The sequence below is a fragment of the Nesoenas mayeri genome (genome assembly GCF_963082525.1).
Source record: "Nesoenas mayeri genome assembly, chromosome: 3".
Lineage (NCBI taxonomy): Eukaryota > Metazoa > Chordata > Aves > Columbiformes > Columbidae > Nesoenas > Nesoenas mayeri.
Window position 1 is genome coordinate 44677924 of NC_137544.1, and position 72089 is coordinate 44750012.

A 72089-nucleotide genomic window follows, 5' to 3' on the forward strand; every position below is an offset into this window, starting at 1 on the left:
TTGATCCGGGCACCAGGTAGACTACAAACTTCCCTAAGACGAGGGTCAACTCTGCATATTGGGCCTTCTGTTCCTTTCCAAAGGGAATTTCCTATTACAATCACCCTTCTTTCTTTCTTATCAGAGGCAGTCTTAAGTTGTGAAGTCAACCACCTCTTCCTATGTGATCTTGTAGGCAGGCTTGGCACCACCTCCTCAACTACCTCTTCTTCAAGATCCAGGGCTTCAAACCTATTACGGAGGGGCACCTGGGGAGGCAAAGCAGGCAGGGAGGGGGGGCTGCCCGTGACACCGAACTGGAATACGCTTCCAGCCCTCGTCTTCTTTCAGGTCCCCTACCTCTGCCCGACAGCAAGAAGGGTGGGGCCGTCTCAGGACTTCCGCCTCTGTCTGAGAGGGCAGGAGGTGCATCTCCTTTTGGGGGGTACCTCCCTGGGACCTTTCCGACTGGCATGTCAGGGTGTTACTCCACCAGTCGATCTCCCTTTTGCACTCCCTGATGGTCCTCAGCATCTCAACCTCCTCCTTAAGCTTCACAACCATGTCAGGCAGGTCTTGCAGCTGCTCACACCTCACACAGGTGGAGTGCTGGCCTCCCTCCCCCGGCAGCAGCAGGCTCTGGCACTCCCTGCAGCCGGAGACCTGAACAGCCACCGTTCGGGACAGAACCTCAGTCTGCGTTGCCACCGTCTGTTTGGGACAAGCTCTCCTCCTGGAGGCGACCATGGTCGTCAGCAGTCTGGGATGCTGGCAATAAGTTAGAGGGGCTGACAAGCAACAAGTGCTCTCTGCACCCTGTTGCACAAGCTACCACACCCACTGCTGCAGCACAGTGTGGGTGGGACTCACCCGCTACACAAGCTGGCTGCTCCTCCCTGCACCTCCCAAAGGATTTTTCAGGGCAAGGGGAGGGGGTGTGGTCACCGTCACCATGGGAACGCCCCGTGCCACGTCAGCCGCTCTCTCGCAATGGCTGCCGGGGCTGGGGCATTGGGACCCACCGGGAATCACGCTGTCCCTGTACGTTTCCCTCGGAGCTTCCTAATCTCGGCTGAACATCGTGGTCGGCTGAACCCCGCCGGCTCCGACTCTCGCTGGGCTGGCTCCGATCAGCTGACTTCAGCTGAATGAGTCAGGGCTACTGGGTGACAAGTTAAATCTGCAACGTTAGTCAAATACCTTTAAACAATAAATTATCATCTGATAGAAACACTACCACCCAATTTATGTCAATGTATTAATTGACATAATTATTCAGACATATTACAGATTTTTTACCTCTTTATTGCTCATCTGATGAATAATTTAAGATGTCACTTTCAGTCATGCTTATATAGTTTTTCAGAAATTATTTTTTTTTTACATTTATCATTCATCATTATTATTATCACTAGTGTAATAATTACATAATTTGAACTTTGTTAGAGAGGTGTAAGAAAAAATTTAAGTCTAATGTTTAGCGGAGAATATTTGAGAAGGGACTGAATTTTATGCATTAACTAAAATAGTGCTACTGATAACATTTAAAACTTAGCACTTTCAGATTTGCTGTTGAGAGAGATGTATAGCCATAAAGGTTCATAGCTGGAGACAAAGAAAATGCCATATAATATGGAGAACAAAGAAGTTAATAAAAACTGAACATCCTTGAAAAAAATTCTGAGGTTCTGAAGTTGCCATGATCTGAAAATTACAAATACTTATGAAGGGTCATTTTCAAAGAAAGATCAGGAACTTAATACAAAATTTAAGTATACGTTAAGAGTCCAACTTCAACACCATAATTCTCCTTTCTCTATATTTCTTCCCCTTTGGAGCAATCAAATCTCACTAAATATTATCAACAGAATTTCATTATAAATTTTAAGTCTTGCAACACTCACCATTCAGTCTGAACAGTTGTTAATTTAATTTCCTCTGTAGTTAGATAGTGACTGATCAAGGAAAGGAGGAGTGGAGGAGAACAGAGGTGGGGGATAAGCTCAAAAATGAAAGATTTTGAAATGAGTGTCTAAAGTCAGCCTGAATTTCATTCCAGTGTAAATTTTTGAGTGCTCATGAATGTTTTTATAAGTTATTATAAGCTTTTCCTTGGAATCCTTATCAGTTATTTTTAGAGTTATCCTTGGATTTAAGAATATATCTTTATGGACCAAGATAGAAGAGTTCAAGTTTTATTAAGAAAATAATGATAATGTAATAAATTCAGATGTGAAAGACAGGACATTAATTTTCCCCCACGTATATAACTGGTAAGAAAATAATTTTAGAAAGATAATATTACTTAAAGCAAATATTCATTTAGAGGGCTTAAGTCATCAGACATCTTTTTCGGAGTCACTTTTAAAATACAAAAGAAAGTCAGGAGAATACTGAAAAACATCAAAAGCATACACTAGTAATTCAAACGTTCTCATAATTAACCCTTATTTTGCTCTACCTTCTGCTTTTGTCTAGAAAGCTGCCTGAAATCTTTAAGACAGGGCTCTGCATCATTGCTGTCACTCTTCTGACAGTTTCTTTAGACTTATGGTATTACTGTAGCTGAAACTAAAAGTTCGTCCTAACCACCATACAATTCCCTCCTGTGCCAGAGGTTCAGTACTAAATGAGAAAGGTCACAGAATTCTCTGTACCAATCATTTTTAATTTTATTTTTTCTGTGACAGAAGTAAAAATAGGGTGTAGCTGATTCTAAATTCTTGGTATATAAAATAAAGGAAAGAAATCTCTCTGGACTTCAATGATTAGAAATTGTGTGAGCTGATATAAAAGGTTTTTGGAACAAATAGGATTATTGTCTCTTCCGGTCAATAGCTAATGAAAAGTTAATATATCTTTGATATTGAAAATGTATATTATACCTTGCTGGAGTTTGAATACTCTAATTCTTTTTTCCTTTTTTTTTTTTTTTTTTTTTTTTTTTTTAAATTTTGGTACTGCAAGAATTTCTGTAGATTTTGGGGTGACATAAAGATTCATGAAGTACTTAGGCTAGCTATTAATGAGGAAAATCTTCCCCTTTTATGACTTGATTTTCCTAATCTCATTTGTGAGATGACTGTTTAGAAAAGCTGTGCTGAAAAGAAGATGACTTGTTATACTGGACCAGAGGGCATCCTGATACAACTACCTGTCTACATTAATAAATTAAATGGACAGGAGGCTGAGGAGATCTCATAATTACCAAAATAAAATAATGCCTCAAACAAGAACAATTCATTTGAACTGGCTATCAGTCAGTGGAAGATGTGTGTGAACTATGTCCTTTTTTTAATAATTATCTCAATAGCATTGTGGGGTTAGCTGATTTTGGGTTGTTTTCTGTGCTTTACTGAGTGCCAACACTTTGTGAGAGTACATCAATACACATGAATTAAGTATGCAGCAAAGGAAATAAGATGCAAACAGAAGTCTCTCAAATAAGAGATACTTGCTGAAGGTAAGTATTAGGTGACCGAATGACAATGAGTGGTTGATCATTTCCACTGAGTGGAAAAGGTAGCTGGTGACAGAAGTGTACTAAAAGTAGAGTGTACATTTTGCTGTGGGCTGATCTTTGCAAAAGGGTAGGTGGAAATGACCTGTCTAATGCACATTACATCCTTCTTCTGGAACCTAAAGAAACATTAGTATCATGGGAAATACTGGTATGATAAAGTCCATATCTTTCTAAGTTTTCAAATACTGCATATCCTGGGTTTGTTAACATGATGTATTTTCTTTGTCTGGAAAAGAAAAAAGGAAAAGTACCTGTCCTGCATCATTCATTTCTGGTTGCTAGAGTGATATATTACCTGCATGTCATCCACATTTCATGCTGAAGATAGGAAAAATAGAACAGTGACTTAGGCATTAATGTTCAACCAGGGTACAACAAATTTAAATTCTATTTCTGAACTATTACAGATTTAATGTTCCACTCCAAACATCAAAACGGTTCACTTTCTTCTTAGCAATATCTTTTTCCTCAGTATTGTATTCACTACTGTTTTAGGTGGTGAAGTCCTTGACACAAAAACTTCTTTTTGTATAGAGGGCCATCAGAGGCCTGAAAGTGTCTTTATATGAGCAGTAAATAATATTAGCCATTCTTCCACTAAGTTCCAGTCCAGCATGACTCTATTTTCATGGCTTGCTCCAATTCATTCATGTACAACAGCACAATAATCACAATACACAACGTCATTCACAAGCACACGCACATCCATAACTCCATCATTTTCTTTCAGTCATAAATGAGTTACAGAACTGTTGAATAAGAATACAAATGAAACTACAGAATAAAATAGCAATTAAATAGGAGAAAAAGCCTTACGCATTTTGAATGATGATTTGAATGTTATAGCCATCTGATTAATAAGATAAATAACTAGAAGTGCAGAAGTATAGCAAAGCATATTTGATCCTTTTCTATCGGTTAAATTAGATGATAAGCCTGTGAAAATGAAGAGTTTTGCAATATGTACATGAAGTACTGAACCTGATCAGGCCTTAGGAGTATATTTTTTCTTCTGCATTTTTAGCAAGGTTGGAATTTTTAATGATTCTAAATTGCAGAGAGCAAACCATAACTTTCTTCATTTTAGAAATATTCACATCTCGATGAACTGTGGGAAACTGCAGCAGGTCTGTGGAATCCTTGACAGAAAATATGAGAGTAGAGATCAGCCTTGAGATATTAAGATTTACCCTTGAGAAGGATGGGAGTAAAGGAGTATCCGGAGAGAGGAGAGATGTACCCGTGAGAGAGAAGGGGATAGAAGAATAACATGGATGATAGAAAAATTAACCAATGAGATGTTAGTGCTGTAACCTGTAACCAATAGTGAAAAGACACATGAACTGGTAGAATTGTATAAAAATGCACTTGTAGCAATAAATGGCATCTATTACTTTCATCTTGAAAGAATTTGGTCCATGTCGTTTGTCTGTCTCAACCGCGACAATGAACTCTTTAGGTTTATCCTTCATTTAAGGTGAGATTTTCAAAGAACTAGCAAATAACAGTTTTCATTCATTAAATGAGAAAATAGTTCAACTTAGTTTTAAAAAGGGCTAAAGTGCAATAGGTTTTGAAAAGGAGCTTATCCTTCATCTTCTGTTGTGAGTCAGGGAGAAACACAATTATTTAAAGGCTTAAGTTGTGTCACTAGCAGGATTTCTTGGCTTAGAGGAATTTTTCAGTTAAGATTTTGCTCTGCAAGTTTTAGTCAGCCTCATGTAAAGCTGTTCTTGAATCTTCATGCAGCAAGTTTACACACTGAATTTTCTAATTTATTGACTCACAGTCTAATAAGATGAACTGAATATATATATATGTTTAAACAATGTTATTTTTTTCCTAATGAGATATAAGAAAAAATTAATGAAGGAATGCACATCCCATATTTTCTTTTGCTCCAAATTGAGACTGGAATAACCAAAAGCTTTATTCAATTAATAATATTCACTCTTGGTATTATTCAATTCAATCAATACTACTGCTGTTTCCTATGTTTTCCACACCTTTAAGCTCAAAGGATATGAATTTGGGAGATGCAATTACCATTTTATTTTAAAATTATGAAGACCAGATTTACTCTTTTGACAGACAAGATGCCTCGCAGAAGGATCTGGATGGTTTGGAGCATTGGGCTATTAGTAATGGAATGAAATTTAACAAATCCAAATACCAGACTGTGCGCATGGGATGGAGTAATGTCAGGTACAGGTCTAAATTGGGAGAGGGGTGGTTGGAGAGCAGCCCTGCAGAAAGGAACCTGGGAGTGCTTGTTGGCAGCAGGCTCAGTACAAGTCAGCACTTTTTCACTGTGAGGATGACTGAGCACTGGCACAGGATGCCCAGGAAGGTTGTGGAGTCTCCATCCTTGGAGATATTCAAAAGCCCTCTGGACATGGTACTGGTCAACCAGCTTCAGGTGGTCCTGTTTGATCAGGGCATTGGACCAGATGACCTCCAAAGGTCTGTTCCAATGTCAGCCATTCTGTGATTCTGTAATTTTGCGATTCTGTGATTCTGTGAAAGGAATTTACAAAAAGAAAGGCTGTGCTGATCAAGCACAAGGCACGGCCAGATAAGCATAATGACAAGCAAAGTCTTTACATGCGACCAGCTGTTTTTATCCCCTTATCCTTCTACTTTCCTGCTCTGTTCCTTCAGGAATCACCTAAATCACTTTCTTTCCCTGGTTTTGGTTCTTCTAAACATCCCATAATAAATCTCATGCAATCCTCAAATGCTCCTCCCATGTACCCCATAATGTGTCCCATATCCATAGGCAGCAATCTCCCTCAAGCCAAAAGGCGCTACAGTATTAATACATCTTGATCTGTTTTACATCTGACAATAGGGCTGAGGCTCTCGTTGGACATTCCTGGGAGGAGTCCAGATAGGGTGTCCCTTCCTCTGAATCACTGTTTTGGGTTTTCCTCCTTTCTGTTTGCTCCTGTGTTATTCTGGGTTTGTGCAGCTGAGCCTTAAAGGGGCTGATAGCTCCTGTGATAAGCCTGAAATTAACCATGGCTCCCTCATCTGTCATTATCTGTATTCTTTTGTGGATTGGCTTTTGTCACATAGCCTAACATAAAAATATCTTACTTTATTGTATTTTGAGGAATAGACATACACCATATTTTTGTAGAATTTCAAAGATGTGCAGTCAGATGCACAAATTCTTTGTAGACAGGACAACTGCACACATCCAATTTTCAGAAGAATAGATGGCAGCTTGAATCTGAATTTAGAACAAAACAGAGTATTGCTGGAGAAATTTATATCACTGCTTAAGTGCTACTGAATCTGAAAATGTAACAGGACTTCCATTTGCTGAGATAAATGAGCATTACCATATTTTTCTTTCTTCAAAGTACTGCTTCTAGAAATGATCATGACAGATACATAAACCAGCAATGAATAAAAAAGGAGAAAGAAAAATCATGGGTAAAAAGAGATTACAAGAAAATTGAACAGAATAATTAAAAGTAACTAAGACAATAAAATGGAAAATAGTAGTGAAAACAGAGATGGAACAGGTCTCATGGCTATCCAGACAGAGACAATATCGCTGGCTCTTGAGGCCTTACAGACGCACTTCCCAAAGGCAACAGGCTCCTGTTTGTGTTTCTTAGAGGAGGGCTTCAATCATAGCCCACTACGTATCATACTATCATTTCCTTACAAGAAACAAGACTGAAATAATTAAGGAGCAAATTCATTAAAACTAAGCAATGTTTATTGATTCTTTCACTTTTTTTCTGGACAAAATACAGTCTGAAATAGATTCTACTAGCACAGCACCTTACCTAGTCTTCATATTTCTGTTGATAACCAAGATCACTCAGTCATTTGCTCCCCTCTGTGAGTTGAGACAAATAGCCTATATTTTCTGTTGTCTACTGACTGGAGTCCATCTCAGTCTAACTTCAAATCCAAATTTATTTTCCCCACATACTAGTCTCTAGCACTTATATCTAGCAGTTACAGGAAACAGAAATACCAAAATGTTCTTCCAGTTTGAAACTTCATTTGGTTTTAACTATTTACTGGATGTATTAAACCAGAAAACAAAACCTTTAAATTTGTGCTTCATATTCAGGGGAAGGGAAGTTTGAATAGATACAGACATCATGTCTTTTAATTTTTCAATTTGTGGCCACTTCTTTTCATATCGGGGGACGGGGGGGGAATAAAAAAAAAATCAGCCGAACAGCAACAGATTTCCACTAAGAAACAAAATTAAAAGGGACAACAATGCAAATGGTTGATATATGAAAGTAGACCAGCTATTTCAGTTTATTAACAGATCAAATGTCACTTTCTGTTGCACCTGTGTAGTTCATGTCTAAAACATTGGTAATTAATACAGATTAATAGAGAGAATCAAATTCTAAAAAAAAAAGTAAGACTTGTAGAGCAAAAGAACCACAAACCGAACCAAACACAATCTTTATTTGCAAAATGATATTTTTATCAACACATAAAGCCTGTTCTGAATTTCACTGAAGCCAATAGAAAATTTTCTTCTTTTAGATTCTTAACAATATCATAAATTTGTGACAAGTAAAAATTAACTTATGGTTATAAAAATGAAAATATTGAATATATCACCTGACAATGATAGATGAGAATTTTTTTTATTCTTGCTTACTACTTTTGTTCTATTCAGATATCACTATAAGGACAGGAACAGATGTGAATTGTAATGTATCTTGAGCAAATAAGTAAATAAATGCTGATCTTTATCTTAAAGATGAGATGTGAGAGTAGTTTTAATTTTTTTCCCCATTCTGATTGAAAAGAGTCATTATTCTGCTCTCATTTTTATTGAAAACAATAAATCACACTGGACTATTTGACTTCACTGATGTTAAGAATATAATTATATCAGCCTAACTTCCTGTTAATGGCAGGAATCAAAACAGGGAAATTTAACCTAAACCACAAAACAAAGACAAAAATTAGATCAAGGAACTAACTTGTTACAGATACATAGCTACTGATAGACAACAATACTGTAAATTATTTGATAAAATTGTATATATTTATAACAGAGTTATAAACTGTGCTAGAGATCAAATTAAAAAAAAAAAAAAATTAGTCTTCAGTTAAGTCTACAAAAAGTCTGTATTTCCAGAAAAAGAAGAGTGGCCATAAATGAACTGCTAACCCCTAACTCCTGTCCACTCATCATCACTTGTTGTCTCCATGGTTATTCCCTCCTTTAATAGTGGCAGCACTCAATAGCTGTAGCCAAGTATGCATTATTATTTTAATATTACAAATTACTAGAAGACAACCATCAGTAAAGCAGCAAATATGATTAACTACTAATATGTATGCCTATATATATATTATTCAAAGTAGAACAGGTACAATGCTAATCAAACCACTACCAGGAGAGGGGCTTTGAAATCACTCCCAGAAGTGGGGCTTCACTGGAGTAGGTCCAGTCAACAGTGGATAAAGTCACGTTTTGAAGGTGATGCGTATCATGGAGTCTGGAGTCAATCACGTGGCCCTGGTGAGGGTCAAATCTATATAGGGGATCTCATAGAAAAGCTGGTGCAGAGGGAATTCCTCAAGAGAGAGAGGCCTCATTTTGTGTAAAAAACAAATAAGTTTTCTGTCACAGAGACATAAAGGGGCGTAGGACACTACCACCTGGAGTAGCCAATAGATGTTGCTAATTCATATTTTTCACTAGGGACAGCCAATACATGATGTTTTCTATTATCTCAGATGAATTTTTATTTTTCCAGACTATTTTTGTGTTCCTTCAGCTAGAACAGCCAATAGTAGTTGTCAATTCCCACTTTCTCAAGATGTTTTCCCCCTTTTTCAGACTGTTTTTCACCTTGCCAGATGATAACTCTTCAGCAGGGCCTGTTGTGATAGGACAAGGGGTAACGGTTTTATAATAAAAGAGAATAAATTTAGATCAGATATAAAGAGGAAATTTCTTACAATGAGGGTGACAAAACACTGGAACATATTTTCTGGAGAGGTGGTAGATGCCCCATCCCTGGGAACATTCAAGGCCAGCCTGGACGGGGCTCTGAGCAACCTGATCTAGTTGAATATGTCCATGCTCATTGCAGGGACAGATGGACTAGATGACCTTTAAAGACCCCTTTCAACCCAAATTATTCTACAATTCTATAAGGGGTTGTTTCAGTTTCTTGTGCTTCCTCTTAACTATGGTATGTCAGGATTTCTCTGTTTTTTAGGTACTCACAATCACTTCAAAAGTAGTGGCTGCACATCTTAAGGATCCTTGTAGTTCACTGGCCAGGTTCCTAGGCTAGCAGCTCTCCAGCAGTTCCCAGGCTGGCAGGCATCTTATTGTGCCAGTGTCTTAGCAGATATTTTCTGACAGTATTTTTCCCGTTATAACTGGCCCCGTTATAACAGCTGCTCCCATCATGAAGAGCCTTCAATTGCATTAAGGACAGAATTACACCTAAGGTGACAACCAATCAGAAAAGTTATCATAAATGGATACCTAGGCAAGACTCTGATCTTCGAGATCTTTGAGCATGTATTTAGCATCCATAAGGTCAGGAATTCCCAAGAACAGCTACCTGTAGTGTGAAGTATTTGTTTTTTTTGTTTCATAAACTAGGCTCCTACTACCTTCAACTTAACACTGCTTGTTCCTGTACTTGTAGAAACAGTGAAGATTTAATCCCTATCTATTCTTTTAATACCATGTCTGATTTTATAGACTTCTATCATAATCTTCCTCTGTTGTCTTTTTTTCAGACTGAAGACAACTTTATGGTAAGAATATTACACAATTGTTTCTTAAATGGAAGTAGTTTCAGACCTTTGAGCATCATAATTGCATTTATCTGAATTTCTTCCAGTTCTCCTGTAAATTTTTTGATACGCAGAGCCAGAACTACAGGCCATATTCAAGATGTAAATAATAAAAAAAAAAAAAGTATGCTAAACTGCATCATAATATTTTCTACTTTTTCCCAGTTTTCCTTTGCTAATAATTTTGAAAATTCACTTTCTTTTTGACCACTATTGTATTCTGAGTTGGCAGTTTTGTATCACTGAGTTTTCAGTTCTCAGCAATAGCAGTTACTTCAGAACTCATCATATTATTTTTTCAGTTGAGATTATTTTGTGAAAATGTCATTTTATATTTGTCTAGATATAATTCTCTCTGCCAGCCACTCAGTCCTTAGTCGTCCTGCAGTTGTTCAAAATCAGCTCTCATCCCTACTTGTCATCAGTAATCTTTTCACTTCATGTTTCATATCATTTACATGGTGAATGATACAGATTGCAGCTCACTTTGCTTCAGGACTTGACTGGTAATCTCCTTCCACTGCAAAAAATTGACCTTTTACTGAAATCCTGCTTTTTTAATCACTATTTAAGCAACCAATTACCATTATTCTTATGCCTTGGCTGCCTTTTTAAAAGCTTTTGGTGAGGAACATTGCCAAAATCTGCTTGCAAACCAAGGAAAGATATATTAACCATATTATCCTTATTCACATACTTAGTGTCCCATTCCAGAAAGCCTGAGACTTGCAAGGAAGGACTTCCCTTTATAAAAGCCATGTTCTTTTCCTCAACTATGCTTTATTTATACAGCCGTCTAACATTTTTTTCATTATATTGTATTGCAAATAAATGACACCGAACCACAAGGCAGTGATAACAGTTATTTCAGATTTGTAGAAATAAGCTATTTTCATTGGATGTCTCACTACATGGTCTCAAAAAAAAAACCCCTCAAAACAATATTATTAAGGCTGATCTAGAGATAAACTTGAAAATAAGTTCCTTTGTTAAGTCGAGACAGAGATAGGATGTAACTTACATATATACAGGGATACATATGTATTTTGGAGAGTGCTTGCTATTCCTTGTAAAGGTTAATTAACATCTCTGATGACTTTTAAGTGCTAGCATAATCATATCAGCTACCACTTATTTGAGGAGGGAATGTTTGCTTTCATGAAAACCTGCACCTCAGTATATTCTACTCTTAAAACCCTGTCTAGACTTTGCTACAATTAACTTTCCATCTCAAAAAGGCACAGGGTGTGGTAAAACAATGATTTGCACAGAAATGCACATCTGAAGACCACAATGATATGATGAATAGTTTTGATTTTAAGTGCTTAGGTGCTATATTGCTCCAACCTACTATCCTTACAGTGACAAGAAACAAGCAAACAAACATACTGGCTCATGACAACTTATACTTATTAGACAACACTACCGAAATAAAATAAAATTAGAAAATCAATCATTAATCTATGTGTTTTCACAACATTCTAATGTGATAAATATTTCTATTATAAATTGAGAGACAGAACAATGACAGCTACAGCACAGTGAGTAGAAACTTAAGTCAAACATGTCTCAGACCCTTTAACCAGGCAAAGAGTTTGTAAAGGTTGTTTCATGGCCAGTTGCCAGGTGCCTTAGTCAGCTTTACTGTTGGACTTGTATTTGTCATCAGAGATACTCTGTGTATGTACACTCTTTTTTTTTTTTTCTTTCTGCAGATGTGGCTGGAAAGCAATCTTCAAAGCATGACCTTATGGTCATCCTTGTAATATACAATCATATATGTATGTGCCATTTTAAGAAACATCTTACCATGAACCATCATCAGATAGAGTCTGTATGCAACTGTATTCATCCATCTTCATAAAACTTGCTGCCCAAGTCATAGATACTCTACAGATATTATCATGCATTTATGAAGTTTAGTCAGAGAACATACTTGACTTTCCTGTCTACTGTTCCAAGCTCTTAAACATAGTGTAGATACAGCTTCAATGCCTTTGCTTTGGCAATGACTTAGGCAGCAGCAAAGGCAAAATCATAAACCACATATGATTTTGTGTTTTGTAATAGTACTTCTACCAACCTAGTCTTCCAAATTATGTTATTCTTCCTGCAAGAATTTATTGTCCTCCGTAGTATTGGTTATGTCTAGCTCTTTTCTATCATCCTCCAACCTCAAATCTCACCTAGTTTATACTCTTAAGACACTGATAAATACAATTAATAGTTGAGCAGCGTTGCCTGAACAACAGTGAACCCCAGGGATCACAATCAAATGTTGGAGATGTCTACATTTGACAATATCCCCTTTTGTAATATAAAACAAAAAAGCCTTACTTGAATTGCCTGTCTTAAAAAATAACATTTCTGAACCATGACCACTCTCACCAACAGCAAGCATCAAGTTTTGTTGTATTTAATCCTGCCTTCTCAGTGTTTATCTGTAGTATAATACTTCTTTAACAAAAATAATGCATCTTCCTAGAAACTCCAGTTCTAGAGGAGGTAACGTTTTGCCACTCTGTTTTATAATTTACTTAATTAGTGCTCAATTTTTACTCCATTCTGACTAAATTTGTCCCCTAGTGTTCTTGTGTTCAGTGACCTTATCTTCACAGTGTGTTGATGGGCTGCCTGTATTCTTCATGGTACAAATATTTTGACAGCCTTGGTGATATTAATTGGTCTCTCAGGAGCTTCCCATAATAAATATGTCTCACTGGCAGTCAGAAGTACATGTGAACTCTCCACCTTCCTTATCTTCATTGTTCAGCAGAACCATACAAAAGAGAAGGATGTCAGGCAATATGGCAAATATGGTATCATTTTTTCTTCCTTTACACTTTACTATTCAGAATGTAGGAAAACAACATTCATGATCTGAGAGTGTTGTATGACCTCTGCACACCCCTTGCAACCTGTGGAAATGAACCATAGCCAAACACTACTAAATAATGTGGACCTAGTACCAAAGTATGTTAGGCAACTTATCATATTCTATACTTAAAGGTGGGAATTATCACTTTTGAGATCATGAGTTTCTCTGAAACCACTCAGAGATAGTGTTAGTTAAAGGCAGGGAGAAATATTGGGATCTTAGTATCACACTCACACAAGGAATTAAATCTCACTTAGAGGATAGCCAGTAGCCATTTGGTGGTGATGGTGGTGGTTTGCAAGGGTCCTTCCAATGACATCTTCAGTTGAATCAACAGAGATTATCTGAGTCGCTGTTTTGCTTGAATCACTATTTTTGTTTAGTTTTTGTAATCCAACAAGCCATGGTCCTACATGCCCATTAATCATTTAAAAATGTCTTATCTGTGCATAAACTGATCACCTCTGCAGCAAGGACACTTTAGGACATGCTACCCAAGATATCAAGCAACAAACTAAGAAATATCAGCTGGGCTACACATGTCAAGAGTTACCTTGTAGGAAATTTCTAGAACAATTCCAAATTCCCAGCTGTAATAATCAGTCAAATACTTAATTGTGAAGGTCTAGTCAGTCACCCAGTTTCATTCTGGTCCATTGTCTCAAGCCAGTCCATTAGCTCATATGTGCAAGTTACTGGCTGGAAATTTCTGGGCAATCCAAAGAATTGATGGTAAGCTCTGAGTCTATGCACAGGCTACAGCTCAATTGCAGTTAAAGAACAAAAATGATTTTCATATCAGTAACTCACTTATTATTTAAGTCTCATAGGTCTTGCCACAAATAAAAGAGAATTTTCATAAAATTAAACTTTAACAATTTTTAAATTATGAAAAGTGCTTGCATTTTACTTATCCATATTTAACTACATCCTACACAATATGTTTTTATGCTGATAAAAAATTCCTTGGCAGTTTTGGGTTCAAGGGTTATTTTCACAGCTTGGAGTGAAGTATGTTTTTCTTTATGGACAGTTTCTGAACGATTTGTTGTGAATATTATTATTGCTGGGCTGAAGGTGTCATACTTATTGAAGCTATGATCACAGGCTTGAGACACAGTCCTTTGTGAACCGCATGAAGTTCAACAAGGCCAAGTGCAAGGTCCTGCACATGGGTTGGGCAACCCCAAGCACAAATAGAGGCTGGGCAGAGAATGGATTGAGAGCAGCACTGAAGAGAAGGACTTGGGGGTGCTGGTTGATGAGAAGCTTAACATGAGCTGGCAATGTGTGCTTGCAGCCCAGAAAGTCAAACATATCCTGGGCTGCGTGAAAAGAAGCATGCCCAGCAGCTAAAGGGAGGTGATTCTCTCCCTCTACTCTGCCCTAGTGACACCCCACCTGGAGTACTGCGTCCAGCTATTGGACCCCAAAAGAAGAAGGAGAAAGTCCAGAGGAAGGCAATGAAGATGATCAGAGGGCTGGAGTACCTCTCCTATGAAGACAGGCCAAGAGAGTTGGGGTTGTTCAGTCTGGAGAAGACAGGGTCCTGGGAAGACCTTATAGCAGCCTTCCAGCACCTAAAGGGGACCTACAAGAAAGCTGGAGAGGACCTCTTTACAAGGGCATGTAGTAACAGGACAAAGAGTAATGGCTTTAAACTGAAAGAGGGTAGATTTAGATTAGATATGAGGAAGAAATTCTTCACCATGAGGGTGGTGAGGCATTGGACCAGGCTGCCCAGAGAGGCTGGGGATTCTCCATCCCTGGAAGTGTTTAAGGTCAGGTTGGATGGGGCTTTGGGCAACCTGGTCTAGTGGAAGGTGTCCCTGCCCATAGCATGGGGAGTGGAACTGGGTGATCTTTAAGGTCCCTTCCAACTCAAACCATTCTATGAGCCACGATTCTGTGATACGTTACTTCTCTTTCTATATTACATACAGTTGAGCAAACACTGTTAAAAATTTGGCTCTTTTATGACAGAGTGAAATTTCAAAGCATTCATTTTAAATTACAAATATTACAAGCATAAAATCTGACTCTTGGAAAATATCATGACTTCAAACTTCTACTTAACTTTTGTCTGGACTAACTTGCACTTTCTGAAGGATGACACAAGTTTGTGCAAGGAGATCACTCACACGGTGAAATCAACACCAGTTTATTATAAAAGCTGCAAAAGTAGAAAATTAAAAACTTGGTGTTTTTCCCTTCAGAATCTTAAAAAATACATATTTTGGATTAAGAAAAGCAAGAACTATGAATACTGGTAGTGAAGGAGTTGTCAGTGTTTAACCAAGTTCACAGAAAACTACTTAATGCTTACTAATATGGAAGGATATTATTCATTACTACTTTAGTGTATAATTGTTCACCTTATCAAAGCTTATTTTAAACATTTATGATTATATATCAGCGATCAAACTTGCAATAATTATGAAATTATAATGCTCTATATCCTATAATCTTCTGGCACAATATAAAGGCTATGTATGTGCAGTAAGCACATACTTTCAAACAATCCTAAGAGAATTTTCAAACTTCTCGGGAAATCCTGTAATGCTGCAGTGCTTCGCTTGTCTCTTAAAGAAAAACAAAGAATCAGATATTGTAGGTAACTAACTTGGTTTATTAAAATGCAAGCATTTAGACCTCTTTCTTTTTCAATTTTTATGTGATCAGTCCTACTGAAGGGAATAGGTTTAGTGGAAATAGGGAAGATAAACCCCCAATTTCTACCTGATAATTCTATGTTCAAGAACACATTTTGGGGTAAAAGCATAAATTAGTAATTTTCAGGGCAGTAAAAATAATAATGACTGTCACAAGACAGGGGGTAGCACCTTCTGATTCAAAAAAATAAAAGTTAATAGTCACAGCTGTGCAGATATAGATATAATAACTATTTGTAGATTTCTGTTTGCAGATTATAAAATAAGATTAGGAAGACAGGTTATCCTGAATAAAAATTAACTTTTGTGAACATTCCTCTAATTTCTTAATGGCACAGAATATCACAGGAAGCGATGCTAACATGTTAGGACTGATGTCTGAGACTGCCCATGTCTCTAGTGGGCAGAGTGACACTAGAGATACTTTCCAGAAGTGTTCATGTGTTTATGAAAGAATAGGCATAGGCTGAGAACACAATAAAGAAGTTAGTGTGATTGGCAACTATGCTTCTGTCTATTCAAAAAATACCCAAACAAACAAACATTCTGTTTAGCTACATAAATCTGTATTTTAATAGGGTGTCTTGTGTATTTACAGCCATGTCCACAATTGCAAACATGTTAATAACAGAAATATTTTCTCTTTAAATTGCATTTCCACATGTCTAAAGTGATATTGTCAATAAAGACTGCTATATGAAAAATCTAGGTTCTATCAAATTCAAGACTAGCTTTATCATTTACTTCATTGACACTCGAGTTATATCATATAGAAAGGTATTTTCAGAGGAATGGGATTGTTATCCTTTTTTTTTTTTTCTGTAACATCGTGTGATATTGTTATGCATGCTTAAATACTTGATGTATTCCACCAGATGGTTGTATGTGCTGCAGTCAGGAATACAGGGTTTTGTTTTGTACCTATCTGTATTTTAAACATTAAATATCTGCACTACTGCAAGAACGAGGTAGGGTCTATCTGAAAAACCACTGAAAACTGCATAGCTCAAATATTTTTGTTGCTGTTGCATTAAAAGCTGTTTTAATTTGGGCATAGCTTAAATAATTTTTTTAAAATGTAGAACAAGTATGCTTCTTTCAGGAATTTAAAATCAATGCAGTTGCTAGCTAGTAAGCTGTTTAAACAGAAACAAAATTAGAAATTACTAGTTTCAAATTATCCTCTGTACTCCTGTAGCTCAAAGATGGCATTTAAAGTATGAGTCTTTAGTAGGAAAAGTAGAAAAGCCATCTTGTTAAGAAGAGCAGCTACTGCATATGAATGGGGATATTATTCAACATAAAATCACAAGGCCTTTCAGCACATGAATTTAATGTGCACGTGCAGCAATCTTTCTGACACTATAAAGCTTCAAAGGATCCATTACTGTCTTCGAGTTTACAATCTGTGCACTAACAAGTTTCATGATAGACAGAGCTATTACACACTCTATTGTGCCAAAGTTATTACTTCAGAGAGAGAGAAATTAAACAAAAGATGTGAAATAAAAAAAAGGTATTAACATATAACAAAGTTGTTTAAAATATTACAATACATTTGGTATAATATTATATAACACAAGACAGTGACTGTGTCATTCGAATAATGAATCAAACCAAAATAATAGTTCGGAATCAGTTCTTTACAATTGTGATTGAAATCATTGCTGCTGTAAATTAGCTTGAGGGATAGCATTGCTGAAGTACAGTCTTGGAAAGCAAAAAAAGTGACTTCTCAAAAAACATGCTTTTGGAGATATATCTGAGGACTAAGGAAGATCTTTTGTTCCTTTTCCATATCAGTGGCTTCTGATACCTGGCTTACACCTGCCACAGCAGGATGGGCTTCTCTTGCATGTCCCACGTCATCTTTCAGGACCATGAAGCCCTGTCATGTTCCAGAGTCTATGAAGCAGCTGCAAACAACTATGCACGTATGCATACAAAAGAAAACACTCCTAACAACAACAGCTAGACAAATTTTTCATAAATGGGGCTAGAAGTTAAGAGCTACCATATAAATTGGTAATTTTCCAGTTTATAAAGGCCAAATGTGCAAGTCCAGGTAACTGACTCTGTGGACTAAATATATTGCAGCTTTTTCACTATTCCCAGACCGTGGTAAGAGAAAGGTTCTTTTTTTTTTTTTTTTTTCTTTTTCCTTCTTCCCATAGTCTCAAAAGTTAGTTCAGTATATATCTGAAGAAAGCAGGATTCATTCAAAGAGTGTAAATTAACATGTGTAGTCTACCATGTTTGTCTTCTATAGAGCAATAATCTCCTATAAGGAATTATTATGGTACTTGTAGCACAAAGTATACTTCAAGGGATCAATTTCAGTACTTGCAGATGTGGATCAGCTTACACATTTCCAAACTGAGTTACATTGTCCATCCCTTTAGTGTATTTTAAAAGACTTATATATTTACCAAAAGAAGAAAATCTTTTCATATTTTGATCCTTTAATCACTCTCAGAAGCGAGAAGCTGGCAAAATATCAGGACTGGCGTAATTTTATGAATTTTGCACAGATGTTCATAAAATTAATGTAATCTTTTTAACTGCACTTATCATTTGGACATTCACAGAAGGATATTGACTTTAATTACAAAACTAATCTGAATACTAATGAAGGTGTCTTTATTACTGTGTGAGTACAATCTATATCCTCTTGAATATTCTCACATTTCACAGTATGATAAAATCCTGCAATGTCATATAGTGAGTTGGGGGAAGAAATATTATCATTTTTAGGGCAAACAAAACATTTATGCAAGAGAAGCTTTAATCTACTTGCACCTTGACAAAACATCTAGTTCAGTCCAGCTCCATAACAACAGATTTTTGGTTGGCTGCCAGCTAAATGACTGACATGCACAGGCCAAGCATGACATTAGTTAGTGACATTTCCCTCAAACATCAGAATACTTAGAAGTCTCATGCCATTTAATTGAAAGCAGCATATATTTCCTTGTTTTTTTCTCTAAGAAAGGAGCCCAAATTTTAAGCATTTGGAACAATAAAGTCTCCAGTCCGTCCTTCTGTCTTTCCTTCCTTCCTTCCTTTCTCCCTCCCTTCCTTCCTCCCTCCCTTTCTCCCTCCCTTCATCCCTCCCTCCTTTTCCTCCTTTCCTTTACCTTTCCTATCCTCTCTCCCTTCCTTTTCCCATCACTTCTTTGCTTCCTCTCTTACCTCTTTCCTCCTTCCTTCCTCCCTCTCTTCTATCCTTCTTGTCTCTGTTGCTAAGGATATTTGTGGTGAATCACCCATAGCTCCAAATGCCTGCCAGTCCATTTTCCTCTTTCAGATTAAATGGCTGTTATTGCTTAGTTCCTGATTTGGTATTGGAAGGTGACAAATTAAGTTTAGAATAATTATGACCTGTGGTTTATACATTGATTTTCTGACAATTTTTAAACATTCCCTGAAGCACAGCTGTTGTAAACTTGCACAATTAAAACTAAGATCTTTTTGGCCATGAAAATATTTTTTTGAGCTGATGGGTAGAGGATAAACAGTACCGGGCAACCAAGAGCCATTAAGACCTACAGCAGTTAAGATACACTCCAATGACTGGCTGGAACATATAATAAACACAGCTTGTTTTCATCCAAGGAGCTCAATGTAAGAGATAAATCATTGTGATAACAGAAAAAGCAGGTAACTTAGAAAGCCCAATGTGGTTGGTAATTACCATAATTACGCAAACTATTTGTTTCTGGAAATGTGACTTTTCATCACATATATTAGATCACAATTATATATATTGATCATGCACCCTAGATAGTTTATAAAAGAAAACACATTCATTTCTTCTATTCTGAAAGTATTTTGTTGCATTATTCTCTTTTGTCTTTTGAGAATGTTTTAAGAAGTTCACACATGTAGGCTGGAAACTTCCCATGATGCTTTGATTATATAAAAACTGTTTTAGTTCCCATTGTAATGAGTAGGAGGTATGTTTTAATACTTCAAGGGAGTATTAACTGCTCACTTTCCTTATCTCTGGCACATTTCTAATTCAAGAACACAATATAAAGGGAAATTCTCCCCCCTGTTTTCATCAAAACCTGAATGTTTTATTTTATCTTTGTGTTAATGATGATGTCTCATGGCTCATTTGTTCACGGTAATAGAGTTTTACTCTTCATTGGTGAGGAATTCAGAAGCATTTAGTTCTGTGGGTTAGTAGAATGATTCTTCTAAAAAAAAAAAAAAAAAAAGAAAGAAAAAGCTGCTCACTTTGAATATATATTTTATATATTTTACTATTTGTCTTACCGTTATAGTTGCAGAAGGAAGCCATGTACAGTGATCAGCTTTCAAACTGCAAGTATAAATAGCTTCCTTCATGACATTTTTTAACTGATTCACCATCTGTCTGTTCTAACTTGTTGAGTAATAGTCCAATAAGAAAAATATCCAACCATGAATTATGATAACATTTTGCCCTTACAAAAGGATCTCCTCCTTATCAGTACTTACACTATACTTTGATTTTGCTGGTAGAATTAAAAAGTAGAAAAATATTGGGTTTGTTTCTTTTTTTTTTAAACCACTCTATTAATTGAAGTGAGATGGGATATTTCTCTGTGTATATGTGGTTTTTGTATCTATAAGCTGGAAATTAAATGCTAAATTTCCAGTTGCACATTGTAACCTCCAAACAAACACCTAGTTTTACCAGACCAAGTTATCATGAAATAATGTTATATGATCGTGAAAGAATTTTTTTTTCTGATTATGTATGAAAAAACCCTAATTATTTGGGGAAAAAACCCCAACAAACAAACAAACAAACAAAACAAAAAAACACACAAAAAACAAAACACAAAACACAAAACAAACAAACAAAAACCACCAGAGTGGTATTTCAGAATCACATCATATGATTCTTCTGCTAACCATGCATAAGTTATTAAAAAGTTCAATATTGTGAGGCAAATCCAGATAGGCACCACTAGTCTTCTAACTGTAAAACAGATAGACTAAGAGAAACTTCTGTAGATGACTGAGGCACACTTGTTTGGGTATAATTTTGCATGGATTCTTGTGACAGTGGGTTTTTTATTTTTGTGGCTGGCTCAGTTTCCATTCCTAGCATTCTCTTGAAGACAGGATCATAAGCAGCTGGAACCACCCTCAGGTTTACATTTTAATACAGTCTGGAACTGCTTCCAGTATAAGCTTGACATCTTTTAGGGACAATAGTTCTGCTTTTATGTCCTGATGAAGGTGGGCTCCTTCTCTTTAAGTGTATTTCTTGCTATCCAGGTGCACTTCCTGCTCTTTTGAGCATCTATACTGGCACCACTAATCATCTTTGTCACTGGTTTAAACATGGTTGTAGACTTATATGAAATGTAGTGAATTTGCTTTGTCTATAGTGTTATGTATGACTTATTAATCCAAAATACAGGAAATGTATTGTGAAAATTTACTAAAAAGTAGAATTTTCCAATGAAGTAAACATACACAGCTCCAAGGTAATGAGACTTCATATAGACTTTGATATTAAGCTCAGAAAATGCTTTTAACTTTTTATTATTCTTTGGTTTAGTCTTTGCAGAGAGCTCAGTTTCTTCCTCTATAGGTTCCTAGTGTATCAGGCATTTTCCCTGTGAAACAATATTTAGAAGAATAGGTTAAGTTTCTTCCTTAATTACAAATAAATTTTATATACATACATATATATATATTTTATTTTATTTTATTTTTTTTTTCACAGACATTAACAACTTTCCATATGAATGAACAAATGTTTGTGGAATTAAACATTTATTTCATGGAAGCTGGTTGATAAATGGCTCTGCACCCTCTGTCAGAAAAACAACAACAAAACAATAAATGCACAAATACATAAGTGAAAACCTCAAGGAAATGAAAGACAATGCAGATAAGAGAAAAGTGCAGCACATACTGAAAGGAGAAAACATCTGCTTTTATCCAGGCTTCTCTCAGGACTAATTTCTGAAATAGTTGTCCCAAAGGAAAAGAGATTATGGGGGGATTTTCAACCTATTATATGTGAGTTTGTCCTTTACTAGGTGATTTGATAGTCATGACTATATTAGTCTCCTTGTGTAAGGGAGGAGAATCTTACCTTTCCAAGATAATGTAATTTGATATCTTAGTTAAACATATGAAGCTCTAGGTAACATCTGGTTTTGGTAAGAATTTTGCATTGTATATAGATAACCACTATAATGCTAAGAGAAGTTTCTGAGATCATATGCTTACAATTTGATGTCTTTTCCAGGATAACTACAGCTTTTCCTACTGCAATGTCCTATATTCTAAATTCATTACGCAATGCAACTCATCCACTCATTATATGTGATATGAAAATAACAACAGGTCCAGCAAACTGTAGTATTTCTTCTGAAAGTCTTAGCATGGATCACAGTCATAAAAGGAAATTCAGATTTTTTCAAAAAGCTCTATTTCCTACATCTCTTGTTTTTTTGTTTTTTTTTTTGGTTTTTTCCTCTCTCCAATTCTTCCCCATTAGAATTTTTTACGTGTTACATAAAGTGAAAACATTGATGCCTTTGCAGCTGAAGAAAACCGCATATGCTCTAATTAGTCATTAGTCATTTCAAAAGCCATTTTAAATGAACAGTGAAATCTCAAATGTTATTTATTAATGTTCCTCAGATAAAAATATTTTTTTGTTCAATACTTTTAAGTAGTTTTGGAGTCAGTGTGTGCAAATTTACCTTGTCATCATTCTGTTCCGGGGAAAAAAAGAAAATAATGATTGCACAATCTGCGGAGAAAGCAAGAAAAGACAATTATTTTATGTTCCAGTCAGTTACTTTCAAGTGACAGTCCTAATGGAAGTGGGGAATGCATTTGGTGTAAGTTTGACTAACAGTGTTGAGCTGGCTCCAAAGTCACTGTTTTACTTACACGAAGATAGAACTAAGTCAGCAGTTTGTTGGGCTCAAGGTAAGGAGGATTCACATAGGTCAATCATTTGGAGTGTAATAAACAGCAGATACAGTAATTCTGCTTGGCAGTTACACTGCAGGCATGGAGAGCTGCAACCACAAATCAGCAGTGCTTACTCAAATGTTCCATGACTCTTCTTATCACTTTTTCAAAAGGATGTCATTATTCAATGAAATGAACATGCTGTCACTATTAAAAATAAAGAACTAAGTTATAGCTGTAAAAAGTTGAAAGCCGATTGAACTTATATCATTACCCACTCCACTAAGCCAAATCACTTTCACATTATATTGTAATATTTTCATGCAAAATCTTTGTATCTTTACTTACTGGTCATCTTATTCATGGAGGACTACACCCAGAAAAAGACATAAAACCCACCTCAAAGTTAGGGGGAAAAAAAAAGAGAGTTTTTTGTTTGTTTGTTTGTTTGTTTGTTTGTTTTTAGAGTTTGCAGTACCAAGTCTGAATCGTATTTAAATACTTGCATTTTATTCAGCTCTTTATCCTGAGCTTTAGAAACTTTTAAGCATCATATATGTTGTCAGGAAAACATCTTCCCATCCATTTGCTTCCCTTGATACTGTGCTCATTGGCATAGTCTGAAAATCCCTGTACAAGTGATATTTTGACTGTTGCAACTGTAGCGTTCCCAAAATCTGGTGGTTTTGTTTGTTTTTTTGTTTGTTTATTTGAATGTAGGTTCACGGCAGGTTTTGCATCCACATGCTAGCTAGTAAACTGTTTTTCTATTGTTTGTTTCACAGGAGAATGAAGAGTAGCTTAGGCAAGGATACTAACACTGGAAGACTCAAGTTTGGTGTGATCAATTCCTCACTGGTTCCCAAGGAATGAAAAAGCATCTGAATCCACAAAACTGGAAATCCAGCATAACCCCCTCTGGACAAGCAATAAGTATCATTCTAATGAATAAGAGAAGGTTTAAGATGTTGCCCATTCTTGAGGTTCTGCATGTCTTCCTCTGAAACATCCCATATTGGTACACACTGCTGTAAAAAACTCAACCAACAAAACAAAAAAAAAATCACACTAAAAAACCAGCAGTGAATAGAGGCTACAACAGAGCTGAACTCTGCCTAAACAAACAGGTTTTGGTGACTGAATCTGCAACAATTTTAAAGAGCTCAGAATAGGAATGGAAAGTAGCTGTAATGTGTATCGAGGTTATATACCAGTCACTATGAGAGATGATAACCCTTGAAACTACAGCATGAAGAGGTATGAAGGTAATAGTCTCTTAATGAATGTGTTTAGTTCTTACAATTATTAGAACACTATGCTAGTATTTGGTACTGTCTCATTGCTGGTACTTAAATAGAATTTGAAGGGTTAATTTTGATTATATTATCAAAGAGAAAAGCTGAACAGAGGGATCTTCTTCAGAGCAGTTTGACTAAAGCATCAGTAAAGCTATAATTACACTGGTTCATTTAAGCCCTACATAGTTTGAATATTAGTTTCCAAAACTATTTTGGCTTAGTTTCATTTGATTAAACAGAAAAAACAAGCAAACAACCATCTCCCCACCCCCAAAGCAAACAAACAAACAAAAAACAACCACCACAACAACTTGAGCAAAGGAAAACATTTTTCCCTACTCAATGGAAAAGAAAAAATCATTCTAGGTCTGAATAGAGAGAGATTATAATTTCTTTTATTCTACAAAGCCTGAGCCTAAAAGTCTTGTAGTGAAGCCCTGTGACACATTGTATGTCATAGATAACAATCCATTTTAATTAACTATTTCTCAATATCTATTTACAGAACTTGATGGTAAAATGGCTATTTTTGTACTAATAAAAAATTGTGCCTTAAATTGTTTGAAGTTAAAGTATTTTAATGGAATTTATTTGCCTGTTCCAATTTTTTCATGTAGTTCTTGTAAAAATAATTTCTATCTGTAGGATCATAGTTTTGCATGTGTACATGCGTGTGAGCATGATCTGAACTAACCACTGAACTGAGGCCAGTACTGTCCCTTATTCTAGATGATTCAAAAATTTTCAGCTGTGTTGCTGACTCTAGGACTTTTCTACTTTCTGTAGTCGGAAATTTGCAAGCAATCTATTTAAAGATACATCACAAGATCACTATCACTTGCGAACACCAGCAATGCCAAGTAAGATTTCTTTTGAAGGTAAACCACAAATTGCTATGAAAACACTCTTTTCTCCTTGATGTCATATTAAAGGCTCCTTTGTTAAAAAGTACAGACCTAATCTTAGCTGAACCATGGCTTTGATCTGAGACCTGTTTTTGTCCAAGTGATTTTATGAAGTCAAAAATGTTATTTACTCAGTCTGCTAGAAAACCCAGAAAAAACAAAACTTTTTACTCCCAATTACAAAGATTGTTCCTTTAAATGACCCCCATACTATATAGCTTCCTGATCATATGTCTATGATGATTTCAGATCTAAAGAAAGACTTTGGAGGAACAGCAGTAGCATCCTGTTTCTGTGGTGGGAAAGGCTTATGATCTAAGTAAGACAACTGCATGTGACCCTTTATAATTGAACTAATTTTAATGCATCTTCTGTAAAGAAGCTATGCAGTAATTTGAAATTCCAGAAAATAAATTTGCACCACTTGATTTATAGAATAATGTTGATAGTATTATAGTATTTATTTTAGTTTTTTGTTGGGTTTTTTTTTTTTTTTTAGTTTTTTCAGCCATACTTAATTAAAAAAAAAAAAAAAAGCACACAGCATATTAATATTGTGGCAGATACACCATTTTTAACTTACATATTATGCAAATCAATGAAACTTACAAATAAGCTAAAGGAAGATCTAGAAAAGCATTTCAGTCTTCATGATCACTGATTCCTATTTCTTTCTATTATGAATTCCTTCTGTAATTATTATGTTCTCTTAATTTTGATAGAAACTAAACCAACATATACATACCAGATCACATTATTTATAATTTTTACCCTGTGCTTTGAACTCTATCACTGTTCACACACAGGGCAAAGGATTGAGAGAGGTGTTATTAAAAGACACTATAGCATGACTGCTCCAGGTAATCTGTGAAGCATTTGTTTGTTTGTTTTTATTTGACAATGATCCTATTTCTTTGTGCATTTCAATTACCGTAGCTTCTTAGTCAGTCTTTTCTAAATAACGGGTAATCAGAAACTAGTATAATTTCATTAAAATCAGTAAAGGTACTCCTAATATACATTTCTTGAGATCAAATCTAATTGTCATTGATGCTGAGAGTAGCACTTTGCATTTGTATATTGCTCTTTACTTGCAGATCTCAAACTGCTTACAAATGAGATAATAATCTTCATAATCCCTATTTTGCCAAGAAAGAAATTGAAACACAGGAGGTGAAGTGACTTGCTCAGCATCTTTTAAGTCCTGCATGTGTATTCTTTAGATCACATTACCTAATTATAACCTTTTCACTAGCAGATTGATAAATCAAGCAACACATTTAATATATCATCTTTCACCAGGTATTTAAAAAACCTTTCAACTACAAGTCATAGAGGGTTTTTTTGGTGGGTTTTTTGGTTTTGTTTTGTTTTTCTGGGGGGGTGTTTGTAGTTTATATCAGTATTAGCAGTATTTATTAATAAAAAATATACTTTTGATACTTTAACTGTTATTTTACTCTAAATAACATACTGAGAATGCTTTCCTCTATTTAGTTTAACTATTTAAAGCCAAAATTAAGAAGCAGATAATTTGTATAAATTTAACTTTTAAATATTCAGTTATGAATGCACCAACTAAAACTGAAGACGAAGCTCAGCTGAGTTAATCTTCAGAGATTTGGATTGTGAAGTTATCGTTATTGACAGTATTTTCTTTTAAAGTATGTAATTCTATTATTTTTTATTTACATTCTGTGGAGTTTGAAAGTCAACTATAGTCTTGAAGGTTTAATGAAAGATGAGGAAAAATACTTACATGAATATGTTTTCCTATAATGTTGGAAGCATTTCTATCTCAGAGAGCAGAGAAAGCAATAAAAATAGTATAGGAGTAGAAACACTTATTTCTTTTTAGTGCACAAGAACAAATGTCTTTCCATGTTCTGGAATAACAAAGGAAATATTGTTTTACATTATTAATAGTTAGCTTGTGCAAGTCATTTGTACAGTGTATAACTAAAGAATATATTTTATCTGGATTCTAAACCAGAATTAACAGCTATATATGAAACAATAATTAGAACTAGGAATCATTTAAACAACCATCAAGAGGGTTAGAAAGGATAAATACCAACCAAATGAGATTACATAGAATTTTTACTTAGGTGAAGAAGACATCATTAGTTCATCATGCCTTTTTCTTCTCAATGTGGTATGAAGAACATCTCACAGGTATCTAAAGAAAAGAAATACGGTCATTCATCCTGCTGATTGTCCTTCTCCAGACCAACAGATAAACACAAGTTCTAAGGATCAGAGCTGACAAAATGGGCTTTCCTTGAAGGCCAAACAAATTGTTCAGAGTAGTCTTGAATCTTCAGAGTAAATATCTTAAGGGATTTTCTCCAATAAATTTTACACTAAATATATGCCATGCCTGAGTAGGTGCTTATGTAACCTACGTCTTCAAGCACCCGATTCACAATTTTTTTACCAATAACATGTTGCAAAGCTACCATTCTGTTTGTGCCAATCAGCTCCAGTGCTAAATCTGCATGACACACATAGAGGCCCACAAACTACATTCTCACACTAAGTATCATATGTGGTTCTTCTCTTACGAACATTTCTAAGTCTTTTTGCATCCAGATGCATGCACATAAAGTACCAAATCAAGAAATAAATGCATGTTAAGGAGTGTTAAACACACCAACAGTTCTCTACAGCTGAGGAAATATGCACATTAAAATCTATTCCCATCCAACAGGAATGTAAATGCTGTTTTCACAGTAAATCTACTACCCTTAAAGAAAATTTTGTACATGATCATGAACGCCAAATTTCTGCATTGTTTTCTCTGTCTTGGATTTGAACTAGCTCCAGAAATTTCATTAATCTGATCTCACTACAGAGTCAAGGTAGGCGACTAGCAATTACAGCCCTTCCAACCACTCTAGTTTACTTTTTTAGGCAACCTAATAGTGGGCAATTTCCTCACCTGGACTGCTCAGAGGCATTTAATAATTAATTTAATTGGAGTCTATGCTACCACAGAAGCATCATATTGTTCCAATAAGAGGGAAGACCTTAGCATGCCAAAAAAAAAAAGCAAAAATTGCAGAGAGAGGTCCTGTTCCTTCCCCATTCCTTTTACTTCCTTAATCTGATCTTGGCTCAGAAATATCTCCAGCAGAATTCCCAGGCAACCCCAGTTTGTCAAGTAACTTACTTGTGTCTGAGACCACAGTACCAGAAATCAGCTGCAACTCATTTTGCATCATGATTTTGCTCTTTCATAAAATTTTGAGAACTCATTATTGGTGCCTGAAATCTGCTTGAACAGAATTTAGAGAAAAGTCACATGGAGCATACAAATGATTCCCTAGAAAGAAGTCTCAGTGGGTTATTTGATCAACATTTTGCTTAGGGAACAAATACGTAGGTTTTTTCCTACCTTTTCTTGTAGTTATTGCTCACAAATTCCCAAAATGCAGTGTGTTGCTAGCTTGATGTAGAAGGATTTGCGTGCTCTAATGAGTCTGATAGATTCATTTTATCATTGCACTTGCAGGCATTTTACCCAGATAGCTACTATGAAGAAGGTGCCATACAAATAGAAATTATTTTTTTCCCACTCAAGAAAGCAATAACACACTTCAGCAGGCAAACTAAAACATAGAATCATAAAATAATTTTGCATGAGAATAAAGATCTCATGGTTGCTTGAAGATACCTGAACTTTGATCTCTTGGATTGTATACAAAGATACACACTTTCCATGTAACTTGTTGTTGGAGCGATAAAGGACTCAGCAAACAATTCGATTCAATGTGAATCATGCTAAAGCCATTTATTACAGAAACAAGCCTCCTTATATACGCAACTATATTCTAATCACACGTCCACGCTTCAAGCATGGATTCGCTAAAAGAGTATCATGGGCTGTCCATGCACTGGAGTCTCATTGATGATACATCCAATGATTCACACCATGCCAGGACCCTGCTGATTGAGGAACACCCTTCTTTCTCACAGCAGATTCTGTTCTCAGCTTCTCGAAGTGGCCTTGAGATTCCTTTGAGCCTGACTAATTCAGCAACAAATCTTTATCAAAACCCCTCCACAACTTCTTACTTTTTTAATACATATTATCTCTAAATTGTTGATAATAATACACCATTAGTATGTAAACAATATCATTGTCTTATCTTTGGTATTAATTGACCAGACTTGCTTCATAACTTGCTCTTGTTTACTCAACTTGATTTCTGGTTCCTACAGTTCCTGAAAAATCTTTAATGAAAGACACACAATTTTGAAAGTATTGGGAAGCTGCAATATTTTTCATAGCTTTTTAAGAGGACTTAAATATTGAGGTATAATTCCTAGGAAATGACTGTGACCTTTCAGTTTTGAGCTGATTGTAACCCAAAGGGTCTGAGTGTCAGAGTCCTGCATACCTTAATGGCCCTGATCAGTCTCACCTGAGGCTTCCTCTTCCTTTCCTGGGCCCAGGCATTCCATTTAATTTCAGCTGGGGATCTTTAGTCCTAGCATAGATTATGTGGTTGTTGTGCCGGTCTGAAGTGCTTGCTTTTGAATAGACCTGGAGTCCATCTGGACAGAAGTCCTGTCTCCTTTTACTTATGCTTGCACCTAAATCCTTGTATGAAAGGATTTTGGACCTAACTTATTCCTTTGCCTTTTCTGGTGCTGTTGATGTACACCTTTGCCAACTCCTAGTTCTGCCCACTCTTGTCATTCCCATGGGATTGCATCTGCCCAGGAGGACATGGCCTGTGCTGAGATACCCCTCAGCTCCTGGCTTGTTCCCCTCACAGGGCAGTTTGGCTGCTTCTTGACATTCAGACACAGGTGATTTATTAATGCTGTACAGTCAGAGTCCATATCCCTATCTGGATTACACTGTTGATTAATTTAGTATATCAATGTGAAATAAGAACATTTTTCACATGGGTCAATCAAATTATCGGATTGCTGTTCATGCTAACACTGGAAGGCCAGTGGCATGGCTTACTCTCTCGCAAACAAATTGAAAAATTCTTCCTTTGAGTAATTTATTAGCCCAGTAGCATTTTGACTTCAAGAGTCCCCAGAAGCCATAGCTATCTTGTTAAGAATAACATTATTATCCTTAAATTAACTTCTGAGTTCACACTGGAATCAAAAGTTAAATGTATAATTCAGGAACATTTTATGTACTTATATTTTCTCTCCATGATACCAAGGAAAGCAGTAAGATACTTCTCCATCTGTTCTATGTTAAAAAGCAGAATTTGCATGGAGCATGTACTGAAGAAATAATAAGACCTTGTGAGACCTATGAGATCTAGGACTATTCATGTTTCTTTATTATAATCTTGAATAGATTTGCCATACAATTAACCAGCAATGTGGAAAGTTGGCATACAGCAATTATCTTGTCATTCAAGTGGTATGCTGTGTACCTTTTACCCCTTTCTCCTAGTCCATCAAAGCGTGCTAACAAGGTGTTTTCCTGTTGCCCACTTCTCAGTACAGTATATATCTCACAATAGCAAACTTATTGAACAAAAATGAGGTACCTCTTCTAATTCTTCATGCTAAAGGTTTTAGGAAGAGAAAACTTTGTTTTTAATGTAGTGAATATTTCTTTTAATGAAAACTCCTATATTAATTTGGAAGAGGGTAGCAGAAATGGACTTTCATAAGTATTTTTTTGCCCCTGATTTTATTGGTGGACTTACCATCACCTCTGAAAGTGAGAATAACTGTTTCTTGTCATTTACAGAGGAGCTATCTGACTGGTTATAAAGAGACAAGTGGGCTTGTGAAACACTTTGTCCCACAGGAATTTTCAGATTTGAGATATGGAAGACAGCTCAGAGGGTGACTCTTCTAGAGTCTGAGAAATCATAGGTGTCATGGTTAAGAGCTTTATTTGAGAGTAAGTGGTTTTTCTCGACTAGGTCATCTAAAGAATAGAACACAGACATTGGAACCACTTCAGAGAATGTTACAACTAGCTGCTGTCATCATCTGTTCCCCACTTTTCTTCCCTGTGATTTGTGAAAGAATAATGCCACAGGTTTCAAGCTACAAGACTTCGACAGACTGTGTTGCTACTGCTCTAGTTTCCTTGTCTTTCCTATTCACTTGAGGAGGAGCTGTCAGCAGTTTGGAGTCCCTGTTTTCTTCTTTGGCCATTGTATCAGTTCCTTTTGTTATGTGAAATGTGGCAATTCCTTGCACATGAAACAGGTGTGCTTCATAGGATGTGATTTATGTGATGTTGTATCTTTAATGCAATAAGTCTTCTGAAAGCAAGTTGATCATCCTATTCACTTTTCACTAAATTCCTTTTCACGTCTCCTTCTATTAGTTGGAAAGGACATCGTGTGATAAACTACTTCTTTGTGAGCTCCCCAAAAAGCTTTTGTGAACTAAGTGTGGGAGAAGTCATTGATCTACATACTCCAGTACTATAAACAAAAATCTGTTGTTACAAGATTAGTAAATTGAAATGTAATTTTACATAGATTGACACAGTTAAAATATAGCTCTATTTAAAAAAGGGGAAACAAAAGGTTAAAAGTGTGCCTTCAGTAGTAACCTCTGAAATGAAGTATTACCTTGAAATTGCATTTTTAGTGTTTTCTTTGATGTCTAATAGTAGAGCTGCTGAATTAACCGTTAGCTCTGAAAATATTAATTATTCTATTCATTCAGTAGAACTACCTGACGGATATTAGCTGGTGCAGCAAAAGATGACAAAAAGCCACTAACATAAAGAAATGATGACATTTCTTCTGTTCCATTGATTCCTAGCAATAATGCGCCACTGCTGTGAACCTTAAATCAAAGTGGAAAGCAGAACATTCCTTGCTATATTAGTATTATTTTAAAAGTATTTCATCTCCACACTGAGAAGAAAGCACTTGACATTACCCTTTATAGCAGAAATTTTATGCAGAATACCTTGAATTCAAGGCCTGTAGTTTCTCATTTTTTAGCCCAGATTCAGTGCAGTTTCTGCTGTATTTTAATTGCATACTTCAAAAGCCTTGGACCCTGACTCTGGATTCCAGGAATTAGAAGCTGCTGGAACTTTTCCTATGCCAAGTAATTAGTACGACACAAAGGAGTTATCTTCTGTTCATATCATACTTGGAATAGATTTACCAATTAGTTTCAGGGATATTCATGAAGGCGGAAAAAAAACAGCAGTCCAGACTCTCTAGTGTATTCCAGGTTCTTTAGTCAGTCTCCAAGATAATATTTAGCTTGCTGTTACATACATAGTTTCAACCACATTGTCCCTAGCCTAATTCTGCTACAATTTTTGCTAGCATAAGGTCTTTAACACTTTCAGACATTTGCTTTACAGTGACAAGTGTATTTGCTTGGCAGTCCCAGCCAGAATGGCTGAATTTCAGTGCTTGTCTCCCTTTTAAGCCAATCCTCTGTCCTGATACTAGTCACCTAATTTGTTTTTTCCTTCCAAGTTATACATTCCAGGTTATTCACTTTTTAAGATACGTTTCCTGTGTATTTCTAAGATTTACCAGCAGCAGCAACAGGATGGAGATAATTTCTTGTTCCTTCTATGATTTTTTGTATCCAGAAGAACAATTGACACAAACATTGAAAGGAAAGGAAGTAGTCTAAGCTGGAGGGCAGATAATATTTTTTAGGAAGTGAATTGTCAGGTACTTTAGGGACCAGGAAGGTCTCTGCTTAACACCTCCACAGTCGAATTTTGCAAAGGCATAAAACTTAGCCAGGTTCTTGCATATTTTCACTGAAATGGTAAATGTCAGTCACAGGGTAACTCACTGAATAAGTTAAGACTCTGATCCAAAGTAGTGAGATGAGATGAGATAAGATTTCATTAAGAAACAAATAATTGGGTATTTTCAATGAGAAGCAAGCAATACATTGCCCTGGTTTCGAATTCTTGGAAGTAACTAATTAACAGAAGCTGACATTAAGAAGAAAAATTTACCAAAGCATCAAGAAACACTCTGTGTGAAGTGGAAGCCTAACCAGACACTTCTCTTGGAGCATTTCAGCCAAAGTTATTGTATTTTATCAATATAAAACCAACTAAAATAAAATTTTGCTATGAGAACTGTCCCTTCACTATGTACAGTATCTCTTAAAGGAATACTATAAATCTATGCAATAAGGACTAAGTTTTGCAAGTACTATATTTTAATTGGTATCAGACTTTTCTATAAATATGAATCAAAATGTTTCACATCTTTAACAGAGGGACAATAAATGTTTTGGTGGCAATCTGAATGGGATAAAAAGAAGAATGTGTGAAGTGAAAGCAAATTAAAAAGCTCCAACGAAACTTTAAAACAAAGATCCAAGAGAATTTTTTTATGTAGAAGCTTTCTGTACCATAACCAAATTCTTTTGAAAATGTCATCAGAAAGTATACAATTCTGTAATGATCTCAGATCACTTCTGTTTTACATTCAGAGCACAGTCCTGTTCAGCTTAAATATATTCAACCATCCTGAATAGCAATTTCAGAAGTATTTAAGCAAGTCTAATACTTAGAATAAGAAGGCTAAAGAAGCCTGACTTTCAGTACTTTCTTCATGCAAATTATTTTATTAGAATAATGATGGGACAGTTAGTTTTATTTAAAGTGTTCTGTAACTTACTCAAGTGCATAATTCAGTAAAGACTCCTGAAATCAGACACCTAGAGACCAGAAAAATGTGAGCAAAACAGTCTATATAGGACTTAATTTTTTTGAGAACAAGATACTGAACTCCTCTGGACAGCCTGTGTGTTTTGAATGATGTAATTTCTAGTACTTTACATCTGTATTTTGCTTTCTTTTTGTGCCTTATTGGAACTGTATGATATTTACAGAACAAAAGCTTTGTGCCTCAGTGTAAAATGTTTGGGGAGAGGAAGAATTTTTTTTTCTCATTAAAAACAAACAAACAAATAAAAACAACCAAGAGAAAAGAGAGTTTTCTGAAATAGCAGAATCATGACAGTATAGAAAGTGTGTGAACTGTTGAAAAAAAAGAAACAGAAATAAAATAGAAAGACTAGAATAGAAAGTAGAAAGAAAAGGTATGGATTAGCCATGTATGCTAGTGTTATTAAAACTATTTCTGATAATGACTACAGTAAAATTCATTTGGGTCAAATCCAGTTTGGGAAAAGAAAAAAATAACATAAACTTGTATAACACTGGATATTTCACCATAAAATCAAAGGGATAATTTAGATATTGTCAGATTCATATCTGTTAACAACAAAAAACCCTCCAAAACTAACAAACAACAACAAACAAACAAACAAACAAACACTGTTATAGAGGTAAATACTACTGAAACCATGTTGTAATGAAAGTCTGGGCATTCTTAGCTATCAATTAGAAAGCAAATGGTAGTAATAACTGTATTCCAGATATTACTGAATAAGATAGCCAAAATTGCCATGGAACTAACCTAAAAGTGTTTTTTTTAAACTTATTTTAGGAAGTAGTGGCAAGTTTAGATGAGGTGTTGTAGACCTCATGGAAGAGCTAGTCACAGAGAAAAATTTTGGACTGACTAGTCGTTGGATGATTGTGTTCAAATAGACTCTCTGAAGCCTGGAACTCAAAAAACAAAAAACATTGGTCAAGTAAGAGACTTCATTAATCAGTTCAATAGACTGTGGAAATGGGCAGTAAAATTATAAGTTTTTCTGGACTTCTTTTTCTATAAAATTAAAGATGATGTATCTACCTATACCTGAAGCAATCATAAAAATCTTGGTTGGAGTGCTACATCTCCAGCTGAATGAACAAACATTGCAAAAAAGGATATTAAGAGTTAGCAAAGATTCTACAAGTACAATAAAAATGATTGAGGCTGGACACTTGTAATGGTATCTTTCTTCCCTATCCAGTTGTAACTGCACTGCAGCCATTCTTCCTATTTCCACTTTCCTTTTCAATTTGGATAGCTGAGGAATATTTTGTTATTGTGTATATGCCCTAATGTTAATTAAAAGGTATAAATCTGTGAAAACCCTTGCTCATAGTATTTAGAAAGCATGTGCATGTTTTCCTGACAGAGCTGTTTGCAGAAGAGCATTACAAGAATGATTAAGGGAATGGTGCAACAATCTTATGAGACAAGTCAGAAGGAGCTTGTGATGTTCAGTCTGCAGATGCTGATGACTTCTGCCTTTACCACCAAATGAATAAAGAGGGAGATGGGGAGAAAGAAAAACTCAGAGAGCAATTTAAGAGAGAAAATCTTCTCTCTTTAGAGAGACGATTTAATTACAAAATGTGAAGATAAGGAAGAGTGGAAGTGGATAGGTAGGTTAAGTTAATAAACATGTACGTTTTAATGAAATATACGGGCTTAAGGCTATCAAAATCAAGCCTAATTCTGTTCTAGTTTTCAATATAGGTAGAATATAACTTTCACTTGAGACACTTTCTCGTAAGCATGAATAGACGGAAATTTTCCTCAAGAAAATTAAACCTACTTCACTTTTGGTGATCTTTGTTCTCTGATTAGAATGCAGAGACAGAAATTTTCTTATTATAGCTATTTTTAGGAGATTAGCCTGTATATTTGTCACGGTGGAGTAATTTAGGGTTCTGTTTGCTGCAGAACAATGTTTAGATTTCTTAGAGAGAAATGCGACTTAAAAGAGTTTGGTGGGGGCTTCACTCTACTATTTACTGCATGGGGGAAATATGCCAAGCCAAAAGCTGCTTACCTTCTCTCCAGGTGCCTGTACTCGTTCATGAAGCAAATCTTTGGGCATCTTCCCTCTCTGATAACTGTTTGCTCCAGGGGTTGTCTTGGAGCTTCAGAGGCAAACTCTCAGGTGAGGCCTATGTCTGTCACGATGCAAACGTTCAGGACCGTTTGTTTGCTCTGGAGCCTATTTTTAAAGTTGAGTGCATCTGCCACAGTGTTGCCTTTGTCTAGGTCTTCTTTAAGTACATCTTAAAACATAAATAATTTTGCTGTCCAAAATACTAATTCTGTTGCGCTTGATGTTTCAAGCCTTCTTCTGTCCTCCTGCTATCATTAATATTTACACTTACAAGAATGGAAGTAAGAACAGAACTATCACAAATTTAAAGCAGATAACATCAGCAGAAGGTGTCTTGTAGATAAGTTCAAGTTCCCATAAATAAATGTTAACTGCAGTGAAATCACTGCCCAAATTAAGAGAAATCTTTTACATTTTCCTATATTATCTGTTGAACTTAAATGATAAATTCCTCATAGCACAGGCTTTTATTTTATATTAAATGTATACAAAGTTACTCTTTCTTGAGTAGTGAGAACCAGTGTGTGAAAGAAGAAATACAATAACATGCTCAAGGGGTTAGTTAATAAAACAGCCACGCTCCAGAGCACTTAAACTAGAATTTACAAAGTTAAACAGTTCAGTGATTTTATTTAATCTCTATGACACTAATGAAGAGGTCAAAGGGACTGTTATTTTTCAGAGAACAGCCATGTTAGTAAAAAAAACAGGCTAGAGAAGTGTCCAGTAAGAAAAAGAGTCAATAAGAAAACAGTAAAACCAGAGGCAGAAAAATACTACAGTAAATAAAAGGAAATTAATTTTGAGGGAAAAGAAATTGAAGGACACAAAGCAATTCTAACATCTAAGAGGAAATATTCACTTGCAACCATTTTTACAGTCCAGCCTCTATAGCTAAGTGTTTATGTGTACAAGAACATAACAATGGAAAGCAAGATGAGATTCCTCTGCATTGACATCCCTTGGCATAAATCCTATGGAGAACCACTATGGAAACAGGCCAGCATTATCCAGTGCAAATTCATTGGACTTTGCAGGTCATTTTATTGTACTGTTTGGTATACAGCACATGTGTTTATAGATAAACATATGCCATAAATCAGTGCCAAATCACTTGCCTGCAGGTAAACTGTAATGTGTATGCTGATGTGGTAGAGGAACTGTAGAAAGAAAAGCAGCCAAGCTGTAACCCTTTCTTTACCCTATTTGTATATAGTGAGCACAGTATTCAGTCACATCTACCTGAATTACCTTAGACCACTTATACTCTCAGGTAAATTATACCATCAAACAACTTGAAAAAAATAACTGAAGCTCACGAATGGTGGAATAGAGGAAGAAAATACGTATAATTAGTAATGCAGAATGGCGAAAAAACCAGTAAAATTAAGATCTTAGGTAATTTTTTCCTCATACCACCAGTAGTAACTGTAGTATAATCATCAGTAATACTGAGTCAAATACTATTTAACAGATAACTTGTGGATAGTATGCTTGAAAACATTACAACAATCTATTACTGACCTAACAGTGGAAAATGTTATTAGATGCTTTAAATCTGAATTAGTTTGTCTTTTGAATCATTATCATTTAGATGAAAAACTGTCCCGCAACAAGACTTTTTTCTTGCCTCGAATCATGATACAAAATATATGATCCACAAATTGCACCTGCATTGTGGAGTCTTGTTCAGGTAGCCTGTTTCACATCAGAATTTTTCCTCACTCTGATGACTGAAATATACCCAAGTCTGTAGAGTTATTTTGGTGGAAATCTAATTTTCAGTCTTGTAAATTATAAGAAAGACATAAGTGCACTCTGTGCCTTGGTTTGTCTCTTTGTAACCAATAAAGATGTGAGTAGGCAATCAGTTTCTGAAATGCTTATCCAGTCTTCCGTCCAAGGACATATTCAGTTGGAGGGCATGGGGAAAAGGCATGGAGTGTTGTATCAGAGATTCCAAATCCATTCAAGTTTAGAGGTTCTGGTTTTGGCTAGTTATGGTGTTGGGTTTTTTTTTGTTTGTTGGTTTGGTTTCGTTAAGGTTTTGTTTGTTTGATTGGTTCATTTGTTTTTTTGAGTACAATTGAATTCTGGAGAACAGAATACTTTGGATTATGGATAGGGAACACTATCCTACAATGGCTGAGGAAATTCCTGCAATACAAACAGTTGGTGTCAAGGGAAAGTGTCATATCTATTTTCTTGGAGATCCCTGGCAGTTCAAGTTATCCATAAAGCTTTGCTTCTATGCATTTCCAAAAATGTCCTAAAATGGAACACAATCTCTTAGGACTCTCTATAAGGAATCTACTTAACATTACATTATACTGAAGTCTCTGTATTCGTCATTACATCCCCTTAAAAACTGCAAACATTCTGTGCTAAACTCTTTCTTTTAAAAACACACTTGCCACAGATGGTGAAGGTGTTACCGTTGTCACCTCTTTATGTAATACTGCAGTGATTAGTCTTTTAATCGAGAAAATGAATTAGAGAGGTTTACTGATTTCTGGTTGAGGCAGACAAGTCACATTTACAGACCTACAAAGAGTTAATTCAGACTCCAAGCACTTCAAGATATCTGCATATTTTCATAATAGACTAGCCTGTAAATTCTTGTTTGGAACAAGATTTCAGCAATGTCCCTGCACTGTGCTTTCCTATTTGACAAAATTGTAACCAGAATGCTGCTTCTTTCTTTTTCCATTTTTTTTCCATTTCTGTTTTCAGCTCCATCATTTCCTGTCCACACTTGTACTCCGAGATGTTGTTTTCCACAGGAACTTAAAAACTACATGTGCAACAGCCATGGGAGTTGTTTTGGGTTTTTTATTATTATTTTATTTTCACTCTCTTTTTGTGGTTATTTATCAGAAAATCACAGTAAGCTCACACAACTTGAATAAGGTGTTCAAAAAGTTTGGGTGAAAACAGATATGCTAAAAATAGAATGTCTTTGATATTTACATAGATCTTTCAATTGTAATTCCCTATATGTAGTTACAAAATTTTGGCACCAAACAAACAAACAAACAAACAACTGTATGTTTCTATTTCTTACTCTTTGAATTATTTTCTTAGGTCAGTAGTGACTAATCAAAACAAATCCTCATAGATGAGGTGAGAATCTTACATGGATTGCAAACAACTACTTTAATGGTTGGACTGTAACATGGCATTGCTGCATTAGAGCTTCACAGAACACATTTACTGGCACTTTCGGGTATACAGAGTTCTGATGTGTTTGAATTCACTGTATTTTTATTGTGAATGGAAATATCCGGTACTATCCACAACTTTATATTACATGACTCCCTTCACCTCCTAAAATGCTGATTGTGGGAGGAAGTTGTTAAAACTAGGTGTCTACTGGTGCAAACAGACCAACACTCTATAGAGCTGTGACGAGGAATAAAGCCAAGCTCTTTGTTACAAGGCAAATGTAGAGAGCATTTTTAAGCATCTGAATTCAACTGTAAGCTTGTTTTTCTAACATTTGCCATTAGCTTTGATTGGAGGGAGCAAAAAACCACAATATTGCTAATCAAAATAGGACTTGATAGGATGAACTTTAACAATTTTAAAATAATCTGAAAGGATACTATATAAATATATGCACACACAGGTAGAATCAAGGACTTCTCAGAATGTATTTTGCTTAAGTGCCATGCCCTGAGGAACAGGTTTTCATCCATGTATATTTCCTCCTTTATATCTTTTTCTTTCTTACCAGAAAGAAAAATAACTCTATAACAGTGTTGATTTTTATCCTTAAAAAGCTATTCAGATAATGAAAATTTTGGTTTTAAATAATTTATCAACTATCCTTTCTGCAAAAAGATTCAGAGCTACTGTTTATCCTAATAGAAATAAACTAATATCAAATAATGAAAATTTCTTAAATGATGGAAATGTTGATTTCCCAGAACTATTAATATGAAAAATCACACTTTATTTTTAATTATGACTTTGTAATTTTATTACCACCTTTTTTTTTTTCTTTCTTTTCTTAATAGAGTTAACGCTCATGTTATTTTCTTGTGGAGATATCGTTGTGTTAGAATGAAAGATTAATATATATTGAATGAATATTAGAATGGTAACTATAGATGGCTTTCTAAAAACATAAATATTGTTACTAATAATTTGAAAGCTGGATAATTGTAGACTACTCAGGCAAGAAAAGTTCCATCAGTTTGATGTATGAGAGCAAATAAAACCACATTTATCTTACTGCTCCTTGTGAGAAATTTTGAATTAAGAAAAGCTAAACAGTTAATGGCAGACACATTTGTGTTTCTTTAAAAAGAAGTGGTTTAGTATTATAAAACCTCAGAATGTTATTGAAGTTTCCAAAAACTATAATATAACCAAAATCAGTGTTTAGAATTTGGTTTATGATTATAAATGTATATCATACATGCAGTCTAGCAAATTTTCATCTGTTCTTCAATGCAAATTAAGCCTTCAAACCAGTACACACATTCACAGCTGAACACTATTACTCCTGCTACTACTAACAGTAATGACAAACTTTTGAATCCAGGTTAGCCATATTTTCATATAATCATACATATTTTCATAGAATTGTAGAATAGCCCAGGTTGGAAGGGATCTTGAAAGTTCATCTGACTAACCTTTTGTGGGAAGGGACTAAGTGAGATTAACTAACACTCTGTCCAATTGTGTGCAGCCCAAGATCCTGTATCTAGAATATGGAAGCCACACATGGAAGTCCCCTGTTGTAGGGAGTTACAAGTGAGTTTTTTTACCATTTTTCTAGGTGTGAGAAAAGACACAGGTTCAGGGTTAGATGTTCTACCCCTGACTCTGAAAAGTGATTGACAATGAGACCATCTTTCCTCTGTGATGTGTGATTTTTTGCTACCTTTTCCCAGCTGCATAGTTTGACAAACAATGACACAGAATCTCTTTCTTCTCCCTAGGAGATTTGAGCTAGTCAATTAAAAAAAAAAAAAAAAGTGAATCAACTTGATATTTTTGGAGAGTTTGGAAGGAGCATCGGGCAGCAGGTTCAAACTGAAAACAATGTGTATAAAAGAACTTAAAAGATAAGACTGAGAGGATCACTTTCAGTGTTTCCTATTTTAAAGCAGGACTGAGAGGAGACATAATATTTTTCAGAGTTTTCTGGTGGTTGTGGTTTAGGCCCTCATATTCTAAATAATTTTTCTCTATTGAATATTGTTTATATGAAAAAGGCCTACTACTTTAGTATGTACTACCTCACTTCTAAGTGGGAAAGGCATCTGCTGTATGTATCTAGAAACAACTAGTTTTTCTTTTCCCCTTGTAATTAATACAGCTAGAGTCCTGGAGCTTATTCTATAACGTACTGACATGAGCTAACATATAAGCTGCTATGGTTCAGAGTAGCCAATTATACCTGCTGACTGTCTGCTGGTAGCCATGGTACCTGCAGGCTTTACTGGTTGTTCTCACAGCAATCTCAGAGCTTAAATAAGCTCAGACACAGGCTCAGCTAGTTCAAAATTCAAACTGCTCTGGCGTTTGCAGAGGGATCACAGTGCCACTCATTAGGGACTGAAGTGTGAGGCTGTGGAGCCCAGAGGGCTTTGTGCTCTGCCAAGTATCCTTCACAGAAACAGAAGGGATGGATTTTTCTTAGGCTCATGCGGATGTTGCAGTAAAATTTAGCAGAATTCCAAAGTTTCTATTTATGCATCTATTCTTCATCTAAATTTGTTTTTGTGCTTTGTCTGATCATTTTGTAAAAACTGTCTGCAAACAATTTATGCTGAATTTAAAAGATACTGCTTCTTTCTTTATGCTGTGGGTCTAATTTCATTTGGGAAAGCAAAAGAAATAAAGTCAAAGCATTCCAATATATTACTAATCACTGACTTTACACAGGTAAATATAATTCTCCAATCACTTCCTGTTATGTTCCTATTCTTGTTTCATGTGTTTGTAACTTGACAAAGACACCTTTGGGAGGAAGGTGACTCTATGCTCAGTCTCAGTTAAAATGTGAAAATGTCTTTTTTTTTTTTTGAAATCTGATGGAAAAGCAGTTGGGTTTGAGTTTTTAAATGTATTTGAATTATTGAATATTAATAGATGCAAAATTTAACCCAAAAATCCCCCCTCACTGCAAGGAATTAAAATTTAAAGGAACAAATTTATTGTGCAAAAATAAGAAAAATTTAACCTGGCAAATTACCTCTTAGTTCTAAGCACTGTCGTTGTCCCATATGAAGAACACTCAGATATTTCCAGCATAGCAGGTGTACTTTGCACTACTCTGCAATCTGTTTCAACAATAGTGCAATTGAGAAGCATTAGTGTTTCTTCCATAGGTTCACCTTTCTGCCAAAAGGAGTTTCATTCCAGTGTTGGCCATGATTGTTCAGTTTTATCACTTCTGAAGAGAAAGATCTGTCTCTTTTTGAACTGCAGTTTTCTCTTACCTCTTCTGACCAAAATTCCTGTTAAGATTAAAGGTGGGCTAACTGGGGCCTCTTTTTTTTTTTTTTTTTTTCTCTAGGTCTCAAAAGGTCCACTTGTTCTAGTATATGAGCTGTATACAGGCTTCATTACATAATATTAAATATCTACCCTGAGAACCACAACAATGAGCATAATTTATTTTTACTGAGTTTTATTTGCCCCTAAATACAGTTTTTGAAAAAGCGCTCTTTGAGCACTGTTCTTTATCTAAAAACTGAATTTTTTTTCATAGGGTCACATTTCATCCCTCAAAAGCCTATCCAAACTCCACAATTTTGAGTTCTTTTTTTTTTTTTCCAAAGAAATTACAATCAATTGATCTTGTGGCATATTGTTGGGTATAATTCTTCCTCTACCAATTCAGTTAATGTTTACTATGCTGTATTAACTGAAACATAAAATTATAATATGACTGAGATAGAAAAGTTCAAAGCATAGTATCTTTCTTCATCATAAACATAAGTTGCTCCAGTGTTACATTTTTTAAATTTCTACCCTCTGCTGGTTTTCCCACTTGTGACATTCTATCAAAATTTTATTCAGTCCTGAGATGTTAGGTGTTTTCATTAAAAACGGATTCACCTGTAATCAGATAAATATGTTAGAGATCCAGTTTCTCTTTAGAGAGTGAGAACAGATTTATGGATAATTAAACTTAAAAATGAGAAGACAACAAAATGTTTTCCCATTTTGAAAAATTTTGTAATGAACCTTTCAAGGCTTTGTTGATTGACATGACATTAGTAGACCTGTGCAACATACAACACATTTTCTTTATTGCTTCATGTATTACTTGAACTTTCTAAATGCCCATTGGGATTGAGGACAGCCTACATCACACCAAATCAAGCCCGTCACAGCAATGCTACATAGAAGTCTCATAATGTTACTTAATTCAAAGTGAAAAAATAAAACCTACATGTGATCATGTGTAACCAAATTTTCTCCAAATCAAATCTTGTGAAGCAGATATATCTTGGCTATCACAATCTGTCACTCATTCTGTTTCCCAAAATATTACAGTTTCATTTCACACAGCCCTTACAGATAGTATAGTCCTTCCCCACCAGAACCTTAAAATCCTCATAAAATATTACTGTCCTATTTCCCTGCCATGTTAAGCACATGCTAGTACCAAACCCAGCACTGTAACACACTGAAAGAGAAATTATACCGCACCTACATCCAGAGATAATCTCTAGCATTATACCCTTCACAGATCCCACAACAGCTGAAAACTATTTGGTATTTTCTGCAGGGAAAACACACACCGTAATGGACAAAAATACTTTATGTGTGTGGGAAAAAACTTCGGGGGAGAAGAAAAGAGTGAAAATCTGTGGAATCAATGACTTTGAAATTATATGCTTTTAGTTGGAAAATTTCTCCTGAAAGGCAAATTCATGAAAGTAAGAGAATTGCTGAAGGTGGATTCTCTATCTATTCTTGTTGTTGGAGGTGACAGCAGTGAAAATGAGCCATCACTTGATACATAATACATTCCACATCCTTTCTTACCCTGACCCTAAAATAAATGCATACTTAAACATAGACACTCATATGCTGAAGCGTAAGACTTTGCAATATGCAGTTGATCCTTCACCTCCAACACTGTTGAACTTCAAGAACCAGTACTTAGACGTAGTAGTAATAAATCCAGTGATCCTGGAAGGATCATACCTTCCCTGCACAGAATGATAACGTTTCCAAGGAAATATAAATAGCTTCCTGTAAATTAACTCTTTAAAAGGCCACTGTTTGCCACTATTAATAAATGATAAAAAGAGAGTCACTGCTTCCCACCAAAGGCTTTTTCTGAAAATCAGCCATCTTCCACTTCACTTGTTTCACAAGTTTTAAATGCAATCATATAATCTAGAAGCTTATATCCGATCATGTCATAAGCCAGTGATGTTATATCCCTGAACAGTACCAAAGACAGCTACATTTACATTTGTTTGTTAACAAAGAGTGGAATCTTATAGTTTCAGGATCAAGCAGGCATGAAAGTGTTCTCCACGAAACATAGCCTGATCATGTCAGTTCAAAGAAATTGAAAATTTGTACATTTTAAATGTGTTTAATTTTATGGCAAATAAATTCTACAGCCTTATTTGGGAGTCAGTGTGTACTCTTGATTAAAAAAAAAAAAAAAAGCTATTACAGGAATAGTAATTAAATGTGTTGGAAACACACATCATGTCCTAGGTGTAATAAAAATGCAGTTGTAGAAAAACAATGATACAATGCTCTACTATTCCTCAGAGGACTAAAGATAAAAGAAAACGCAGAGAACTTAATTAGCTCAAACACCAGAAGAGTTTACCTAGCTCTATTGCAAAAGAAGTTGGTTTTACTGCACCATTTGGAGGATGATGAAAACAAAAAATGTTAACTATAGCATTAATAGACAGAATTGTACACAGTGTTGTAGATCTATTTATGTATTACAGTATGTTCTTGCTGTGTCACTGGAGGACTTCATTGGTCATTCACAGATAGATGGAAATGGTCGCGTCTTTGGAGGAGCTATCGCTAGATGGTAGATGCCCCATCCCTGGAAACATTCAAGGCCAAGCTGGATGGGGCATTGAGCGACCTGATCTAGTTGAAGGTGCTCTGCTCATTGCAAGAGGGCTGGACTATATGGCCTTTGAAGGTCCCTTCCAACCCAAACTATTCTATGATTTTGTGATTTTGATAGGCTGACACATCCCTGAGTACAGAGAGCGCTGCTGTGGATATTCCCTATGTGTGTTTTTGTCTGCTTGTAGGTAAAGCGCAACCAGGTCTTGCTGATGAAAACCAAAGCCATCTACAAAAAAGTTTTGATGAAAACACTGATTTGCTTAAAAGGCAATTCCATACATTGATATTATGGCTCCCAGAAACATAACAAACAATTAAGAAATATTTAGTCATATATTATGTGATGTTTTTTGTTTCTTGAGTAAATATTAAGATCTTTCAGATTTGTCATACTATGACATTTAACTGCAGCCCAGGATGGTATGCAACATAGACCCACACAGCCCAAAGGAGGGCAGCTGTAGTGTTCTTCAGAGCTTTTCAATTACTGAGTTTATTTGACTTAAATGATTTAATCTTGCTTTGCTCTGTATTTGCTCTACATCTTCTGATTATACGTATTTTGTTATGAATTAATAATAACAAAACATAACATGACTATAAATAAGAACACTAATAATAATAGGAATAGACACCAGTGTTTTAAACAATTTAACAAATCATTCCAAGCTAAAATGAAAATTTCCAGGATCATCACTAAGTCTTCTCAGAAAAAAAGAGAGATTATAGAGTCTTTGTTTTTACTGAGCTACTATTTGTAGTTGTCACTAACCAGACATATAATAAAATAGTAACCTTCCCTGAAAACTATGACACTGCATTGAACCATCAGTATGGCTACTGTAAAAACATCTCTATAGTACCTAATGATTTTTCCACCAACATTTCAAACATCTAACAAGTCTTACTGCTTCAAATTGACTCTTTTTTTTGTTGCAACAGTTGTTTTTTTCCACCCACACCATTAAAGTTAATAATGCATTGCATTGCGGTTAATAGGTGTTATTCATAAATTTACTTTAAAGTAAAACAAATGCCTTTCTACAATTTAATTCTTGAAACACTGGGAATTTTTATTAAATTGGCCCTCTACATATTAATTCATCTTGGCAGACAATTTATGCTATTATTATTCTTATGATAATCCCACATCAGAAGATGAAAACAGAATCTATCCATGTCTACTCTGGTCTTATCACCTCCCTTACTGTTTATAATAATATTAAGTGAAGCTCTTGTGATGTAAATCACGTATTATTTATTCTTAATGATTCAGGGGCTCATTGCCCCTTTGGTAGCTAATAAAGACTGTTTTTAAACTTTAAATAATGCTAATAATTCTGTTAGATTTAGGGAAACAACACACTTTATTAAAGATAAGTTAATTTTAGCTTTGACTTCTCTTTTCTGATGCTAAATAAACTAGACCAAGATCACTTATTCTCTTTGTGCTCAATATTCAGATCACACAAATAGGGTAAGTCTACTAAAGAAATTACACCAATTTCACTATTCAAAGAACAAATGGCATAATCAATGTAAGGCAGCTCTGTTTCATGGTTTCCATTAGCCTTTTCCTACTTATCTTTTTCAGACATTAGAGTCAATTCCTTAAAAGTATTTGGTAACTGGAATAACCTATCATGAGGTATAACATTTTCTCTTCAGTGTATTTTTATTCTGAAGATACATGACAGTAGATCTTTCCCACAATTGTCTTGAAGTAAGAAAGCAAACCCAGGTTTGCTATAATAATGTCACAATGTATTTTGAACTTCCATTTCCTAATTAATTTGTCCAATGTACCTAATTGTGCTGATTTGGCTTGAGATAGAGTTAATTTTCTTCATAATAGCTGGGATGGGGCTATGTTTTTGATTTGTGCTCAAAATAGTGTTCATAACACACTAATATTTTAATTATTGCTGAGCAGTGCTCACACAATGTAAAGGCCTTTTTTTCTTCTCACACTGCCCCACCAACAAGTAGTCTGGAGATGAACAAGAACTGGGAGAGGCCACAGCTAGGACAAGTAACCCCAACTGGCCAAAGGGATATTCCATACTATATGGTATCATGCTCAAAATATCAAGATGGGAGAAGAAAAAGGAAGGGCGGGGTGTTCAGAATTATGGCCTTCGTTTTGCCAAGTCACCGTTACTTGTGATGGAGCCCAGCTTTCTTGGAGACGTCTATTCCGGTCTAATGAAACAAACAGTTGGCTTGAGGTAAGTACATTTTATAATTAATGTGTTACTATATTTACTTTACTATATTTAATAATTTCTTTATGTAAAGTCTTGTTAGATTCCTAAAACTATTTTTCTCCTTTTTTTTTCTTCCTTTTTATTTTTCTTTTTTTTTTTTTTTCTCCTTTACCACCATTGATTTGTTTCTAGACACTGCATTGTAGTAGTGCACACACATTGTCTATTTCTCATACAATGCACTATTTTTTACTATTTTTTTTTAGTAGGAGGAGAAATTATAATCACAAAGAGAAAACTCCCAATGAATAACACATCACCTTTTTTCCCTCTTCTCTCACTCCTGTTTTGTAAAACAGTAGCCATTGAAATCTTACCTGCTTAAGGAGCTTAATGACAATGGTTGGAATGTAAGGGTAATTTTTTTTTTTTTTTTTTTTTAATGCTACAAATTGTCATGCAATAGATGTAAACTCTTTCCCCGCCCCTTAAAAAGAGAAGGCTTCTGGAAACCCTCAGGTTGCAAAGAGGTTAGTTTCATTTTTATTTTTCATTAAGTAGTTCAGTGGTCAAAGTGATCATGGATTTCAGATATTTTAAAAATAGAAAAGAAAGATCTCCATTATATATTAAAAAGTATTTTTTTCTTCACTGAAATTTTAAGTAATGACAATGCATTATTAACCTGATAACCTTACCTTGTTTTAATGGTATCTGAAATAATGTTAAGAAAATAGGCAGGGTCAAGTAGTCCTACTGTGTTCTGAGTGCAACATTCTGTGTCTTAAATATTTTCTTTTTCACAGTGAAACAGTGTTGAGAGCAGTTTGTTTTATTTAAATCTCATGATAATATAATAATAGGAAGAATAAATGGCAATTATAAAACTAATATTAAAAAATCTTCCAAAGAAATAAGCTATTGGTTGTATTGAAAGCAAAACTCATTTCATTATGAAAAGGACAAGGACTGACATTAATTGGATTAAACACCCACTGGACATTAAATAAGGCTATTTCTAAGTAATTTCTTTTATGATTATTTACAAAAGACAAATTAATATGCTACAATGAAGAAGACTGAAAATTGTCTTTAATCAATCTTTAGCATTATCTGAAAGCTGCTGTGGTCAGAATAATTTGGCATATTTCAGAAAGAAAGGATGTCCTTTTATATACAACACATGAAGAAGAGATCACGAAAATGAAACACTAGGGCAATTTCACGTAACCATCAAAACACTTTTCTTCTTGATCAATCTATCCTTAAACGTGATTTGTTTTCCACAATAACATTTCTGACAGAACTTTAAGATATTCACTATTCTTTGTAGTATTAAAATTCATGAAACAGATCATAATTGGCAAGACCTTGTGGACAGAAACTAACATGAGACATTTTCTGCTTTGACAAGTAGCTCTATGCTACTCAATACTGAATGATATGTGAGAATTCTGCTGTCAGACTTGCTAGCAATATGCATCACTCTCCTTTGTAATCAATATCTTCCATAGCTGATGACTAGCAGCGGACCAAAAGTGTGAGAGCATTTAGGTACTTGTCTTGCCATGCATTATCATTTAACTTCATCTTAAAAGCTGCCTTCAGATGTCATTGAACAAAAGAGGATAAAGACAAGTATCTTGAAAATAATTTCTTTTTCCTGTTGGTATTATTTTTATCTTGATGCAAGTCAACTCATATTATTAGTAGAACTGAAAAACAGTCAATACCCATGTCACTAATCCTTTAAGAATCCTCTTTTGTTTTCATCAATATACATGTATTTGTAGTTATACACCATTTATTTTGTTGTCATATAAAGAGGAATACACAACACTAATATTTTTCATGTGTTTGCTAAAAAACTTTAGGAAACTTCAGTTTATCATATACATAATATTTTAAGAAAATACTTCTCCTAAAAGTTTGTATAAATACTGCTGATCTACTGATAATATTCTTTTCACTCTTTGTAAAAAAGATTGTACCTAAAAAATTTATTTCCTCAAAACCACAAAGTTATGAAGTTCTGTGTCATTTAAAATGTTATTTTCCCTCAGGTTTGCAAGGTATATTACTGACACTTCAGGAGCTGATACTACTTTCCATGATATTATTTTTTAGTGTGAGTAATGTTACTTTCCTAGCTTGCATAATACTTTGTTAAGGAAGTTTCTTTTCCCTACATTTTCTGGGCATGGTTTCTCCGGCATGGATTCCAGAATTTTTCCTAAATTAAATAAATTACTTGGAAAGTACAGCATAGAGCAGCTCAAGCTGAGTGCCTCCTGAAGAAGGATGCTCAGCACAAAAAACACTTGGACAGTTACACCCCCACAATCAAATCCCCTACCTCCTGCATGTCACTCCAGGCCAACTGCAAAATTAGAGTCTGGCCTCTCCCTGTTTTTCATTGGATCTATTCATTTTCATCAAGTCTGCCTTCAATCCAAGTCCTGACCTTCAGTTGCAATTTTGCATGTGCAGCTGGAGAAAAATAAGTTCTTAGCAAAACAAAACATTCTTCTGTTTCATCTCCTGTTAGACACAATTCTATTCCTTTACTGATCTCCAGGGACACAGCTCCCCTTATCTTCTAGCTCGAAGACTCTTCAAAGTTTTTTTACTTAACAAAGCAGAAAGTTCAAAGGCTCACCACAGCTTGCAGAAGTTATGTTAACCAAGCTTACTTGCTAAGCAAATTCTATATAAGCAGTTTCTAAACAAGTTCTACAAGAAGCAGTATACACAATATTCAGTGAGTTAAGGCAGTCTATTCCCTAACAAATTTCACAGAATCACAGAATTGACTGGGTTGGAAAAGACCTCAGAGATCATCAAGTCCAACCCTTGGTCCAACTCTAGTCTGTTTACTAGATCATGGCACTAAGTGCCATGTCCAATCTCAGTTTAAAAACCTCCAGGGATGGCGAGTCCACCACCTCCCTGGGCAGGCCATTCCAATGCCTGACCACTCTCTCTGTAAAGAATTTCTTTCTAATATCCAGCCTAAATTTCCCCTGGCAGAGTTTAAGCCCATGCCCCCTTGTCCTATTGCTAACTGCCTGGGAGAAGAGACCAATCTCCACCTGGCTATAACTTCCCTTCAGGTAGTTATAGCGAGTGACGAGGTCACCTCTAAGCCTCCTTTCTCTAGACTAAACAACCCCAGCTCCCTCAGCCTCTCCCCGTAGTTCTTTATAAACGAATTTGTTTATACTTGGCCAATTATTACATTAGATCTTTTTTAAAAATAATATTGCACTGATTACATTGCTTTAGTCATCCGCTTCTCTTGTTCCCTCTTTAAAATACGTCATCTCCATCTCATTTATCTGACTCTTTTTCCCAGGTTTGTATCAGGTTTTCCATTTCACATAAATTACATCGATAATAAATTATTTTACACCAGTCTTTTAAAATTACATTGACATTAATCTACTGTATACTATATACTATTGTTTATTTTTGAACAAGCCAGATATTAATATATCCCCCCAGTTAATAGAAACATGAAATAGCCATCACTACCTGAGTCATCTTGTTTGCCCCTCCTGAATATTTTGTACATTCGCTCTATGTCTGTTTAACAAAATTTCAGTAGGATATCAACATTCATTTAAAATAGATTTCAGCAAGCCACATATTTTCTCATTCATCTCTTTTTTAAGTCTCACATGCAAGTTATCGAGAACTGATGATTTAAAATTGTTTATCCCCTATAAATCCCCCTTGGAATATTACATTACTAATGGAAAATAAAGTGGTTTATCTTTTTTATGTGATATATTCCTGTTTCTTTCCAAATAGATAAATTATTTATGGAAAATTTCTAGCTGTTCTATCAGCATTTTCCTAATAATTGTGAAAAATATAACCCCATCTCACTTATTATAAGACCATGTTATTTCTAAGATTTCTTCTGCTCCCAAAATAATTTGAAAGCATCTATTTTTTTCCTCATCCCAACATCGTGTTTTCATTGAAGTCTTCAGACTTCCTTGATAATTATCTCTTTACAGTAACCTGGCTGACATTTATTTACATGTTTCTGTTATTTGTATTATACTTCTAGTTCCTAACATTCTTGCACGTTACAGGCCATACAGATAAAATAATTATGTTAGATATCTTGGACCATGTTAAAGTTCAATAACTTATCACAATTAACCTCTGGTTAGGCAAGCTGTACTTAAGAATGGAATCTACTATTATAAAAATACATGTTTACCTGTTGATTTATGTAAATAGACAAGATACAATGTTTAGAGATCATGAACACTTTTCATTTTGTATTTTAATTGTTGGAAGAGATTATGGAAACAAGCAAATATAATTATAGTTAACACATTGCTGAAATCTCTGGGGAAGAAAAAAAAAAACAAGCACAAAACCCCAACCACACACAACACAAAACATTAATTCTCTCTTCTCTGGAAGAGGGGAATCAATAACATAAAATCACTTATGTTAGTTCCCAAAAAAAGAGATTCAGAAAGCTGAGGACCAAAACCAGTAAGCTACAAAATAAGGTAATTTGTATCACAGCTATGGGAAATAGAAAATAAGTAGTTTAAAGAAGCAGCAAATAATTCACAACAGTTAGTTTAAGTTGACAGAAATCTTTAAAATGCATTTTGTATACTGCATAAGCTAAAGGAAATCTGTCTGTTTGGTAGTCTCCTGCACAGCTGAGTTTGTGGATTCAGCAATGTAAATTCTTTGTATTATACACATTTGTTAAAACACCAAAAACATTTCAGCTCTATACCTATAACTTTGAAGTTACCTATTGTTACTACAGGAACTATAAACAATGAAGATAATATCCCGGACACATTTTTAGATAAGAGAGCTTCCTCAAGAAAATTAAATAACCCTGAAGATTTTTTTCTTCTATTACATGTTGATGTGCTCAATTACTTTTATTTCTTGTCTCATATCTTACAACAAAAGTTGCCAGAGCTGTATCATGAGTCAAAGGGAGCACTTACACAAAAAGCATCACTTTTTTTTAGGTGGAAAACTTACGTCACATCCAGAGGTCAAATTCTATTCTCACAAGATTTAGCCTTGAATTCTTAGTTGTTTGTGAATCTTTTGCATTCTTAAAAACATATGAATGGATTTTTTCTTAGATAGAAAGACCTCCATGTAGGAGATGCGTGCTCTACAGCATACACGGCTTAATGCCGTCACTGAAATACTGTCAGATGTCTGTTTTCAAGGCCATCCATGGAAGGGTGTTTGTGTGAAAGACAGGAAGAAGAAAGGAGTACTCTTCTCCAGATACAGACACACTTAGATTTGTTTAAGATTATCACATTTAGGTGTTTACAGTATAGGGTTTATGGCTCAACCTACATTTTTATATTCATGCACCTGAATATTTTATAGGCAGTGGACTTTAACTATGCATTTAAAGGACGCTAGAGACTGATTCAGCTAATTTGATTACTTGCCCACACATGACCATCTAGCCCCTGCTGTGACTCCTAAAGAAGCCCAAGTCATATATAAATACATTAAAAATATCAGATTTAAGTGATATCTGAATCTTTCTTTGGCAGGAGATGGGGACAGGTACGGCAATACAAAAAGCAATAAATGCCTATTTTCTGGCATCTGAATCTCTCACTAGAGGGATTCAGTGGCCTGTGCGCAGGGTGAATCTGAATTTGGCCTCTAGCTGTCAGTCCACAAATCGATGATCTGCTGTTTATCTTTTGTAATACCAGCTGGTAGATATCTTAGGGTAACTCAAATGGCACTAGATTCCTGTGTATAGGAAACTGGTATTTTCTACTGGTTACCTAATTTAAGGAGAGCAAAATTGTTTTGTAGGCTCCACCAAAGATATCTATTAAATCTTTATTGAGTATAATAGGAACTTAAACACACATTTCATTTGTAGACACTTATTTTATAAATAACTAGTTGGTTATCTGAATCTTCAGCTGCATCTTGTTAGAAGTCTCTTAGAAAGGATCACCATGTAAATGCGTGCAGAGTCTCTAGTCAGCTCTGAGGACTACAGGATATCCAGTATAGATTCCTGTAAAATGAAAAGACTCACAGGCTTCATAAATCTGAGGATTTTTTTCAAGCACAAAGCATTTTATAAACAGAATTATGCAAAAATAGAATTGTACAGCATCTTGGCTTTCTTGAACAGTCTGGTTATGTTGATGCCTATAAATTAAAGTATATTTTAACAGTTTAACAGTATAGATAGTAATCTACCAGTGAATAGGAACAGTTTAATATGACCTTATATATATAGCCACTGTGTTTCAGTTACATATTCAGTTAGCTTGCAGCTTGGATCATTAAAATAAGTTGTCTGTTCTAAAAAGCTTGCTGGGAAGAGCTTAAGACAAGTAGTATCTGAATTTTGGACTAGTAAATAACAGCTAGTACGATCACAACTTGCAGTGTGCATGAACTACACATACTACTTCCTCCAGGCAAAATATAGAAAATAAACTATATCTGTAGTAAAATATAAAATGGTCTTTTACAAAAGAAAAAGAGAAAATAAAAATTGTAATAAATTAATATCTATAATCTATAGGGAAAACCAGATATGTTTATCATAGGATTTTTATGGCATTTTTTCTGTTTTCCCAATCAATTTAAAAGTTATATAGCAGAGTGTTTACTAAAAAACAGCTATGCAATACGATTTTGTTTAAACTCTTTCAAAAGAACTAATTTACTAGTTTGTGTCAAGAACTTAACTTTTCAGGGTTCTGTTCTTTCAAATAGCAATGGCAAGACCACAGTTTGCATCATTCTACAGCTCCTGGTCTTGCAATCTACCTCTTTCCGAGTTATTAAAGCACTTGAACCTAGTGTGACCTTTGACTTCTCTAATTGGAACATCTGCAAAGTCGCCAGCTTCTCTTACATGTATAATAAGATAGCCTCAATCCTAAGAGTAGAAGAAAACTCATTCATGGCAAAAACTACAGATCAGTTGTATCTGGCTGGCAACAATTTAAGAAAAAGGCATTATATGTGAAGTCAAAATTTGTGTTTCTCCTATTAATATTGAGAAAAGTTTTAGAAGACAATTTTCTATTGTATCATAACAAATTAATTTGTTGTCTCTGTAGATACTTTCAAATAGCTTACAGCACTTGAGTTACTGATGTTACAGGTTTTGCTACTGCTACAAAAAAACCCTCTTACTTTCAACCTTCAGCCTTTCAACATATAAATATATATATATAAGTGCAATACCAGATTGTTTTAAAGTACAAATTGTTTAAAGTATATTATATCCTGTAAAGCTTTTTATAGTTTAAATGGTGTCAAGAGTTGGCTTACAATCAATCCAGAGCTTAATTGGCTAAACTCAATACCTCTCAAATAGAACATATGACAACATATTGTTCATTCATTTTCTTAAAAGTAGGAGGTCATGTTGTGTGTTTTTTAAATTAATGTAATTGAACAAATGCTTATCAATATAACTTTGTATCTAGAATTTCTTATTTCATCATATATTTCAACTTTTACTGTTTGTCAATAAACAGTTATATATGTAATTTTAACAATACAGTTTTATTTATGTTTCTAAAATTTATAGGCAATTTACATTAAAATTACTCAGTCTTCACTGTACATTTAAAAATAAAAGGCATTAAGGAGACTTCATTTTATCTCTATAGAGCTAATCTTAATATCTGTGACACTCTTAGTACCTTTGACATTCAAACCCTGCAGGAGGGAAGAAGTGGGAAAAATCCAGCTATTGCTGTAAATCAATCCTTTTCTCTACCAGAAATACTTCATAAAGGATTACACCCTGCTGTTAGATTGCACAGGAACTGATCCATACAGTGAAGTGCCAGGAACTCTCACACAGACAAGGTTGGTGTGCATCTTGGAGTGCCAGCAAAATGTCAAATCTCAAGTTGGTGTCAGGAAACTGTCTGAATAGAGCCCTAAAGAGAAGAATTTTTAAGTTTTAAACTAGATGAGCTTAGTCTGTTGGTTATCTGACAGATCTGAGTGAAGAAATATTCCCTACAATAATCTGGAAGGAATTGTAAATTCTGTGTTTGATGTGTCACCTAGCAATAGAAATGCTGACCATATGGGTAAAGTAAGCGTTCACTAATATGATATGCCTTTAAATTTATGGAGAATTAATAAAATGAAAATCCCTACATGTCAATTTCATTGACGTCTCAATGTCATTATTTCTATTAAACTTTCTAACTTCTAAAAGCAGGAATGAATGGTTATGTATAGGGATATACATTTGCATATATAAAATAAGAAATGATGTATGTAAATTTCTAAAAGTCAATGAAGAAACGGAGTTTGGTGTCTTAATTAAAAAATTCTTCATCCTGTGTTCCCAATCTCTCTTTACTTGAACATAATAAAACAAGTAAGTATGATAGGCTAACTTTCTTCATTCCCATGGATCATAGAAAGTAAATTAAAAAAAAAAAATAAAAACAAAACAAAACTAGAGCCCCAAATGAAAGTAATTAATAGAATCTAAGTTGTTTTACATTTGGAATTTAACAGGCCAGCTTGGTGTATGTTACAGAGGCATTCCAAAATGACTCCAAGCAAATGATAGGTTTAAACCAACTTTGATTTCGAACCAAATCTGAAACCAAATCAACAGACTAAAAAAACAAATGACAGAAATCAATAAGAAGTAGGGAGGGTAATCCAGAATCAGTCAACAGTCTAAGAACATTTAACAAACTGCAAGTTTGATATACCAGTTGGGGATATTATTACTATACAACCACACAAGAATGGGATCCAAAGCGCACATGCACTCACTCTAAAGAAACTTCTCTCACTCAAGGGTACCCAGAAGATATAATCACTTTTCTGGGAAGGAGAGCAAGGCCTCACTCAAGGATATATGCAGAACAATATAATCACTCACGAAGGAGAAAGAGAGGGTCCTCAGTCTCAGGAATTCTCCTTAAATGACATCCCTTTTTAAGGGGAGGACTCTGTTCACAGATGCTCTGCTCCGAGAAGACCTCTCAAAGGTCATCTTTGGCTGGGTACCCATTTTATATCCTGATCAGATCTGAGCTGTGGTCATTACAAGAATGTTCAAGAACCTTCTGTGGGCCTGGGGCACCTCGTTGGCTGAGGACCCTGTCTATTGACCAAGGGTCTCGCCTCTCCTGTTTCCCCAGCTATGGAGATGTACATGACTAGAGCCACCATGCCATGACTGGGGAGGGACGTGATGGTCAGCATCTGACCAAGGCTGGTCATACCAGATGACAGTCAGCGTGGGCCACAAAATGTGCAAAAGAGCTAGCAACTGCCATGTTGAAAGCCGCAGACCTTATCGGTGTCTGTGCAACTGACATACAGTGTACTTACACTAAATTTTCATTTCACTTCAGCTAAATTCATGTTAATTGCATTTTACAAATCAAGTGAACCATTTGTGAGAAAGTAACCGAATTTCTCTCTTCCCCACCAGTAAGGCTGTATCTTAAGAGGAAAGAAAGCCTTGCGAGGCTGAAGAGTAAAATTAATAAGACTGATTAACTTTCTGATGAAACAAGAAAAAATTTAAGGTTTTAGGAGAGAATGAAACTGGGTGCAATGTAAAGTGTCAGAGAAAGCTTTATAGTCAGTGCTAGAAATGAACTGTGCTGCATAGCTTGAAGAGAGTTTGAGTGGGAGTGAAGGAGCCAGATCTCTTCTTTTAAAATAAGAGGAATCAGGAAATGCAATCCCATTCTCAAAATAGATATTGAACAGTGTATTGGTGAACAGATAAAAAACAGAACAGACCAGACAAAAAGAAAATGAGGCAACATGGTAAGAACACCAACTCATACATAAACTTTTAACCTGCATGTTTTAAAATTGAAGGGGAGGCTGGAATTTCGTTTTGCTGAGTTTACACCTCTTTTCCAGCTTTTTCCTCTGGAAGGCAAAAAGCTACAGATCTGTAAAAAATACATGAATGAATCCAAGTGTCTTCTCATAATGTATCCTTGAAATTAGTATATATAGTGTGGCAGAATGCAAATCCCCCTCTCTCCCCCTCCCTCCTTCAGTATGGAAGGAGTAGGCACATCTCCCTCTCTCTCTGCTACTTGAGGCTAACAGCTTCTTTTGTTTTGCCCCAGAGCACCCTGGCTAGGGCCATTAGGAGAAGGGAGTGCCGAGGTGCCACTAAGCCTGGAAAAGTCTCTTAGTTCCTCTTGCCCTGTACTTTCATCTCCAGACAGCTTTACCCTCAAAGATTTTTCACAACACATACTTTACCTTTAAGCAAAGATATCTTGCTGTGGTTAAACAATAAAGCTTTCTTTGGCATAACAAAATAGAGAATGAAATCTCCATAAAATCCAGGTTTCTGATGTACATACCCATTTTACTACAGAAAGCAGAAAAGCTCCTAAACCCTACATCTTTTTGCAGCAGCTTTAGATGCTTCATTCAGAGGAGGTTTGACTGACACTCAGCAAGGTGTGAAAGTGCAGTAGTCACATCTCACTTTAAAAATCAATGTAGGAGCAAGGGTCACTAAAATAGTCAAAGAGAGGATTAATATCTTTAATTTACATTACTTTTACTTGCAGGTTAGAGAAAACGTGAATTTAGTTTGGTGATCTTACTGTAGTTCTCAGTGGAACGCTGGGTAGCTCAAAACCCATCACACAACTCAACACAAATCTGACAGCCTTGGCACAAGGAAAATGTAGGAAAGCAGTATTACAGCATGAGAGGTGTTGTATGTCAGGAGTGGAGTGCATTTTGTAGAGATGTATAGAGAGGTTAATGCACAGCACTTGTCAGCACTATGCCTTGAACCAGACTGCACTATAAATCTCTCATTTTCACAAACAGTAAAATCTCCTAAACTTACAAAAAAAACCCCAAAACAACAGTAAAAAATGTATTCTCTAGCCCAAATACAGTTTATTCTTTATGAATATACATGTTCTTTTTTGTAGTACACTTTTAAACCAGAAAGCTGTCAAGATTTGAGCAAATGGTAGCTAGAATAAATGCAAGGTCTTTTGGAAAAAAAAAAAAAAAGACTTAAGTACAAGCACAAACCATTTTCTGAGGCTTCTGCTGGTTCTGAAAAATCTTCAAAGTTCCCTTGAGGATCTCCACTATAAAGTTGTGGGTAAATTTGCTTTACCACCCTCAGGAGCATATTTTTTTTAAGATTCTCTGCTATATAAAAATAATATATAAATAGTATAGATGAAAGAAGAAAAATATCTGGTTTAATATGAATTCAAAATCAGTAAGATTTCAGCAATGGATAGATTAAAAACTTCATAAATATCACATCATAAATATTTTTGCTTTTTTTTTAACAAAAGATATTTAAAAGAAAAATTATGTGTATTATTTTTCATGTTTATCAGTTTAGACTTTTTCTTAAATGTTTTGGTCCTGTTTTGTATTCATAATATACAAATATTAATCTTGTGTGAATTAAAGGATTTATCAGATTACAAATAAGCATTAGCATAGTTTTGAAGCAACAACACTGAAAATGTTAAATCATCACTGAAGTGCATTTTCTTAGCATTTCTACTTCCTTATTTGCTTCTAACACTATTTTATAATAGTGAATTAAAAGTAATTTCTTCATATTTGGGGTTCTTCTTGGTTATAACATGTTCTGGGCATGAGTTCAGGAAAATCAGTGAATCATCTTGTAACTGGGATATGAAATATCAATATGGCACGGGTCTTCTACATGCTCCTATAAGACACATTGATATTCTCTTCCTGCATATAGCTTATAACATCTCAAAATGCATATCGTTATATTGTTCCTATTCACACTCTTGAAATTGACTTTATAGATAAGGCTAAGTAAGACAAAAGAGAAGATTTGTTTGTGTGAAGATTATGCTATATTTGCTGGAAGCAGCAGTGAAATCTCAGAAGAAATAAAAAGCAAACAGGAAATCTGTGTGCCTCTCACCTCCCTGCAGTTCCTAGAGGTTACACATTAGAAGATTAGGAAACAACACACAGACACAATTGAAAAGCTACCTAATGAAAACAAATTTACCACATTTGATGGCTTATATATATCACCATTTTTTGACAGCAACACAATGTGGAAAGACAATTTAATGCAATAAGATTATTTCATTTTCTGGGCAGATTGTTTGGGATAGGTCTCTTACAAAGAAACAAGAATTGAAATAACATTGGAATAACCCAGTTCCAATACTCCTAAGAAGCAGATGGGCATTGATGGAAGTGATGTTATTCTTTCAATGGTTATTTAATTTTCCCAGTGAAATTTCAGAAAACAAAGTAGCTTGAATGGATTGGTCAATATATGATATCTATAGGGACTGTCATGATACCCTTATTTAGGCAAAATTGATTAGCACACACATCAGACATTTGAGAAAGAAAGCTAAAGAAGCCATATGCAATACATCCCTTTAAAAAAGTAGCCTTAACTGGCTTAAATTGTAGAAAAATAATTATGCTGTGTTGAACTTGCTTATGTTCAACTTTATAGTACTTCTTCTCAAAAAAACTTTACAGATCCTCTCTTTTAAAGTGTTAATATATGTTAGATACTTGACCTACCCTCTGTAATCTTTACACCTGAGGATTCACATATTCAGTATCCCTTAAAGTGAATATCTTTCCTTGACCTCATAATCCCTTCTGTCCCTGTCACTAGTGCTCATCTTATAGTGGTTAAATTTGAATTCCCTGTGATATTGTGAAGCCATGAGTAAAGCACACAAGAGTAAGGCATTTGCTTAATTTATTGCTCATTTAACTTGTCTGCCAGAGAGCTTTCATATCCTTTTGGGCTAAAATTCACCACTTCCACTGAGCAATCTGCTCTAGGTGAAACTGCTTTAACAGGTGGGTTTGACTAGATGATCTCCAAAGGTCCCTTCCAACTCCAACCATTCTGTGATTTTGTGACTTCTGCTGAAGTTCCACAAAAATTCTACTGGCATATTAGTCTATCCCAGTGTATACATACTCCAGCAGAACCACTGAAAGTAGATCTGCTTCTGTTAGTGACATTGTACCAGCACTGTTTGTGTCACCTTTAATGAACAAAGGGAGTGATTATTCAGCTAAATGAGCACCTTTAGGAGCATGAAGGCTGTAACAAACTTGTGGTGCACAATCTACTGGACACAAGTGTGCCAGAGGGTTATAAGAAGTGTCATACTTTCCCCCACACACACATCCTACACAATATCTGGTAGCACTTGCTTGTAGCAAATGAGATTCACTGCTCTCTGCTCTAACATCACAGAAGGTAGAAGTTATCTCCTCCAAAGATCTCTCCTGAAGTAGCAATGCCCTGCAAACAAAACAAATTCTTAGAGCTAAATGCAGAAGTTCAGCCACTACCATTGCTGGCAAGAACAGGGGCTGACGACCTTTGGCTCTTGACCAAGGTCTACCTCCTGTCACAAGACAATGTCTCTCAGAGCCACTATCCACTTCCTGTGACTACAAGACACTTTTAGATCCATTCTAGAATAAGAGATGAAAACAAAGACAACAGGTGACACTGCCTACTTTGCTACCCTTCCATTTCAATGAATCAACAATGACACAGTTCTCCTTTCCTCCTAAATCATGGTCATCAATAATGTAAGAAGGGTAATGACTTCTCTCTGGCCTTTTAATATCAATTCTTCTCCCCAGCAGACTAAAATTCTTTCTCCTTTCTTTTTACACTTTTATAATTTGCCTTTCTCTTTTATCAGGTTTTTTAGCTTGTCTTAACTTGGGGGTGAAGGGTGGAGGGGAATTATTTATTAAACTGTTGTCTCATGTTACTACAAGTTTCATCTGACTAAAAGGTCATCTGAGTTCTAGCAGGTGCATGTTAACCATACCAAATTCCTCTGCAGCACATGAACCCAGTGAACCAGGCTCTTGTGAGGCTTCTTCTCCCCACATCTTCTGTTTTCAAAATGGGAATCCTAGGAGGACAAAACCTTGATAATCTCAGCCCTCTTTATGGGTATAGAAGCCTTTTCCTCCTCTCCAATACCTTAAACTTTCTTAAGTGTGTGTGGTTTCCATCCCACAGGTTTTCCTTCAGCATGATAATAGTCTTCTTGTCGCCTGGTGTCTGGAGACCCAATGATGTCCTAAGCAGCTGGTCAAATATAGTTTACTCTCAGGCCCTTTCTTTGGAGCTGCTGCCCTTAGGACAGCTTTTTAATTAGAACAAGGATCTGAACACAAACATCAGCGAACTGTCCTAATCACAGCGCTTGTGGAAAGTTGTTAATGAGGACCTTTGGCTAAAGTTAATAATTGTGTGATATTTAAAATAATTAAATGCAAACAAGTAAAAATAAATTGTTGAGGGAAAGAACTTTGGAGAATAAGACAGAGATATTCAGGGCTCTCAAAGACTCAGGGACAGTGAACGGTTTGAACTATACTACTCTCAGTAAATGGTCTTTCAGTTCAAACTTTACAAGCCTTACAAACTACCTGTGCATTTAGAACATTAAAAGACTAATAAAGTTTTAAACTAGTATCAAATAAATCTGCTGAAAAGAGAAGATGACAAAACCAAAGAAATTTCAACTGAGTTGTCTAAGGTTTCAAGGAAGTGAAGGGAATGGGGAAAAAGCATTAATTTTCTTGTAGATGACAGACAAAACCCTCTTCTGAATACAGAACTTTGGTTTTATTTAAAGTGAAACAAATTCCCTTTCTCCCAAGTGATCTAAAAGCTATCTGAAAATCTTCTCTCTGAACACATACTTTTGTTCATTGAACTGAAAAATAAGTTATTCCAATAATCATGTGCCAGCAAAACACTCTTAACTATTAACATATTTTCAGAAAAGTCATTCTATATTAGAACAAATGACTGACATTACTATATAAAAAGATCCTTGTTTATTTGGCAAAGGCAGAATTCTAAGGACAAGAAATAATTTCTCCTGTAAACAATTTTTCTTTATTCTATCTCCTTTTACACATGCTTCTTTAACTACATTGTCACATTTTCCATTCAATTTTTAAGAAAAAAAGATTTTAATTGTACATTAGGCACCATAAATATAAGCATCTTATATAGCTCCCAGTATAATACATAATTTTGTTTTGTGCTTTCAGACAGACAGGCTTGCATATGGACTCTTCAGAGAGCTTTTCCCTGGTTGGCCTTAGTTTCTCCATTTAGCTTGGTTTGAAAATGAATCCCAGATGTCTTTGTACCTGTCACAGCCTTTTGGGACATCTGTGCAAACAGGGCACAGACGTATTTGAATCTGCCCTTCCAGACTCCATAAAAACAAAATAGCAAGCCCATGTCCTCTTTGTAGGTCCCCACATAAGAAAGTGCATGTAGTAAAAGGGTATGCACGTGTAGGAGGGATCTTAGAATGTCGCATTCTTCTTATTTCTGTGGTAAGAGAACACATCCCTAAGATATTTTGGCTTCTTCCCCATACTTTTCTGTTTCTTCAGTCAGCAAACACAGTTTAGCGCTTATTAAAAACTTTTATTTTGAATTTCTGTACATTAATTGATACAAGAAAAATGTTCCGTTCCCTTTTCCTCACTATACAATTGATGAAGACTAGCAAAACTGATTTGACAAGAGATTTGACACTCAAGAGTTGAGAGTTTCAGAGTGGGACAACAAGAAATTATAGGAATAAGTTGGAAAAAGAGAGTTTCAGACTGAAATTAAGGAAAAAAATCTTTACGTCATAAGGAGAAAGCAACATGGGAACAGATTTCCCAGAGAGGCTGTACAGTCTCTGGTGCATACCAAGGTTTGACTGGACACAGCCCTGAACAGCCTGGTTTTATATCAGAGCTGACTCTAATTTGAGCAGGGAGTTGGACTAGAGATGTCCAGAGACATTATCTTATGAAGCAATGTCTTTTTTATGCCACAGTCTGGTTGCTTTTCAACAATTTAACTGCTGAATTTGGACTAATTCTCCTTGTTATTTTAAAATATTATTAACATTAGAAATAATTTTACATCTAGGTCTCTTTTAAGTTTGTGTCACCTTTTATTTTCATGCTTTCCTTCTAAATGTTTACAATAGGCTATTGGCTTAAGTGTGTACATAAGTTTAATTAATATGCTGCTCCTGTTTTTTTCCAGGTCATTAATAAAGATGTTAAAAATTGACTTAACACATTGCTTCACTTATTCTCAACAAAGTAATGAAAAATTATCTCTTTTGTAAGAGTAACCCAGTGTGCTAATTCCTTACAATAATTGGCACCAATGTTGCTATAGCTCATAATTAGCTGAATTTCAATTAGTTTGAAATATGAATGAGAAATTTATATTAATATTAACCTAATGCTTCATTTACAGCTGGTTTTAATTATTTGGACAATCATCAAAAAATTAAAACCTGCAATCAGTGAGGTTTCCCCTTCATAGCTGATTTTCTGGAAATTTAGTAAACAAAGCAGACAGAAATATGAATAATTATTCCTAGGCCTTTGCAGTTACCTGTGAACTGCTTTTATTACAGCACTTTAATGTTGTATACATGTTTATCAACCTCTAGCTAAATCCACCAAAAAAAAAAAACAACCAAAAAACAACCAAAAAAAAAACCAACAAACCAACCAAACAAAAAAAAAAACACCCCAAACCCCAAGCCCCTTGTTTTTCTCTCTCTCTTTTTTTTTTTTTTTTTTTGTGCGTGTGTGTGTGTGTGTGTGTCTCAGTAGTGCATCTGGACAAAGACACCTATTTATCTTTCTTAATGTCATAAGTTGTTAAAAACGTGAAGACACACAACCTTTATTCTCTATTCATGTTCTACAATACCATGAACTTATTTATATTATCTTTGTAGAGAGAGGTATTCCTCTTTAGCCTATCAGGCTTTTCCTTCAGCCACAGTGGAAGTAATTTGTGAAAAGTATTTTTAACATCCCTATCAGAACTATTTTCTCAAAGAGCAAGCAGGAAGATAAACATTCTTTTCACTGGTACTTTATTGAGACTTCTCATTTTGGTCACAAAAATATGAGCTGGAATTTTCTAAAGATGTATTGGAGAACTATGACACCCCAAACCTTTGAAAAATCTGATCTGAGTGTCCTACTCCCTTATTGTCTTTCAAAACCTAGTCCATAAATCCAAAACATAGCACCATGCAAGCTACTATAAAGAAAACTCTATTCTAGCCAAAATCGGTACATCCCTAAACAAATAAATGCTGAAGAATTTTCTGTAATTCCTGGCTATATTTAACCGTTCAAAAATCACAGAACTGTTTAGTTTAAAAAAGACATCTTGAGATCTTCTAGTCCAATGTTCCTGCTCAAGCAGGGTCAGCTAGAGCTGGTTGTCCAGGATTGTGTCCAGAGAGGTTTTAAATGTTTTCATATTAATCTAGATAAGAATGATTAGAAGCATCTTTTGTATGATTATGATGTATTTCTACAAACAGTAAAATAATATTCAAATTCATCGGGCAACAGTTGGAAGGTTTCACTATTTTTAATAAAGACAATATTTCAAAAATTCTTAATGATTTTTTGAAACAAGGTCAACATAAAATGTGGGAAGTGTTGCCATTTAACTACTCTCAGTTGACAGGTTTGAGTTTACTTTGTGGTGGAAATGCTAAGTGAGGATTTTACCTGTGTAACTGCAGCAGTAGTAGTAGATAATGCCTTGTTACATTTAGTGCTGAACATCAGGTTGTAGAGAATTGCTGTCCCTTTGCTTTGTTCTTTCATCACTTTTCTGGAGGGTATAAGTTGTTATTTTTATAGATTCTCTGCAGAAAAGGAAGAAAGGATTATAGCATATGTAAATTGACATACTGTCCCTGTGAAGTCCATAAAAACATTTCTCAACACTTATCAGCTTCTTAAACTGTAATAATTTTGTGCATAGTTTTCTAATTGTTTTGCCTTATTCTGAATCTGTAATTCAAGTCAAAGCAAAAAAACTTGCAAACATCTTGCACACATCACAACCACTAAGGTGATGTCCTCCTTCCTACACAAAAATTGATGTACTATTTTAAATATTATTTATCTGGAAGATAAGCATGGTTCTTCCCCCCTAAATGATTTATCTGGTGAATTAACAATATAGATTATCATCACAGATGCCAGTTAATAAATGTTTCTAGGCACATTTAATACTGAGAATATAATGTTATTAAGATATTTTACAAGTAACAAAATATGATATCAGTTAATACCATTACATCTCTTTTGAATCCTTTAGTCTCTTTCACTGGTAAGCTCTAAATACTCTGTGTTACACAGCTACATTTTAAAGAACCTTTGCAGACTTCCTTAATTCTATATTGTGACTTCCTTTGCATTTCTTCCCTTAAACATGAAATAGCTCTTGTGAGAGACAAGTTTTATGGTGTTTTGGAGAGGGGAAATAATTTATTCTTTTTTCTCTTCCCTGTCACTACATGCACACATTCAGATTTTCTACCAGTGCCCTTAAAGTGTGAGAATGCAGAAAATTTCTGATATATGACAAATAGAACACACTTGTGTTTGAGTGCACCATCTAACTAATATTGTTGTACATCAGAGTCCATTGTCAGTCATACTACATAACTGTCGTGAGCCTTGAAACCAAGACAGAATACAGGGGCCTTGGAATACTTGGCCCTGTCCCCAGCTCTCACGCATTGCTTTATGGAGTCTTGTGTGAATTTAACAGAGACTAAAACAGGCTCAAATGGTTTAGAGCCTCAACCATTAGGTTTAGATGCTTACCCTTTAGATAACCATATTTAGGTGAGATTACCATTTTCCATTCAGTTTTGCAAATATTTTTTAATATCTGGACTTTACTTAATCAATCCCCAAATTTCAGACTTATAAAACTGGGCAATTTTTTAATTTTTTTTTTTTTTATTCTGCACCTTGTATGGTACACATGGCAGATTCTTATAACATTCAAAGTAAAGGAATCATGATCTGGACTAGAGAACAAAATCAAAATAAATTAAAAAATAATAATGAGTGCTTTATAAAGGTCATGTACACCATCTTTTGTGTTCAAAGAAATTAACTATTACCTAATTTCTTAAAATCCTACATTGATCATCTCTGAAATTTGCCTTATTTCCTGATAGATTCTTGGCTCATCTCTAAGCATTAACAATGTAATTTAGAAACAAGTAGGGATTAAAAACAATGAACCAACCCCCAAATCTTCTGACAGTTAATGTTGCAAACATTTTATCAAGGTGAGTATCAAAAGAAGGAACTGACTCCAATGTCTTTTTTTAAAAAAAAAAATAAAATAAAAAATCCAGTATCTAATTCCCAGATCATATCTTCCAATCCTTATATTTCTAACATTGAAAACTGATTTGAGTGGAATGCAGATGCTGTTTAATACTTGAAATTTGCAGTCTTGCAACACTGCAAGATCAAATGTGAATATTTCTGCTCATTTCCTCAGATGTTGGATGGCCATATGAAATAATTTGAAAAGTCAGTTAAAGCTCCTCCATTAAGAACAAATACACTCAATGTGGAAAAAAAAAGTTGCTGTAATTGTTTCTATATACTTAACTGTATTTAATACCTACATGATATTTTCCTGCACATGACACAATGTAATGTAGGTATTTTTAAAATTGCCATTAAAAGAAAAAAGGCTCCTAAAAAGCTGTATGAAGTTCTGGAGCTAAAGATTACACATGCGACATAGTAAGGAGATCAAAATAAGGCTGTATTATTTTGAACAAAAGATAAATTTGTATTTGCCTAATTACTGTCTGATTAAAATTTCAGCTTTGAGAAGAAACATAAAACAGATATTTAATTCTATACAATGAATGAATTGTACCACAGACAAGCCCTCTTGTCCTGGTTAAACCCCTGACTTCATTAGTGCCATTCATGATGCATAACTGTGACACTGGAAGGAAGATAAGATCTAGAATTTTTCAGTATATGTACTGAGAAAAAGTTAGAAAAAGAATAAGTCACTTAGATTTAAGGTACAAAAGAATTACAAGCTGGAAGCAAAAAATGCAGTCATCTAGTATTCACACCTTGCCTAAAGGTAGTGATCTTTTTTTGGCAAAGAAAAAAAAAATCGATAATATCTCTCAGGTCTCTGAAACATGACTTTAATGGCTGGAGACTGAGAGTTTCAAGAAAAAAAAAAAAAACAAAAAAAAAAAACCTCAAAGAAGTAGAATGTCTTGAAGTATAATTGAACTTTTGCTCATTAGGGGCAAACCTGTGAAGACTTGACACTTCATCAAATTTACAGCTAGAGTTCCTAAGAAAAAGTTGTACAGACGACTGAAATTTCTTTTGCAGTGTTACCTTTTGACATTAATCTTGGAGTCGCTCCCTCCATTTTCAAGAAGGCACCAGCAAAATTGGGAACTTTTTAGCCACATGTTGACCAAGTAGAACATAAGCTAAAGGAAGTTACACTGTCGTAATCATTAGAAACAGATGCTAGGCATTGTTGTTGTTCTAAGTACTTCATGGATTTCCCTCTCTAGACAGGCTACGCTAGACTCTTTGGTACAGCTCTACAGAGGATTAAAACCTGAGGCAAACTAATCCAAAATAGACTGAATCTGTAAGAAAGAAAACATGTGAGACCCACCAGTACAATTGTTGTTGAGAAACATCATGTATTCTGTGTTTGTATACACTGCATTTCTGTAAAGACAGTAAAGCCATTTCTGTTCAAATGTTTCAGACCACAAATGACTAAAAATTTACCCTGAATCTTCAGTCCTAGATAATTTAGGTGCCTTTTTTTTTTTTTACCTTCTCTTTTGGTAATGTCCCTTTCCCAAAACCATTAGTTATTAACTTGATTTGATCTTTATCCTTTCTATATACAGATATACAGCAGCCCACATTTGCCCTACTTTGAAAGGCATGTCATTAACTGTGTGTTTAAGGTTTAACACTAGAAATGTTGGACCCATTTCATATCTTCAGGTGATCTGCAAAAGCCCAGCAAACCTAGAGCTAGGCTTTCTGTATGTGTTTGAAACATCTGTATGTTACATACATGTATAACATAAAGTCTCTGATTATATGTCTAAACAGGTGCATGCTTGGACCCTCTAGTGCTTTCAGGAATGCCCCATGACAATTTCTAAATGAATCCTTTGCTCTGACAGGGGAAAAACTGCTTCAATAAGTATGTAACTTTTAGATTTCTCTTTGTCTAGGTCCAAGATTACCAATTAGCTGTGTTCCAGATGGGTCTTTTCATGGTCTGGCAAAGCTGTGACTGAAATATAGCCTTATATATTAAATCAAAGCAAAGGCGTGCAAGAATACAGCTTTCCTGCACTGGGTATCTCACTTCCACTCCATATGCACAGGTATAATAAGACAAAATAAATCAGAATCACTCTCATCATAGAGCAAGAAGGAAGCAGATTGAAAACCACTAACCATTTGGGCAGTTACATTAAGAACTCACTATTTTGATTTGAACTATCCCTAGATTTATATCTGTTCTTTGGCACTGTAATATTATTTCTGTCTCTGTAGTTTTGTTTCTTCTGCTAAAGTACTACTTTTTGTATTCAGAAGGCACGTCTTCCTAGACACTTTTTTTGGGGACTGATGAGCTTACTCAGGGTGACTATCAGAAGTGCTTGCTGCTCTTCTAAGACTAACCCTCCAGTAATATGAAAGCATATCCAGAATTCTGGAAGGATTTATACATATATATATATTTTTTTTTTTAATTATTTTTTTAATTTTTTTTTCTCAGCAAAGCCAGAAAATGTAAAACATCTTGTTCAGATCTTTCTGTATTGAATTATGGGATTATTTGCAAGAAGTTTCACAGAACATTAGCTAAATTATTTGTACTACTTGAGAAAACATTCAGTGCTCCTCAAGTAAATAATTTTCCCTTGAAATAAAATTTATAGGCCATATAATGTATTTAAAGAGAGTATAAAAGGCAAAATACTTTAAAGGAAAACCTATATCACATAATATGAGAGACTGCAGAAGCCTCTCACCTGTTTTTGACTGTATTTTCTAAGACAATAATACAGGGTTAATTACTCGTTATTCACCATGTCAAGACAGATTTCTGTGTTTGCCTTTTAAACAGTGTAGAATCTCAAATTTTTCAGTATGTTCTTCTGCACTCCTACATAATTCTGTGCATCCTGAGTGTACCAGCTAAATCATTTGGGCAGTAAAACCAGTCCACTACTGAGCACCCTACTGATAGATCTGGGTCACTTGAAGCTTGTAATATCAGAACCTAAACCCCTTAGTCCTGAAATCTGATGTTCACGATTGGACCCTTATAGTTGTGCAGAGCCTGATAGGCTTCTACTAGTCACTAAGTCTAGCTCTCTGGACTTGGTTGTATACATGAACCTGAGGAGAAGAGACGACCTGCAGAACAGTTTTCTTTCCCTTACACCCTTCTCTTACAGCTATACATTTTTTACAATAATGATAGAAACAGTGTAGGTACTGTTTAGTGGGTACTAAATGTCAGTTAGAAATACATTTTTAACTTTTCAGTATTCCTGCAGTAGAACATAATATATCTATATATATATATATAATTTTTTTTTTTTTTTACAGTTTTGGGTGGTAATAGATATACTTTCCTGCAGCAAATGCTGTATATACTTGATTTTTTTTCATTAAACCAACGTTGAGTTTATTAGTTTTCCAATAGCTGTTGAACAAACAAATTTAACAGATTCAGAAATTAATAGGATAAATATTTATCTTATAAATGATCTTATTATAACTCTGTGATCTGTGTGTGAGCTAAACTACCTTACATTAGCCCTTGAAGTCTGAAGTATTAAATTGTTATCTATTTACAGCTGATTTAAAGAGGAAGAAGTAGGTGCAAAGCAAGAGAAGAGTAAATATTGGTTAGACATTGGAGGAGCCACTGAAAGAGTTCTTCAAGCAAGCCCAACCTTATGAAAACAGACCTGGCTTCGTTTGTTTAGTATATGCAGAGCTACTGTATTGCTTAGGTGTGTGTATTTGTGCACTCACTTGGGTGAGGCCTGGAGTTGAGGGGGCATCTGGTATCACCTGTTTTGTGTGTATGTGGGTGAGTGAGAACTAAAACTGCCTGCTAGAGAGGGAGCATCTGGCATCATCTGCAAAGAGGCGAGCTCAAGCTGTTGAAACCATCTGTGAAGAGAGAAAGATATAGAGAGACAGAAATACAAGCTTCAGACACCCGCGTAAAGTTCTAAAACTGAAAAACTACATTTCAAATAAGTTCTTCACTAAAGGCTCTTTTTGGATGCTGACAGAAACAGTGAAGCTCCCCTGGTGACAGAGCTGTCTCTGCTGCATGGGCAAGGCACATTAGACCTTGGCACTCTCCACACATCCTGTGCATGGTGCACATTCTCAGTCCACAGAGGTCCATATGCTATGACAGGAAAAAGCCTTTTGACTTTGAATTTTGAGAGACAAAGGCAGACATGCCAGTCCTTGAAAACATCCTTTCCTAAGTCAAACCTCTGACTCCCACTACTGAAACCAATGTTGTCAAGATGTTTACGTAACCCCTTGAGGGAGGAAATGTCACCTCCTCTTAATCATATTTAAATCCATCACCTCTAAACTAACTTAAGATATTTCTAGGCAGATTTGTACAAATCATTGTGTTGTTCATTGCTTCAAATGTAGTTAACACAAAAAATGTAGCTTACTGGAGCACACCCCCCCCTCCCTTTTTTTTTTTTTTTTTGAAACTTATCATCTTTAAAACACTTCAGAGTTAATGCCTACCTCATCTGCAGTTGTATATGTACATCCAGGATGCAGATACTCACTGCTGTGTTGACTGGAATCCTGGCTTCTGATTGCCTTGTTTGTTGCATTTTTCACACAAACAATGTCATTTTCTCACATTCCCATTTCTGTGTGAAAACAACTCTAAAAAATCCTTGCTACAACTCTTAAAAAATCCTCACTTCCACTTTAAATACTTCCTTCAAGCTTGTCTTTGTGGCATTGATAGAAACCACTTGTCAGTGATTAGCCAGCTGGTGTGACCACTGCTCATTGCACTGGTTACAGCTGTCTTACTGCAATTTTTTTTGTTTCCTCTCCATCTGTCTTATCCACCTGCTGTCTCTCATTTCTAACTTAAATTTAAGCTCCCTGGACAAAAAAATCTCGATTTGTTATGCTTGTAGAGTGCCTAGCACAGTGTGTCCTTAAGTACATGTTCTCCTTCAATATGAACTAATATGTGCTAAGCTGGCTGAGAAAGAGGAACAGTACAGATTCTGCATCTCAGGGCAGATTTACACCATCTGTTCACTGACACGGAAGCCTGAGCAAGTTTAAACACTACTGGTTGTCTCAGTAAATGATCTGAGAAGTAGGATGAAATAGAACATTTTGAGTTCCAAGTTGTCATGATCAGATCATAGCAAAGGTTAAATAAGGGTGGCTTTACGCAAGAGTGAAAAAGGTAAACTCAGTAATATACCTGTTGGAGAAAGAACAAAATCTATACTCTAGGTACTATAATACACAAACATATATTTATACAAGTTACATGATATTGAGCACAATATTGTATACAATACAGAAATGCACACACAATGTTTGTACTGTAATGCCATTTACTTTTCGCCTAGCCACAGAATCTCAAAGAATAGGAAGTGGAAATTGTGGAATTGTTTTTTAGCTTCACAACTCCAATTTTCTTCTGATATTCAGTGTTAGCATCTGACTTTAGAGGTATTTTAGGGATTTAATTTCATTACAGACTTTAAAAAATATTTTACTGTTATCATTACTAAAATTGATATATTTCCTTCTAAGAAGGCTTTCCTAAATATTCCCAGGTCAAATTCAAGTGTTACACAACATTGTATCTCTATCACAGTTCAAATATGGTACAATAATTTCAATTTATTGTAGCATCACACTGGTAACTCTGTACATATGGTTGATTGGACACTTTGATGATAAACATCTTTCTTAGACTCACTGCCTAAAGGCAAATTTACATGTTTAAATTTATAAAAATTACATTTAT